Source organism: Copadichromis virginalis, linkage group LG3 (assembly GCF_057382275.1).
Source record: "Copadichromis virginalis isolate Kocher_CV1m ecotype Utaka linkage group LG3, C_Virginalis_male_GT1.1, whole genome shotgun sequence".
NCBI lineage: Eukaryota > Metazoa > Chordata > Actinopteri > Cichliformes > Cichlidae > Copadichromis > Copadichromis virginalis.
In genome coordinates this window covers 45,147,713-45,219,801 of record NC_140620.1, presented here as the reverse complement: position 1 = coordinate 45,219,801, position 72,089 = coordinate 45,147,713, and the positions used below count along the sequence as shown (strand labels likewise).

The window sequence follows — 72,089 nt, the reverse complement described above, 5'->3', positions numbered from 1 at the left end:
TGTGTGGGTTCCCTCCGGGTACTCCGGCTTCCTCCCACGGTCCAAATACATGCAGCTTGTGGGGATAGGTTAACTGGAAAATCCAAATTTTCACTAGGTGTGAATGTGAGTGCGAATGGTTGTCTGTCTCTGTGTGTTGGCCCTGCGACAGACTGGCGACCTGTCCAGGGTGTACCCCGCCTCTCGCCCTATGACAGCTGGGATAGGCTCCAGCGCCCCCCGCGACCCTAAAAAGGAGAAGTGGATGGATGGATGGATGGATAGATTATTATACAGTTTTGTTTGTGACATAAAAACCCATGTAGTTATTTATATAATAATTTTCTCAAAAAACTCAAAGATAACAATTTCATGCGATACACTTTAAATGAGATTTAATATGTATAAAAAACAACAGACCGTTCAGTCAGTGATTTAGGTAAACAATATTTGATAAGATCATATTTAAAACTCATGATGTCTCAGAACTGTTTGTTAAAGCAACACCTTGTTTCCTTTATTGGCATTTACAACAGCTTCAACTACAACTACGGTGAGCACCACAACATCAGTGACTACACCTACAAATGCAACCACAACAAATCTTACAATCACCACATCTGTAACAAATACAACTACAGCTTCAACTACAACTGTGAACCCTACAACCACTACAACTGTAACAACTGCTGAGCCAGTCAAAATACTGGCGGTGAAATTCAGATCTGTTAAAGGGATATTTACGACTGACTTGCTGACTTCATCATCCACAGCGTTTAAACAACGAGCTACACTGATAAGGACAGCAGTAAGTTTGTTTTCTTCAAGTTGAACAATATTTAAATGCCTGTATTCTAATTAATTGCATAATTTTTAGATAAAGTCACATAACAGTATTTCTGTGGCATACCTTAAAAAAGCAAACAAATGATATGCTAGTCCTTTTTCTATCCCTACGTTCAGGTTAGGGGTGGGTTTTTATAATCGATTTATCGATTAAAATCGATTCTGGCTTGGATAACGTAAAATCGATTCATTAAAATTCTGAATTGATTTTTTAATATAAATTTATTTTGCCCGAAATGCCAGAATCTCAGGTGAAATCTCACAAAATTTCAACAACCACCAAACAGCTAAGACAGTAAATGAGAGCAGGAACACGGATTCTGCACAAAGACTTAAACACACAGCGCGACCCGCGGATCAGAATCAGTTAGATGTCGCCTTTCTCACGGTCGGGGCTGAAAGCCGACAGCTTGCTGATTCTGATCTGTCGGCGCTGATTCTAAAGCTGTTAGTTTGACCGAACCAGCAGCAAAAGAAGATCCATCATCATCATCATGAATTCACTCTTACTTTTACTATTTTGCTTCGACCACGATGCACAGCATGTGTTGATTAATGGTTTTCTTTCATTTCTGATGTACTGCAGAATATTTTTATAAAATCCCAGGCCAGGAAAACCACCTTCATGTTTTTCTGTGTTTTATCTTCAGCTACTTTGACACAAAGGCATCTGCTGTGATGCTCACACCTTTGATAAAGTCTTGCGTGTGTCAGCTTCCTTTTTATAGATACAAAAATATGTAAATGTACTGATCTGAATTATAATATTTCTGTCAAAATTTCCCAGATTCAAATTGAATAGAATCGAATTAAATCGAATTGTGGATCGAATCGATTCGGGACCTTGTGAATCGGAATTGAATCGATTCTAGAAATCAGTGACGATACCCAGCCCTAGTTCAGGTCTCCTTTCTAAAGTCAACAATTTTTCCGTTGTTACTAATATTATACAGACTGAGCTAAAAAAAAAAATCATATACATTATATCCAATAAACAATGTGGAAAAATATTTGCACCATATAACTGAGCTAAAACTCCACAGTAAATACTGCTGGGGTTTCTATTTTTACCAACTGAATGCCATGATTTCTAAGAGATCAAAGAAAAAAGATAAAGCATAAATGTGACCTGTGACATATTCATTATGTGCTAACCATTCAAAAAATGGGCAGCTGGATGAACAGAAAGAAAATATGAAATATTAATTGCACTATGATATTACATAGTGCAAATAACATATCACAAATGACATGGAAGTGAAGGAGCACAAGCCCAAAAAGCAATGCATACATACTTACAGTGTGTTTATTTATATTTCTGCAGCTTGAACCTTTCTACCAGGAAAGATTTCCTTCATTCCGCTTCATCACTGTGACTGCATTCAGGTATATTGTTTATGGTATACGATTTCACAAATATTTAAACTAAATAAAGTTAAAAAAAAGTTTGGGGTTATTTCTTTTGCAGTAATGGGTCCATTGTCAATGACATGGACATTGGATTTGCATTGTCACTGGTCCCTAATGCAAATGAGATTGCGCAAGTTTTGATTGATGCAGCCAAGATAACACCCTTCGACATTGAAACCAGTTCTATATTTGTGAACGGCACACGTAAGATATATTTAATACAATCATGTCAAACATGTTTCTATATTTTAGAACAGTTTCTGAAAGCAATGCATTTTTTTTCTCTTTTTGTCAACATTTACAAAAGTGTCACATGGAGTGAGCCACAAGATCAGTCTCCTCACTGCCTCCTGTATGGTGCTGCTGTCATGGCTTCTGTCAGGCCAGCAATAACATCTGCGCTGATGCTTTTGTGAAATAACTTGAGGAAATGTCTCCTGTGACTGGGTATGAAAAATGATTTTTACAACAGAAAATCCACGAGGAACTTCTGATGAAGAGCACTCATAGTATGATTTAGAAGTAACTAAAGCTAAAATGAACCTTTATGTAATCAATCAGTATAGATTTGAACATAATTTCTGACGAAGGTCATTGGGTGTCAATTTATAATGTAAGAGATAAAGTCATAATATAAGTTAGACATATCAGTGAGACAAAGTTTTTTTTTTTATCCATAAAGCATCTCCTCAGCTTAAGAATCTGACTGTGAAAGAAAAGAAGTGATACTCAACATAGCATCACCTCACCTGGCATACTGGAAATATAAGATGTGTGAAAATATCCTGTATGATTACCAGTCACTTTTACCAGTCAATATTTAAATATATTTGTTGTATGTATCTTATTCTTGTATTGTATGTATTATGTTTGTGTTGTATTGGATAATTCAGATAAAAATCTAAGTCTAAGTGATTCTGATATTTAAAATGATTTAAAATACTATTGTTATTAAAAAATAACATTAATATCACCTTTTTCCTTCTGAAGCAAGTTCTTTTGAAGTCTATCATGATAAACTGAGGAAGCTTCAATTAAAGACTCTTAATTTTTAAACACACTTTAATCCGCTATTCTCTCTCTCTCTCTCTCTCTCTCTCTCTCTTTTAAATCAGGAAAAACAAATAGGAAATACTATCATGGGACTTTTAGGTTCCCATCAAAGATTTTTGATACACATATAATTAAATCAAATTCTTAGTTTTACATGTTACTTACATCTTACTTTTTAACCAACATCATTTCTTTTCAGCATTGTCAGTGTTTCAGTGAGGGGGTGTGATGTAGCATAACTTAAGCAGCAAGGAAGGTGATAAGTAAATAGAATTAGCAGACAATTGAAGTTCTTTTTAAGCATACTTTATTGCTGGCATCTCCCTTTTACCATAAAACAATCACTCAGGCATGCAAAAATCCCACTGGCTTTATACAAGACTTTGCCCACACCTGACCTCGTTAGTCCCTACCATTGAAACAAAATAGGTCAAACCAAATAACAAAATTCTAAACAAAGAACAGGAATAAAGTCATGCATGAAACTGACAAACTCATTTACTCAACTAAATAGTTTGTAAAGTAAAACACTGCATGCAATATAACTCAAAAGGCTACTTTAAAGAAAACAAACAATACTATACAAAATGAAAAACCCTCCATTTGGTTGCACCCAGTGATGCAATCATTGACCTCATGACCCTATATAAACAGGAAGTAGTGGGCGGCCCTTCCCATACACCTGTCTCACATATAGGACCTGAATGCACAACATGGACACTATGGTAAGTATAACCAAAGCAACATAAAGAAACATAATTTACCAGACATGTGCCTGTAAACAGAAGAAAATTCAGATGATCTGATGGTTAGTAGTGTTTGCTTTAAAACACATGCATGGATGTAAAGGATGTAACTACTGCTACCACAAACAAAACCCGGGATATTGTGTGTTAAGAGAAGTTACACCAGCAATGTCTAAATTAAAGCATTATGGCTGACTGTAAAATAACAGAACACAAAATAACAATATACGCAAGTGACAAATGGCAAATGAATTCTGTCCTAGCCACTTTGTCACAGGGGGCCTGTTTGTTGCGTAACTGGTGTAATTAAATAATAACTCATTGGTAATGGCATATTTATTTACAATTGTATATGACTAATGTTGTGTGTAGAAGTCAGTCAGTGACCTGGTGACATGGCTATGTTGTACACCTCCTGGGACTACCAAGAAGAGATATCCCAACTTACTTTGTAGGACTGTAATATCAACATTAAAATAAATAAATAAATAAATAATAATGATAATAAATAAAATGTCATAAATAATAGGAAAAAAGAAAAAATTAAGGATGAATAAAGAATACACAAAAATAAAAACTGAAAAAATTAGTAATACCATTTCAGCAACCTTCTATGCCACTTTAAATACACATGTCTACATACAGACATATAAATAAACCAACACATGCATTTCTTATATAGAATAGAATAATCCTTTAATTGTCCCACAAGGGGAAATTTGGTTGTAACAGCAGCCAGAAAGACACATATATAACAAACAGTACACAGGACACAGAACAGAAACATACACAATTTTTCTTACATATTTACATTAAGGACAGTGGTTACTATATACAGAGAGTACTGTACAGTTATTAAATAAAAATAACTTCAGATAAGAGGCAAACCAGGTTGTAGTGCGAATCAGTTGATTAAATTATTGCAGTTACAGCGCAGATGCAAACATCTATGATTGTTGGGAGCAGTTTTGATTGTACAGTCTGACAGCTGCAGGGAGGAAGAACCTACAGAAACGCTCCTTCATGCATCTAGGATGTAGTCTTTCACTGAAGGAGCTCTGCAGTTCAGCAACATTTACATGCATGGGGTGGGAGACTCTGTCCATCAGAGATGTTATTTTGGCCAGAGTCCTTCTGTCTCCCACCACCTGCACTGGGTCCAGGGTGCATCCCAGAACAGAGCTGGCCTTCCTGATGAGTTTATCCAACCTCTTCCTCTCAGCTGCCGATAAACTGCTGCTCCAACATACAACACTGTAAAAAATGACGGATGCCACCACAGAGTCATAGAAGGTCTTTAAAAGCGCTCCCTGTACTCCAAATGACCTCAGCCGCCTCAGCAGGTAGAGTCTGCTCTGATCCTTCCTGTAAAGAGCATCAACTAGCTAGCCGGTCGTCACGGCAAAGCTACAAGAGCGTCTCTCAGCATGGGCCCGAAAAAAGTTCTGTCAGCCGAGGAAGGAGACGATATTAAGAAGTCGCTGGAGTTTATGACAGAGGAGATTTCTACTGTCAAACTGCAGCAGAAAGCCATCCTGGACCTGGTCGAGGAAGTTAAGGCTCTCCGCATCCAGAACGCCGAGAAGGATCGGCGGCTGGCGTACCTGGAGAACAGAGTGGCGGATTTGGAGCAGTACACCCGGATGAACGATGTTATCATCACGGGGCTTCGCATCAAACCCCGGTCATACGCCCGGGCGGTCGCCACTGACAATGTAGGAGGGCCAGGAGAGGAAGATGTCAACTCCACGGAGCATCAAGTGGTTACCTTTCTACGGTCCAAAGGTGTGGAAGTGGATTATAACAACATTGAGGCTTGCCACCCTCTACCCCGAAAAAATGACAGTGACAAACCAGCCATCATTGTGAGATTTGCAAACAGAAAACAGAAAACAGCACTGTTAAAACAAGGAAAGAAACTGAAAGGATCCGATGTCTTCATGAACGAACATCTGATAAAAAGAAATGCGGACATTGCCAGGAAAGCACGTTACTTGAAGAAACAGGGAAAAATTCAAAATACATGGACCACCAACTGCAAAGTATTCATTAAACTCAATGGAACACCGGAACAAGCCAAAGTGTTGGTCATCAGAAATATGGAAGAGCTGGACAAATACTGAGGTCAACTTACTCTGGAGGTATGAATACACATGTGACGTGACACACAACACAACACATGGCACAGTCCAAAAGAACTTCATCTGCATCCGGCAACAATATCAACATAACTCATTGGAATTCTCTTTATGATAATCTGGAACTGAGAACATTTCGATACACAGACCATAATGTTCTAGACTTAGAAAAGGATATAGACCCGGAAAATAATTTCTTCTACAACATCAGCTGTAACTGCTGCTACTTCACTGATGAACAGTTTAAGCACACCATCAACACGGAAAATAAATTATCAATAATCCATTTTAACAGCAGAAGTCTGTATGCCAACTTCAACAATATAAAGGAATATCTAAATGAGTTGACAAATCCATTTGGAATTATTGCCATTTCTGAAACATGGATCAATGCGGAGAAAGGAATGGACTTTGGACTGGAGGGATATGAAGTGAATTTTGTAAATAGAAGGAACAAGAGTGGAGGGGGAGTAGCTGTGTATGTGGATAAAAACCTAAACTACAAGGTGGTAGAAAGTATGACAACTGTAATTGATAATTTACTAGAATGTATAACAATTGAAATTTATAAGGAAAAAGAAAAAAATGTAATAATTAGCTGTATATATAGAACACCTGGCTCTAGTATTCAAGTATTTAATGACTTCATAGAGGAAATATTCTCTAAAACAAATCAAAAAGTTATGTTTATCTGTGGTGATTTTAATATTGACCTGTTGAATCCAAAAAAGCATAAAATGACCGACGAATTCCTAAACACTATGTACAGTTTGAGTTTACATCCTAAAATAACCAGGCCTAGTAGAATTACACCACATTGTGCCACCTTACTTGACAATATTTTCACTAACAATATGGAAAACAACATTGTGAGAGGATTATTAATTAATGACATCAGTGATCACCTACCAGTTTTTGCAGTTTATGACACTAATTATAAGAAAAATCAGCATGAAGAACAACTGAGATACAGACGTGTAAGGACGGAAGAAACGATGACTGCATTTAAGAACGATCTATTAAATCAGGACTGGGACAATGTGTACAAAGAAGCTGATATTGATATTGCATATGGCATATTTTTAAGAATATTCATGGAGTTGTACGATAAAAACTGTCCAACAATAAAATACAACAGAAAGCACAAATATTCAGATAGACCATGGCTCACTAAGGGTTTACAAAATGCATGTAAAAAGAAAAATACACTCTATAGGGAATACCTAAAACAAAGAACAAAAGATGCTGAAAATAAATATAAAAAATACAAAAATAAGTTGACCAATATTATACGTGTATGTAGAAAGGAGTATTATAGTAAAATATTGAACAACAATAAACATAATATGAAAGGAATATGGGATGTTTTAAACGGTATCATTAAAAATAATTCTGGACAACAAAGTTATCCACAATACTTTATCGATAATGGCAATATTATGGAAAACACTGCTGATAAGGTCAACAGCTTTAATCATTATTTTGTAAATATTGGACCAAAACTGGCAGAACAAATTCCTGAGTCACTGCCATCAGTAGACTGTAGTGAAAACCTGATTGATAGGAACCCTAACTCAATGTTCCTCACATCAGTGGAGGAAAAAGAAATAATTGACATTGTACACATGTGTAAATATAAAACATCTACTGATTGTAATGATATTGACATGAAAATCGTCAAGAAGGTCATTGAAGGAATTGTAGGACCTCTAACATATATTTGCAACTTATCATTTCAGACGGGAAAAGTGCCAAACAAAATGAAAATAGCTAAAGTTGTGCCGCTGTATAAAACCGGGGATAGACGCCACTTCACAAATTACAGGCCTGTTTCTTTACTACCACAATTCTCCAAAATCCTAGAAAACCTGTTTAATAAACGATTAGACAAATTCTTAGATAAATATAAATTACTCTCTGACAGTCAATATGGATTCAGATCAAAAAGATCAACATCTCTGGCATTAATCGAATCAATTGAGGAGATTACGAATGCTATAGATCAGAAACAGTATGCAGCTGGAGTATTTCTGGATCTCAAGAAAGCATTCGACACAATCAATCATGACATATTAATTAATAAACTGGAACGGTATGGGATTAGGGGGGTTGTACTGCAATGGGTGAAAAATTATTTAAGTGACCGGAAACAATTTGTGAAGCTGGGTGTCCATTCCTCATCATGCTTGGACATTGCTTGTGGTGTTCCACAAGGCTCTGTACTGGGTCCAAAATTATTTATTATTTATATAAATGATATTTGTAAGGCATCTGATATATTAAAATTAGTATTATTTGCAGATGACACAAATATTTTTTGTTCTGGGGGGAATCTAAAGGAGCTGCTGGATACAATTACTTCAGAAATGTGCAAAATTAAAAAATGGTTTAACAGGAACAAACTATCGCTAAATCTAAGTAAAACTAAAATTATCTTATTTGGGAATTCCCTTAGAAATGCACAAGTGCAGATTCATGTAGATGGTGTGGAAATTGAAAGAGTACTTGAACATAAGTTTCTTGGTGTGATTATAGATGATAAATTAAACTGGAAGTCTCATATAAATCATATACATAACAAAATTTCAAGAAGTGTCTCAATCTTGAGTAAAGTAAAACACATTCTGGACCACAAATCACTCCACATTCTCTATTGTTCCCTGATTGCACCGTATTTGAATTACTGTGCAGAGGTTTGGGGCAATACTTACAAATGTTCGCTATCATCAATCTTTATATTACAAAAAAGGGCCATAAGGATAATCCATAAAACTGGTTACAGAGATCATACAAATCCACTATTCTTAAAATCAAAAATTCTAAAATTCACAGATCTGGTTCATTTTCTCACAGCACAAATTATATATAAAGCAATAAATAACCTGCTTCCTGACAATATTCTAAAAATGTTTTCTAAAAGGGAACGGGGATACCATTTGAGGGGGGAATTAAATTTAAAACATCCTCGTATCCGTACAACATTAAAAAGTTTTTGCATCTCTGTGTGTGGAGTGAAGCTGTGGAACAGACTAAGTAAAGATATGAAGCAATGTCCAAGCATGGCGCAGTTTAAAAAGCGGTTTAAGGATATGGTTTTTACAGGGTACAGGGAAAAGGTAGAGATTTGATAGGGTGTTCTTGTCTAATATTTTCATGTGTGTTTGCATGCACGGGTTTGTTGGTATGGATATATATATATAATTGTAGGCTGTGTATCCTTGAGGTGTTAATGGGGTTATTGAAAATGTGTATATGTGCGTATGTGTGTATATACGTATGTATGGATAGATAGAAACATATATGTGTATATATTTAAAAAAAAAAAAAAATTACACATAACATATAATGTAATTGCAAGGAGGTATTTCTGTAGTCTATTGATACTAGATAGTGGAAAAGGGGTGGGATTAAATAAGCTTATGCTTCTTCCTGCTCCTTTTTGAACATGGACGTTATTTGGAGTTGTGGTTGCTCGTTTTCCTTTTGTTTGCTTTGTTCATTTGTCTCTTTTAATTCTATTTTTTTTATACTTTTTCAACATGTTCAAAATAAAGATTCAATCAATCAATCAATCAATCAGTGTTGTGGCTCCAGTTCAGTTTATTATTCAGATGAACACCCAGGTACCTATAAGAGTCCACTATCTCAATGTCCACTCCCTGGATGTTCACCGGTGTCAGTGTGGTGGGTCTGCGTCTCCGGAAGTCCACCACCAACTCCTTGGCTTTCCCGGCGTTGATCAGCAGGTGGTTCTGCTGACATCAGTCAACAAAGTCCAGAGTCCACTGTCTGTACTCTGAGTCGTCCTCACCTGTGATGAGGCTGACTATGGCAGAGTCGTCAGAGAACTTCTGTAGGTGGCAGCGTGGGGAGTTGATGGAGAAGTCTGCAGTGTAGAGGGTGAAGAGGAACGGTGCCAGCACAGTTCCCTGTGGGGCCCCCGTACTGCAGACCAGCATATCAGAGACACAGCCCTGTGACCTCACATATTCTGGGCGTTCTGTGAGGTAGTCCAGTATCCACTGGGACATGTGGTGGTCCACTCCCGATAGCTCCAGCTTATCTCTCAGAATTCATGGCTGGATGGTGTTAAAAGCACTGGAGAAATCAAAGAACATGATCCTCACAGTGCTTCCAGGCTTCTCCAGGTAAGTCAGAGCTCGGTGCAGGAGGTAGATGATGGCGTCCTCCACCCCAATGCCAGGCTAGTAAGCAAACTGCAGCGGATCCAATGAAGACCTCACCAGGGGGCGCAGATGGTTTAGAACCAACCTCTCGAGGGTCTTCATCAGATGTGATGTCAGGGCTACTGGCCTGTAGCTGCTGAGGTCCTTGGCATGGGAGGTCTTTGGTACCGGTACCACACAGGATGTCTTCCACAGCTGTGGTACTTTCCCCAGTGACAGGCTCAGGTTGAACAGATATCCTATGATGCCACACAGTTCATCTACACAGCATCTCAGGAGCCTGGAGCTGATGCCATCTGGACCTGCAGCCTTGTGCACCTTGATCTTGCGAAGCTCATTCCTCACTTGAAGTGCTGAGATAGAAAGAGTGGATTTTGGGGGAGGGGGGTGTATGTTGGAGTCCACAGAAGCCGGGGGTGGGTGTAATGACTGGGAGCTGGGAGGTGTGAAACTGAGAGGTGTGAAGTCCTGAGATGAAGGACAGGCAGTCCCTGAAGATGAAGGAAATTGCAGGAGGGGGGACGATGCTGTGGGAGGGGTCGGTGTTTGATCAAACCTATTAAAATATTTATTTAGGCCATTCACCCACCCCAAGTCTCCTGCAGCCTGGGGGATTTGTTTTTGTCCTGAGATTTTCTTAAGGCTGTTCCAAACCCCTCTGATGTTGTCCTGTTGCAGCTGCTCTTCCATCTTCCTCCTGTAGTTTTCCTTCCCTTGCCTTATCTTCCATTTCAGCTTCTTCTGGACAACTCTCAGCTCCTGTTTGTCTCCAGATCTAAAGGCTCTCTTCTTCTCCTTGAGGAGAGCCTTAATTTCAGGATTTATCCATGGCTTGTTGTTAGAAAAACACCATACCTTTATGCTGGGTATGGTGCTGTCCACACACAAGTTCATGTAATCCGTAATGCAGTCTGTGATGCTGTTGAGGTCATCCTCCAGGGGGCTGCAGAGGTTCTCCCACACAGTAGAATGGAAAAAGTCCCTCAGGGCCTCTTCAGTCTCTGCCGACCATTTCCTTACTGTGCGTTTCACAACTGGTTCTCTGTGCATTAGAGCAGCGGTCCCCAACCCCCGGGCCTCAGACCGGTACCGGTCCGTGAGTCGTTTGGTACTGGGCCGGGAGATTTGAGGCTCAGGTGTGAAATGTATAGTTTTCAGCGTTATTCTGTTATCCTTTTTATCGTTAACTCGGTTTTCCTTGGTCTTTTCACGTGTGTTATGAATAAATTTTCTTTTTTTCGGTACCGGTACTAGTTTTATTTTGTTGTATTTATCCGCGACACCTTAAAGGCCGGTCCATGAAAATATTGTCGGGCATAAACCGGTCCGTGGCGCAAAAAAGGTGTCAGCCGGTGATCAGCTGTGATCAGCTGATCACGGGGCTGGGGTTAAAAGAGAGACGCCACCCACCTGTTCGACGCTCAGACATCATTCTCTTCGTGTCAGGAGCTCCGAAACTCTGCCGACGTCAGTCTCCGCCTGATTCAGCAACCGTGAGTGTTTTTCCCTTCAATCCTTTTTCTCTTCCCGGCTCCGCTCGCTCTCTGTCTGTAACGACAGTTCTGAAGCCACGCTACGTGCACTGATCGTTACTAGAATAACTGCGTGTCTGCTCCAAACCCACCGCTAGCCGTAGCCGCGCTTGGGTCTAGTCAGCACGCTACACCGGCATGCCGCGCTACTGTGCGTAGCTCGCCCGCCGTGACAGGATGTCTGAGCCCGCTATAGACCCAGCGGAATTTGAACGGCTGAAAGCCGAAGTTCTATATCTTCGCGGTGTGGTAGATCGGATGTGCACAAAAGTGGAGTCCCTCACCGAAACTGTCCTCCAACTTTCCACTTCCGTCACCTCGCTGCAACGTCAGCCAGCGCCGGTGAGTGCGGAACCCCGGATCGGACTACCAGACAAGTGGAACGGAGTTGATGGTCGGCCTGATGGTTTGCTTGCCACTTTAGACATGCTGTTCGAGTGTCAGCCCACTAAATACGCCACCGCTCGTGCAAAGGTTGCCCTTTCTCTTGTCTGGCCAGGCTCAGGAATGGGCCGCGGCTCTCTACTACAATAAATCGGCAGCTTGCAATGACTATGCCCTGTTTGTGGAGGAATTAAAGAAGACGTTTGTTCCCCCGAGCAGCGAAGTGGAAGTGGAGTCACAGCTGCTTCATCTACGCCAGGGCAGCCGACCCGTCTGTCACTTTGCCTCTCAATTCCGCACCCTGGCCGCTAAGCTACAGTGGGGAGACGCTTCTCTGCGCTCTATTTTTCTGGAGGGACTGGCTGACTACATCCGAGACGAGATGACCGGCCGTGAGGCCCCTAAAACCCTGGATGAGGCCGTGGACCTCGCGCTGAAGATTGACCAACGTGTGATGTCGCGGCCTCGCCATACCCCTCGGGCCTCCAAACCCTTCCAGCCTCAGAGGACCACGTCTTCGCGACCTCCTCCCCCCTCTGATGGAGCCACAGCTAGCCCAAGCAGCACATCCAGCGAGGAGCCCATGCAGCTGGGTGGACTCCCCAAAGAGGAGAAAGAGAGACGCTGGCGTGAGGGCCTCTGCGCCTACTGTGGATCAGCTCGACACCGTCGTCCCCAGTGCCCGCTACGGCCGGGAAACGATGACGCCAGGTAGACTGGCCCTTCCCACTCCTCTGACCCCTCTCGTTTTTTGTTACCGGTAACTTTTCACCTGAAACACCAACGGCTCTCATCTGAAGCCCTCCTGGACACCGGAGCCGCTGAGAACTTCATCGATCAGAAACTGGCCTCTCGGCTTCGCATTCCGTTGACTTCCGTCGACCGATTCCTCCCGGTGACCTCAGTAGACGGGCGACCACTCCAACCCTACCCGATCCAGTTCCAGACCCAGCCAGTCCGCATGTCTGTCGGGGATCATCAGGAGGAGATCCGGTTTTTAGTAGTCTCGGCCACTTCCTCTCCTCTCATCCTCGGCTACCCCTGGTTCCGTCAACATGACCCCCACGTCTCCTGGTCTTCCTGCCGGATCCTGGACTGGGGTCCCCAGTGTTCACGCCGCTGCCTTCTCTTCCGGACTGGAAAGGACTCAAAGTCAGAAGAGGCGTCACCCCCGGAGCCCATTGATCTGGATAAGATCCCTCCGGCTTACCACGACCTATCTGAGGTCTTCAGTAAGAGGCGAGCCTCTGCTTTCCCTCCTCATCGCTCCTACGACATGGCCATCGAGCTCCTCCCGGGAGCGGTCCCTCCTCGTGGTCGCCTGTTCTCGCTGTCACCCGCAGAGAACAAAGCCATGGAGGAGTACGTCGCTGAGGCTCTCCAACAGGGCTTCATTCGCCCTTCTACCTCCCCTGCAGCTGCGGGATTCTTCTTTGTCAAGAAGAAAGACGGCGGGCTTCGCCCCTGTATAGACTACCGGGGCTTGAATAAAATCACTGTTAAGAACCGCCATCCTCTTCCTCTGCTATCCACCGCACTCGATTCCCTCTCCCAGGCCTGCATCTTCACCAAACTAGACCTACGCAGCACCTACAATTTGGTGCGGATTAGGGAAGGGGACGAATGGAAGACGGCCTTCATCACCCCTAACGGACACTGGGAGTATCTGGTGATGCCCTTCGGCCTCTGCAACAGCCCTGCTGTCTTCCAACATCTGATCAACGATGTCTTGCGGGACATGCTGGGCCGGTGGGTGTTTGCCTATCTGGATGACATCTTGATCTACTCCCGCACCGAAGTGGACCATATTCGCCATGTGCGGGCCGTGCTGAGCAGGCTGCTCGAGTACCAGCTGTTCTGCAAACTGGAGAAGTGTGCCTTCCATCAGCGGTCCACTACCTTCCTGGGCTTCACCATCTCCTCCAATGGCCTGACCATGGACCCGCAAAAGGTCCAAGCCGTGACCCAGTGGCCTCAGCCCTCCAGCCTTAAGCAGCTACAGAGCTTCCTGGGCTTTGCCAATTTCTATCGGCGCTTTATCCGCAATTTCAGCACCATTGTCGCCCCACTGACATCCCTCACCAAACCAGCTAACCTGCCCAAGCCCTTCTGCCTCCCCCCTGGTGCGAAACAGGCATTCCGAGACCTTATACGCCGGTTTGCTACAGCTCCCGTCCTGCTCCACCCTGATCCTGCCAGAGATTTTGTGGTGGAGGTGGATGCCTCCGATGTTGGCGCTGGCGCCGTCCTCTCTCAACACGGCCCGGATGGGAAACTTCACCCGTGCTGCTATTTCTCGAGGAAATTCTCTGACACGCAGCGACGGTACGGTGTCGGCGACCGGGAACTCCTGGCCATCAAGTGGGCCTTGGAAGAGTGGCGGCATTGGCTCCTGGGAGCGAAAGAACCGTTTCTGATCTGGACTGATCACCAGAACCTGATCCATATTCGTTCTGCCAAGCAGCTCAACCCAAGGCAGGCCCGTTGGGCCTTATTCTTCGAACCTTACAACTTCCACCTCGCCTACCGCCCTGGCTCCAAGAACACCAAGGCAGACGCTCTCTCCAGGCAGTTCGCCCAGGACGGCCTCACGTCAGACCCTGGACCTATCCTACCGTCTCATTGTTTCGCTGCCCCCCTTCGGTGGACCTTGGAGGACTCTATCCGGGATGCCCTGACCGCCGAACCGCCTCCGCCTGACACCCCGGCTGGGAGGCTCTATGTACCATCCCGGTGCCGTCAGGAGGCCTTGCTCTGGGCTCACTCCTCCCCGCTCTCTGGTCACCCAGGGCCCGACAGGACCCTCCAGCTCCTCCGTCGTGCCTTCTGGTGGCCCTCCATGACTCGGGACGTCCATGACTTCGTTTCCGCCTGTGACACCTGTGCTCGGGCCAAGTCCTCCACCCAGCCGCCCGCTGGCGACCTTCGCCCTCTCCCTGTGCCGAGACGTCCCTGGTCCCATGTCGGTCTTGACTTTGTTACCGGCCTCCCATCTGTGGACGGTCTTGACACCATCCTCACCTTTGTGGACCGGTTTTCTAAGGCGGTGCACCTGGTTGCCCTGGCCGGCCTCCCCTCCGCCAAACGGACGGCCGAGCTCCTCCTGGACCATGTCGTCCGGCTTCACGGATTCCCCAAGGACATAGTCTCCGATCGGGGGCCCCAGTTCACCGCCAGGTTCTGGAAAGCCTTTTGCCGCCTGATTGGAGCGTCTCCCAGCCTCTCGTCCGGCTATCACCCTCAGACCAATGGGCAGGTTGAACGGACCAATCAACAGTTGGGGCGCTTCTTACGGTGCTTCGTCTCTGCCCAACCGTCGCTTTGGCCTCGTTACCTGGTGTGGGCTGAGTTGTCTCATAACCTTCACGTCTCTTCCGCCACCGGTCTCTCGCCCTTTGAGGTCTGTCATGGTTTTCATCCTCCTATCTTCAGCCATCAGGAAGCGGAGGTTGACGTGCCTGCTGCTGAACGGATGGTCCGCCGCTGTCGTCAGGCCTGGATCAAGGCGCGGGCTCTATAAACCCTATAAACCTTGAGTGGGCAAACAATAGAAATTAAACTCTTTAAATAAAAAATAAATTGTTTTAAAGACGGAGACTCTACAGTACGCAGCGGTAGCATCTCTTCCACAATATAGGCTGCAATCATGTTTTTAAGCTCGCCTTCAGACGCTTTCTGTGCTGCTGAAGTAAAATCAGGTTTTGCCTGCTTAGCAGGAGTTGCCGCGGTGTTATCCATGGATGATGAACAAGGATCACTCAGAAGTGTTCGTCTATGCTCTCATGTCAGGCGCTTCAGTAGATTACTCATGCTATTAACAGCAGCCGATAGTTTTTTCTCCCCAGGACATAGGTTACATATTACTGTAATATTCTTGTCTGCTTGTTTCAGAAAAGTGAAGACACGGGAATATGTCCATTTCATAAAACAGCCACTCGCTTCATCCGAGTCCGACATCTTTCGAATACGACTATGCAGCAAACTGGCGCAAAATGACGTGCACCTGCACTACAGCGATGTTAAAGCGGCAGAGTTTACTTCTAGGTTTAGAAGACAAATTATTGAAATTAAATAATGATATTCAGTGAGTTTAATTATTTTACAATGTAACGCAAGTACATTGTAAGTAACTGTAATGAAAATACCTAAAAATGAATAGTAATTAGTTACTCTACTTTTTCAGTGGAAAAGTAATTTAATTACAGTAACGCACTACTTAGTAACGCATTACACCCAACACTGATTATCTGACAACAGATAATGAAAGTGTCATTAACCATAGTTTTTGGAAAGCTTATTTCCACTTCAACAAACACACCCTGAATACTGGCAGAACTTTTGAATGAAGGAATCACTGAAACAGACTTGTCTGACAAAGTGAAGCTGGCTAAGAGATCTCAAAAAGCAACACATCATGCCACTATCTAAAAAAACACCTGTGAAACAAAGTCACTGCCATCTGTCAGTATGGAAAGGGTTACAAAGCCAGTTCTCAGGCTTTGGGCTTCGACGGCCGTTTAGGACGGAAGTGAGTGGATGTGAAATTGGACAGCCTTCTACCCTTCGTTCAAGTCTGCCCTTACTTCGGGTCGCTGTTTTTCCGGTTGCTATCGCCACAGCGTGAAAACTTTAAAATGGACCCAGAAATGTCGCTCCATTTTTTTTTGTACATTTTTAATTCTGATGGAGCTAGTAAAAGGTAATCATCGTCGCTGGCATGTTTTGTACCTTAGACTCATCAGAGACAATCTTATCCAGGTAAAATACGTTTCTTTAATCTACACGCATTAAGGAATTACTTAGCTACACTCAACAAAAATATAAACGCAAGACCTTTGTTACTGCTCCCATTCCCCATGGGATGGACGTAGAGACCTAAAATTCATTCCAGATACACAATATAACCATCCCTCCCAAACAGTGGTCACAAATCAGTCCAAATGTGTGGTAGTGGGCACATCTGCTATATTGAGACAATCCATCCCACCTCACAGGTGTGCCACATCAGGATGCTGATCTGACATCATGAGTAGTGCACAGGTGTACCTCAGACTGCCCACAACAAAAGGCCACCCTGGAATGTGCAGTTTTTTTGCGCTATTGGGGGTCTGGGGACCCAGAACCGGTCAGTATCTGGTGTGACCACCATTTGCCTCATGCAGTGCAACACATCGTCGCATGGAGTCTATCAGATTGTCAATTGTGGCCTGTGGAATGTTGGTCCACTCCACTTCAATGGCTGTGCGAGGTTGTTGGATATTTGTGGGAACTGGTACACGCTGTCGTATACACCGGTCAAGCACATCCCGAACATGCTCAATGGGTGACATGTCCGGTGAGTATGCTGGCCATGCAAGAACTGGGACATTCTCAGCTGCCATCTGCCCTGAACAATGTGAACCATGATTCATCCGTGAAGCGCACACCTCTCCAACGTGCCAGACGCCATCGAATGTGAGCATTTGCCCACACAAGTCTGTTACGGCGACGAGCTGGAGTCAGGTCAAGACCCCGATGAGGACGACGGGCATGCAGTTGAGCGTCCCTGAGACGGTTTCTGACAGTTTGTGCAGAAATTGTTTGGTTGTGCAAACCAATTGTTCCAGCAGCTGTCTGGGTGGCTGGTCTCAGACGATCTTGGAGGTGAACCTGCTGGATGTGGAGGTCCTGGGCTGGTGTGGTTACACGAGGTCTGCGGTTGTGAGGCGGGTTGGATGTGCTGCCATAATCTCTGAAACGCCCGTGGAGACGGCTTATGGTTGAGAAATGAACATTCAATGCACGGGCGACAGATCTGGTTGACATTCCTGCTGTCAGCATGCCAATTGCACGCTCCCTCATTGCTTGTGGCATCTGTGGCATTTTGCTGTGAGACAAAACTGCACATTCCAGGGTGGCCTTTTGTTGTGGGCAGTCTGAGGTACACCTGTGCACTACTCATGATGTCAGATCAGCATCCTGATGTGGCACACCTGTGAGGTGGGATGGATTATCTCAATATAGCAGATGTGCCCACTACCACACATTTGGACTGATTTGTGACCACTGTTTGGGAGGGATGGTTATATTGTGTATCTGGAATGAATTTTAGGTCTCTACGTCCATCCCATGGGGAATGGGAGCAGTAACAAAGGTGTTGCGTTTATATTTTTGTTGAGTGTAGTTTCATGGATAATTTCAGTGACTGAATTATTGCCGGTCATTCGTACACATGTACTGTATTATATAAAAAATATAAACTAAATGTCTTTGAAACTTATAGAATCTAATCTTGTGGTTTCTTTTTTTTTTACATAGCATTTTATCAAACTGTTGTCTGTTACTGAGTTAGAGTATTATACTAATCTTAGTGGTGTGGCAGCCGACGATTGAGCCAGCACTGCAAAACTTGTGGATGGGCGATTCAGTGAACAGTGGGAGGAAGCATCCTATAGCTCTCTTTGCAGTGTGATTCTCCACTCCCTGACCAGAAAAGATAAACCGCATGCACATGCGCTACCCCATCCACGTCTATGGGGTTTTACAGCCTTAGAACATCTATAATAATTGTAAAAAATATAGCTAGCTACTTTGCAGATTTCACTTATCGCGGGTTATTTTTTAGAATGTAACTCCTGCAATAAATGAGGGACCACTGTAAACACAATAAATACAACAAAAATATTTTAATTTGTAATTAAAGTAATTTTTAGGAATTGTTAGGTGATGGCATCATTAAAGATTAAAAGTCAAATCTGAGACCTGGAGCCCCTTGCATAAGAATTGCTGCTGGAGGAATTTCCCTCAGTCCAGTTGCAAACATATGGACAGATTTCCACTTTTTTCTGAGGATGGAAAAGGAGGAAAAAAAAGTTATTTCTAATGAGAATAAACTGAAAAAAAGTCCCATTACACTATGCTGACATAAATATACACATTACTACAGTTTCAACCAAATTTAATACCTTCTACGGAAAGCAGGTAGTCTTGCCAGTGGCTTAGTACTCTCGACTGACGCCTGGTGCTGCCAGGTGGATGGAAGATGTTTTCTAGAACATCAGCTGTCAGCCTGGTCTTGGTGTAGCACATGGATGAGAAGAAGAGTGAAGGATGCTGTTCCAGGGCGTTAACAAAATCCAGTGTTGCTAGAGCTTGTCTGAAACTACAAAACAGTATCATTTTTAAATAATTGATTCATGTTATTTCTCAAGGTTGTGGTGCCTTACCTACAGCATAATCTGCATCTCAACAAGCAAGCAGAGTTAACATGTGTTACGGATTCAAATATTGGGGATGGATACAAGAGGAAAAACCAAAAGAACAACACTGGGCCGGTGTTCTGACAAACCATCCTACTTTGGCAAAACGTCCTACCCGTAGGATAATTTTACGGTGTCCCCTGACAAACAGTCCTACTTTGGCAAACCGTCCTACCAGTAGGATAATTTTACGCTGCCATATGACAAACTGCCCTACTTTGGCAAAATGTCCTACTGTATGTAATTTATGCACATTTCTGCTGCCAAACAATAATTCCAGCACAAATTTAAGTAGATATGACTGTTTGCCACTTAACTTTGCCCATCAGAGTATGTTTGTAGCTGATATTCATAAAGGCAGTTCGGTTTGACACTTCTTTTTACCCATTAAAGTGTGCTTGTAGGTCACATTCACAAAGGTAGCATGTTTTGGCACGCAATTCTTCCTGTCAGAATTATGCTTCTTGCTCCATTCCAATTAAAATTGATTTGTGTTTGTGGCTGTAATGTGACAAAATGTGGAAAAGTTCAAGGGGGCCGAATACTAGTGCAAGCCACTGTATATTGCATTTGTGGTTTATTTGTTTTACCATTTCAATCATACTGGACTCAGGATCGGCTTCCAGCATGGAACAAACCACACAGTAGTCATCAGCATTACCTAGAAACACACTGACATTCAACCTAACAGTTTTAAACAAAACTGAAAGTGCTATTGCAATACAAAAGCACATGACTCAACTTACTTTGTTGTTCTAGCAGTCCGCAAGCAATTTCAGTGCGGTGCAGCCCAATGGCTTCTGGAGTGGTCAGCACCCTAGTAACCTCTCCACTCAGAAGGTAGTGTTCAGCAAACTGTAAAATATGCTACAGTAATTGCAATTGATTAACTTAATTCTAGTTAAATACATTAAATACAATTGGTTATTAAATACCTTCAACACTAAAACTCCACAACTGCTGGAGTCCATGTGCTTGTTGTGTGGCAGAGTCTCCATTTTCCAATCCACTCGGGACTCTTCCTTTCCTTTCATCTTCAGAAAATTCCTGTCAGGGTTTCTGGGTCTTTGACCCAGTATTCTTAGTTCATGTTCACTGTTTATCTACTGCCTGTTCCACTTCCTGTTTTATTGTGTTAGCCTTGGTCTGTGTGCATTATGTTCAGTCCTCTTCCCATTATCATTAGTTCATTATGTTCAGCTGTGTACTCACCGGTCTCTCATTATCATCATTATCACCAGTCTGTGTATTTAAGCCCTCTGTTCTACCCATTCAATGTCGGGTCATTAATGATGTATGTCTGATGTCAATGTCGTCTGTATGTCCAGTCAGTCAGTCAGTCAGTCAGTCCTTTGTTCATTCAGTCAGCCAGCCATTTCCTCCCTCTGTACTGTTTGCTCACTCCTTCGGCAATAAACATCCACCTTCACCTACCTGCCTGTGAGTCCAGCGTTTGGGTCCTCCTTCTCTCATCCACGACACTACCCTTGACAGAATGACCCGACCCCGCGTTGTGGACCCAGCGGACCCTGAACTTTTCGAGCGGCAGGAGGCAGCGCTCCTTCGCTGGACGGAGGGGCTTCGGGGAAAACAGCGGCTCTTCGCGGAGAGAGAGCACGTCTTCGAGGGGACTCGCCTGGCTCTGGGCGGGCCTCGGAGACGCCACGTTCCCCCACCTGCTGCCTCAGCTGCACCGGAGCATTCGCCGCGGAGAGTGGGCGTCACAGCCCAAGCTTCGGCCGCTCGCTCTCCCGCCGCTTCGCTCCTCGCTCGCCCGCCAGCCTTTTCACTCTCCAGCCTTTCCGCCTCGCCACGGCACAGCGGCTACACCTCCCATCTCGGCTCAGCGGAGGCTACCGCGCCAGAGGCTCAGCCGTTTACCCGGCCCGCTTCCTCTTCCCGGGGAAAGCGGCGCACATGCCGCCATAAAACGGACTCTGTTCAGCAACTCCCGGTGGTGAGTTCCAGTGACTGTTTTCCACACCCCTCATCTGATTATCCACTTAAAACACACAACAGACTCTTTTCTGATTCATGGGGAGTTTCCCTCCTTGAGGATGATGTGGACTGGGAAGATTTTTTCTGCTCTGGCTCCCCAAAGACTGTTCAGTCAAAAACTGTAAATAGTGGTGGCAGAAAGACCAGAATACAACCCGATAGACCTGTCAGTGTCACTCACCCAGTCGTTATTTCCACTCCTATCAGTCAGCCTACACCCACTCCAGTGCCAGCTCCCAGGAGGAGGGCAGCTGCGACCCAGTCTACCTCCACACCCGCTCCTGTTCCTCGGGTGGGGGTGACTGGTGTCCAGCCACCTTCTGTGCCTGTCCCAGCGCCCAGGCTGAGGGCAGCCAGAACCCAGCCTGACCTCCCTGGAGGCTTGGAAGAGCTAACCGGTCCACCTACTACTTCACCCTTTCATCCACCTCCTGATCCAGCTTTTCACGCCCTCGCAGTATCACTGGTTAGACTAGCTGAGGTGTCCCCTGCTCATGCACCAGCTTTATTAGCCCAGGCCGTAGCTTTATCTCCCTGTCTAGCCCAGTCTGTAGCTCAGCCGTCAGCCACACCAACCTCAGCTCCGTTGTCAGCCACGCCTGCCTCTGTTCCTCCCTTAGCATCTCCACTCCAGTCAGTTCCCTCACCTGCTGTTCAGCTTTCCCTCCAGTCAGCTCCCTCACCTGCTGTTCAGCTTTCCCTCCAGTCAGCTCCCTCACCTGCTGTTCAGCTTTCCCTCCAGTCAGCTCCCTCACCTGCTGTTCAGCTTTCCCTCCAGTCAGCTCCCTCACCTGCTGTTCAGCTTTCCCTCCAGTCAGTTCCCTCACCTGCTGTTCAGCTTTCCCTCCAGTCAGTTCCCTCTCCTGCTGTCCAGTCTCCTGCTGTCCTCCAGTCACCTCCTGTAGCTCAGTCTCCTGCTGTCCTCCAGTCACCTCCTGTAGCTCAGTCTCCTCCTGTCCTCCAGTCACCTCCTGTAGCTCAGTCTCCTCCTGTCCTCCAGTCACCTCCTGTAGCTCAGTCTCCTCCTGTCCTCCAGTCACCTCCTGTAGCTCAGTCTCCTCCTGTCCTCCAGTCACCTCCTGTAGCTCAGTCCCCTGTCCAGTCTGCTCCTGTTTCCCAGTCCCCTGTCCAGTCAGTCCAGTCGCCTCCTGTTTCCCAGTCGCCCGTACACCATCCTGTTCGGTTCCCGGACCTGCAGCCACAGCACCCAGAGCCAGCTGTGAGCTCTCCTGCTCCTCAGCCAGGGGTTTCCGCACCCGCTGGCCCGGCCGCTCCTCAGCCAGGGGTTTCCGCACCCGCTGGCCCGGCCGCTCCTCAGCCAGGGGTTTCCGCACCCGCTGGCCCGGCCGCTCCTCAGCCAGGGGTTTCCGCACCCGCTGGCCCGGCCGCTCCTCAGCCAGGGGTTTCCGCACCCGCTGGCCCGGCCGCTCCTCAGCCAGGGGTTTCCGCACCCGCTGGCCCGGCCTGTCTCCAGCCAGAGGCTTCAACTTCGACTGGTCAGGTCTCAGCCTCGGCTTCAGCTACGCCCGGCCCGGCCTCAGCTGCACCCACGCCCGGCCCGGCCTCAGCTGCACCCACGCCCGGCCCGGCCTCAGAGCCTTCGTCTGCTGCAGCCTCAGAGCCTTCGTCTGCTGCAGCCTCGACTGGTCCTGTGCCCACCGGGCCTCGGCCAGTACGCCTGACACTGGAGAGCCGCCGCCGCTGCCTTCCGCGCGGCCGGCCCCCTGAACTGCACCGCCATCGCCTGAGTGGCCGCCACTGCCTTCCGCACGGCCGGCCCCCGGACCCTCTTCGCCTGAGTGGCCGCCGTCGCCGCCGTCGCCTTCCGCACGGTCGGCCCCCGGACCAGCGCTGTCGTCGTCGCCGTTGCCGTCCGCACGGTCGGCCTCCCGAACTGTGTCCACGTCGCCGCCGTTGCCGTCCGCACGGTCGGCCCCCCGAACTGTGTCCACGTCGCCGCCGTTGCCGTCCGCACGGTCGGCCCCCTGAACTGTCTCGTCTCGACCGCCGCAGCCGCCCACCGGACCGGCTCAGTGGTCACTGCTGCCTTCCACGTGGCCGCCCTCCTGAACTGTCTCTGTGTGGACTCCGTCCCTCCGTCCTGGGCCCCCTCCGCCCGCCCTGTTCTGGTTTTTCGTTCTTTTGGCCGTCGGGTGCCGGCCTTAGCGGGGGGGGGGTACTGTCAGGGTTTCTGGGTCTTTGACCCAGTATTCTTAGTTCATGTTCACTGTTTATCTACTGCCTGTTCCACTTCCTGTTTTATTGTGTTAGCCTTGGTCTGTGTGCATTATGTTCAGTCCTCTTCCCATTATCATTAGTTCATTATGTTCAGCTGTGTACTCACCGGTCTCTCATTATCATCATTATCACCAGTCTGTGTATTTAAGCCCTCTGTTCTACCCATTCAATGTCGGGTCATTAATGATGTATGTCTGATGTCAATGTCGTCTGTATGTCCAGTCAGTCAGTCAGTCAGTCAGTCAGTCCTTTGTTCATTCAGTCAGCCAGCCATTTCCTCCCTCTGTACTGTTTGCTCACTCCTTCGGCAATAAACATCCACCTTCACCTACCTGCCTGTGAGTCCAGCGTTTGGGTCCTCCTTCTCTCATCCACGACACTACCCTTGACAATTCCTAATAAAAACAAAACAAGTTTTTAAAATTTAGCCAGCATTTTGCTCTAAATAAAAAGAAAAAAACCCCACAACCTAAAACAGATAATTAATGAATGATGAATACCTCCAGTTACGCATAACTTTCCTTTCATAACAACCTTCATTTCCAAGAGGGTCTAACAGCAGTATAGATTGTGAGGAGATTTTGACAACCTAAAATAAAAATTGTATTTAGTAGAATATGCGTATTACACTCACTTAAGTAAACATAATCAATTGTAAGCATTTTCAAAATAAGAATATGCTGCTAAAAAGAACAGTAAAACAAAAAAGAGAAAAAACACATGAGGTGTGAACATGTACCACAAGGATCCAGTGTGCACCAGAGTTCAGTAGGCACAACCAAATGTCCTCAGCCGGAAACAACATCTGTGGAATATTTTTACGTTTATAAAGGTTTAGATTTATTTACATAACATACACTATATAACCAATATAACCTCTACATTACCTTGCTGACACATTTAAACTTCCCAGAAAACAGAGAGGTTGCAACAACGCAAGACAACTGATACACGGGTTTCTGAAAAATGCAAGATTTTTTTTTTTTTTAAAAAGATTACAAAATTGTATAAAATACCTTTGTGAAATAACCGGCATACGTTCTTACTTGCCTTTTGTTTCCTAATGAGGCAGTGCAGGTATGCATCAATGACCTGTTTGGATTAAAAGAAGATTATTTTTACAGACCACCACTAGGACCAAAAATGATTATTTCACTTACCTCATCAGAAAGCCACCCACTGTCCTCCAGTGTGCGAAAAGAAGAGTCATACAATTTGTATGGCCCAACGACTGCCTCCACACGCCCGGTGTCTTTTGCAGCCCAAAGCCACTTCACTAAAAAACAAAATATGATAAGTTTCTTTAGTAATAACAGTTGCCATTTGAAAATCACGGTCAATGGCCAACGGGCGACAAGCAGACAAGGGCCAACGGGCCACAAGCAGACAAGGGCCAACGGGCCAACAACATAAACATGCCAGAGGGGAGTAGCTTTATGTAAATCAGAAATTAGCCAAAATTGGACCAACAGGTCAAAATTAGCAAGAGGGGAGAAAAAAATAAAACATTCTATCCATTTGACTAGCCAAACAGGCAACAATTGACCAACCGGTCAGAATGAGATTTTTAGCTATGCCACCTTTTTCTTGCGTGCTGGGTTTCTGGGGGGTCACTGGTACAAGCTCTTCTGGTGCTTGGACTGATTTTACTTGAGCTATTTTTGGTGCAAACTGAATGACAGAGGATCTGTTATTTTGCAGCGCTTCATGTTGATGCTGAGGACTGCAAGGCCACATCTCAGAAGATGGGCTACTCTCAACAGATTCAGTTGGAGTTGAGACTTGGACAGGGTGGCTTCTTCTATAGGGTTTAATGTGGTCAATACTGTATAGACTTTTTAAAGTATTTCCCTCAGCGTTTTTCAGTCTAACACATTTTCCACTGAAGTCATCAATTGTGTAGGGACCTGAAAAATCCGGTTCAAGTCTTCCTCCTTTTCGCCCACGTTTCCTCATATTTAGAAGCAGAATTTGATCCCCTACATTGTACACAACATTTTTGTACTTTTTCAGGGCCCGCTTGGCGTATGCAACCTTTTGCTTGTCTTGTGACTTCGCAATGTTTTCTTGTGCAGTTTCTTTAACTGCATGTTGTGCTTCACTTTCAGACTGTACATAGTCACTGTACCTTTTGTCGTCTGGCAGATCTGTCAGTGCGTCCCAGGGTGGCTGTGGCTACAATGTAGCTTGCCATCACCAGTGTGTGAATGTGTGTGTGAATGGGTGGATGACTGGATATGTAAAGCACTTTGGGGTCCTTAGGGACTAGTAAAGCGCTATATAAATACAGGCCATTTACCATTTACCAATGATGTTGGAAATCTAAAATTTTGTAGATATTAGCAATTAAAACAAGATGATATCATATTCATAAAGACATTACTGGGTTTTTTTCTTAAATGGTTTCAATTCTTAGTTCTAACATAGAAAGAATTTGACAAACACTCACCGGCACTTGAGCAGGCACTTCTGATGGAAATACTGCCTCTCTTCCATACATCAGAAAAAAAGGTGTGTATTTTGTTGTGGTATGTACTTTTGACCGAAGTGAAAACAGGGTGGGCTCTAGATACAGATCCCAGTTATTCTGCTGGTCATTCACCAGTTTTCGGAGGGCTCTAAATGCAGGCATAGAAATATGTAAACACAGTAAGTAAGACAGAAAGTTTAATTAGAAGTAAAGAAATTAATAAATTATTAAGTAACAATTAAGTTTGAATAACATAAGTAATGTTATTAAAAACTGATAGATAAAAATTAGGCATACCTTTTTATGTTGTCATTGGTCTTTTCATCTAGACCATTGGTCTGTGGATGGTATGGTGCTGTGACACTTCTTTCAATTTGCAATAACTTGCAAAGATCAGAGTTGAGCTTCAACAGATAAGGACAAGGTTATACTTCTTATACAAGCACACAAGAAAAATCTTTGACCCCAGTGAAGTAAAGTTAACAAATGTAACTGAAAATTATTTAACACTTACTTCATTCACAAACTCTCTGCCTTGGTCTGACAAAATCCTTTTGGGGCAGCCATGTCTATATATAATGGAGCACAAGTGCTGGGCTACCTCAGATGCAGATTTCGTTTTTAATGGGAAAGCTTCAACCCATTTTGAAAAGTAGTCAGTTGCAGTAAGTATATACTGGAAGCCGCTTGAAGTTTTAGGAAGAGGTCCAGTAAGATCTATACCAATAAGTTCCCACACTTCAGACACCTATCAAGGACAAATTAATAATTTGAATAACAATTTGTATAATGTACACATTAACATTGATGGTTAAAATTAGTTGGCAAACCCTCCTGCCTTTATGAATATGAGCTACAAGCATAGTTTGATGGGTAAACGGGGCATAATATTTACCTGAATACACTGCAACGGTTGCACAGCAGTTAGTGGTTTCCCAACTTTTTGACACTGGTCACATTCCAGAATCTTTAAGGTAAAAATATTTATGGAGTTCACGTAAATGTTCAACATTCTCATTTGTAAAAAACAAAAACACTTAATGACATATTCTCTAATGAACAAACTATTTAGCAACAATAGTTTGTGTGCGCGTCTTCAAATCTCTGCCAGGCCTACAGGTTCACTACAATATCACTAATTGACCATATTTATTTATATTTTGCAAGTGTACAGTTTCTCTTTTAACTGATATCAAAAAATTTGCTTATTTTAAACACTATTTAACAACAGTACAAACAGTTAATACATACCCATGTTTTAATGTCAACTGTCATACCAAACCAGTAAAATCTGGAACACACTGCATTTAGCGTTTTGTGTGTGCCAGTGTGTCCTCCAATTGGAGATGAATGAAACTCATGAAATATCTTCCTGGCATCATCCATGGTTTTTACTACTCTTCTGGTTCCAACAAAGAGTTCTCCACCTGCAAATTTCAAATTCAAATTCAAATTTTATTTGTCACGTACACAGTCATACACAGTACGATATGTAGTGAAATGCTTGGACAACTGCTCGTGACCTAAAGAAAACAAAAAAGGAAAAGGCTATGAATAAGATAGGAAATAAATATGAAAAATTAAAAAGGGTAAATTTAACTAGGAAGGAATAAAATATAAATTAAGGTTAAAAATGAAATAACTGTACAACACAAATTAGAATGAAGGGTAAATTTAACTGGGAAGAATAAGATAAAATATATAAATTAAAGTTGAAAATAAAATAACTGTACAACAAAATACACAATACACAATATAGAACTATATAAGAATGTATGAAGAAATCTAAATATAAATAAATATATACACAATAACAGCAGCTGTACAAGTATTAACTGGAAATGAAGAATATAGTGACCAGTGTTGTGCAAAAACAATGTCCAGAAAGTCCAGTGTGTGTGTAAGAACCATATGTGTGGGTCAGTACTGTGTGGTGGTGTGATTGAGAGACCGTATCGCCTGCGGGAAGAAGCTCCTCCTCAGTCTCTCTGTGTTGGTCTTCAGGGAGCGGAATCGCTTTCCTGACCTCAACAGAGAGAACAGTCTGTTGTTGGGATGGCTGAGGTCCTTCACGATCTTCCTGGCCTTGGTCCAGCACCGCCTGCTGTAGATTGAGTGCAGGTCAGGGAGCTCGGAGCGGACGGTGCGCTCAGCTGACCGCACAACCCTCTGTAGAGCTCGTCTGTCCTGCATGGTGCTGTTCCCGAACCAGGTTAAGATGTTTCCCGCCAGGATGCTCTCTATGGTGCACGAGTAAAAGTTCCTGAGCACCTTGGAGGGCAGTTGGAAGTCTCTCAAGCGTCTGAGGTGGTAGAGACGCTGTCGGGCCTTTTTCACCACGGTGTTGATGTGACAGGACCATGACAGGTCCTGCGTGATGTGAACTCCGAGGTATTTGAAGCTGTCCACTCTCTCCACTGGGCACTCGTTGATGACGGGGGTCTGGTAGTTCCTCTCCTGCTTAGTGCTGAAGTCCACTATCAGCTCCTTTGTCTTACTGACGTTTAGAAGGAGGTTGTTCCTCTGGCACCAGTTCTCCAGATTCCTAATCTCCTTCACGTAGGCCGTCTCGTTGTTATCAGAGATCAGGCCCACCACGACGGTGTCGTCAGCAAACTTGATGATGGTGGTGGAGCTGGTAGTGGCCACACAGTCATATGTGTACAAAGAGTACAGCAGGGGGCTCAGAACACACCCCTGGGGGGCTCCAGTGCTGAGAGTGGTGGAGGCTGAGACATGTCCGCCCATCCTTACTGCCTGTGGTCTGCCAGTTAGGAAGTTGGAGATCCACTGACACATAGATGAGCTGAGTCCCAGATGCTCCAGCTTGGTGGTGAGTGTGGAGGGAATTATGGTATTAAATGCAGAGCTGTAGTCTATGAAGAGCATTTTAACATAATTCCCCCTTCTAGTGTCCAAGTGAGTGAGTGATGTGTGGAGGAGATGAGAGATGGCATCGTCTGTGGAACGATTTGGACGGTAAGCGAACTGTAGTGGGTCCAGTGTGTCTGGTAGTGAAGAAATTATGAAGTCTCTGACCAGGCGTTCAAAGCACTTCATCACTACTGAGGTGAGGGCTACAGGGCGATAGTCATTGAGAGAAGCAGGGTGGGGTTTCTTCGGGACAGGAACAATGATGGACTCTTTGAAGCATGTGGGGATCACCGACTGAGATAAAGAGATGTTGAATATCTCAGTGAACACAGGAGCTAGCTGGTATGCGCAGTCTCTTAGGATACGACCTGGGATGCCGTCTGGTCCTGCTGCTTTCCTGGTGTTCACTCTCTTGAAGGCTCTCCTTACTTCATGCTCGGAGATGACGAGCACGTTTCCGGTGCTGGCAGTATCTTCCTGTCTGCAGCCGTTAGCGCCGCTAACACTAGCATTGTTGGAGACCTTAGCTGCAGCCTCGAAGCGAGCATAGAAAGTGTTCAGCTCGTCTGCCAAAGTCACGGCCGCGTTCGTCATACCGGTTGTTGGTGCTTTATAGTCCGTTATTGTCCTTAGTCCCCGCCACAGGCTCCTAGAGTCACTCTGTTGGAGTTGTGACTCTAGTTTCCTCCCGTAGCGCTGCTTCGCCTTTTTCACCGCCCTCCGCACGTTATATGACGCGGCTTTGTACGGGTCCCCCGTCATGAGTCCCGTGTTGTAGGCAGCAGTGCGGGATCTCAGAGCGTCGCGGATGGTTTTATCCACCCACGGCTTCTGGTTGGGAAACGTTGTGATAGTCTTTGTCTCCACGGTATCATCCGCTAGTTTCCCGATGAATCCCACAACCGCTTCCGTAAACACGTTGACGTCATCGTTGGAGCTGTTTCTGAACATGCCCCAGTCTGCGTCATCGAGTGCGTCCTGTAACGTGGCCACCGATTGATCCGTTCAGCGCGCGACCTTCCTCTGAACCGGAACTTCCTGTTTCAGCCTTTGTTTGTATTTTGGCATGAAGATGGCGGCGTGATCAGATTTGCCAAACGGGGGGCGGGATTGTGCCTTGTAGCCGTCCTTGACCGTAGTGTAGCAGTGGTCCAGTGTCCTTTCACCCCTGGTGGGGCAGGTGATGTGTTGATAAAAGTTCGGCGCTGCGCGTTTGAGGTTGGCGCTATTAAAGTCCCCCGTCACAATAAGCGCAGCGTCCCGGTGTTGTGTCTGGTGCTGTGTGAGTGCCTCATGCAGCTCGCATAAGGCGGTGACCGTGTCCGCTTGTGGTGGAATATAAACGGCACTTACAATGACCGATGTAAATTCCCGAGGTAGATAAAAAGGACGACACATGATGGACAGTAGTTCCAGATTTGGTGTGCAGGAGCGTGTGAGAGGAACAACATTCGCACTGTTGCACCAGTTGTTGTTCACCATTAAACACACGCCGCCTCCCCTTGACGTCCCCGAGTCCCGTGTCCTGTCCATGCGGTGAACCGAGAAGAACTCGGCCGGCTGGATGGCGTGGTCCGGCACCGCTGGGTTCAGCCATGTCTCGGTGAAGCAGAGGAGATTGCGGTCCCGAATGTCTCTCTGGAACTTTATCCTGGCCCTGAGGTCGTCAAGCTTGTTCTCCAGTGACTGGACGTTGGCGAGCAGGATGCTAGGCAGAGGTGTGCGGTGTGCACGAGCTCTCAGCCTGTTCCTGACACCGGCTCGCTTCCCTCTAGGCCGCCGCCGCTTCCCTTTGTTCTCCCTCGAGATCTCACTCGGCCAGCTCGGATCCGGAGTTAAAAACTTCGAATTGTGAGTACATTGTATACCAATAGAAACAAGAGTGTCACTGTCATACCTAATGTACCCAATGGTGATGATTTTGCCGATTTAGAAACGCTGAAAACTAACTTAAAAAACAAAGACAAAGAAAAAGTGGTCGGAGCAGTCGTGACGGCAGCCGACCTCACCGGCGCCATCTTAATCAGTAAAACAATATATATTTAGAAATTAATTTAACCACATATATGAGTTGTTAGTATTAACAATAAATTACTGACCCTTTTGTTTGAATTTTGAGGCATATCTTCTGAGGTTTTGCCTCTGAGCCTTGTCATATCCTGAAGGGTAGGAGCCCGCAGAAATGAACGCGTAAATCTCTTCCCACTTCTTCTCCATATCTACGAATGTCAGTAAACATTTTCTTATGAGCTTCAATATGTGCAGTTGACAATGCAAATAATTTAACTTTCTCTCACACGGCGCCTAAGCTACGACCTTGGCTCCCCGTTTATCTGCTCCTGCTGAGATGGGGCAGAAAACTCCAGTATATTCTGTTCTCTTCTAATCAGACAAATAAGGCGATGACTTTCTGCGAACAGTATTTCTTATAACTCAGCAGTATAATGCATCATAAAACAATATCATTCATTCACAATAAATCAGCAGTCTAATGTAATGCAAATCAGTTTAACAAATGCAATAGTTACCACCTTCTTCTAATTCAGGAGAATAATGCAAACTAAGACTACATAATAATTCACAATCTTTAATTAGGGGTCTAACACGGCATAAAATAATATTATAATCTCACACTCCCCCTGATGAGCTCTTTAGAATAAAGAGCTCACCTACACCCTGTAATCCAGTGTGGCTGAGTTTATTTCTTCTCACTCCTGAGGCCCTTTGTCCCCCTGTTGGGCGAACCATATGTGAGATGACCTCTGTGTTTGCGCAGTTCAGATGCAAGAAAAACTATTATTACAACAATAGCAGGTACAGATGACACTCCCCAGTTCTCCCACAGCTTTATTTTGGTGCTACCTTATACCCTTCAGACGTACTCAGACTAGAACCTCTGTCCAAGGAGCTTTTAGCCTTTATTTTATTGCTGCAGCTACCAGTGCCTTCCAGTTGGATGATCCTCTGCTCTTCTTTCTTCAACCTCAGGGGTTAGACAACCCTTAAGTCGTTGCACAGATCAAGGGATTATTCTGCCCCGATTTCAAACAACGATCTGTGTATCCTCGGGTTCTGTGTTTCCTATGTATCCCCCAGAAAAAGGAACAGGAACGTGTCCCCCTTTTGCCCAAGAGCCTCTCGAACCTCGTTGATCTGGTGTTCCTGGATTTCCGCCAACCCCTTCATGGTTATTGCTGTGTTTATGGGATCCATCCTTTTGAGGTGACTAATCGGAGCCCAAATGCCATGACACTTGAACCCAGTTGGTGTCTCGGCAGTCACTGCGTCTGTCTCTGCTGCGAAGGATCCTCGTATATCTGTGACCTCGTCTGGTGTCCGTTCATTTCTCTGTAAGAGACAGAAAACCAAAACACCTCTCTTCCTAGCTCTAATAATCTAATGTTGTTATCTACTGACCTTGTGGTGATTCAGAATTGGTTTAGAATATTCAGAATGTCCCAGGGACTTATTCTAATCATCTCCTATGTGTGTGTAAGCGTGTTTGCATTTAGCCCTCTGCACTCAAGGCATTTCCTGCAATATCCCAGTCCGGACCATCACGCCGAACAAAGCTTATGACCTTCAAAAGACCAAGTGCCAACTCATTATAAGCACATTTGCAAGGTGTGTCTGAAAATTATTAAAACCACTCATTTTAACAAAAGACATCAAAAACAAATTAGCCATTTTTAATCCTTGTCACGGTCTGGCTGGCAGACCGTGGGGATGTGGGGAAAGGAGGACCCAAAACGCAGACTCTGCGATGCAAACAGTGCTCTTTATTCACAGTGAAAAACTGTAAACACAATAACTCCCCGTTGCTCCCTTGAACCCCGTGTGCGTGCTTCCCTCCGACGTCTGTGCTCGTGCTCGTGCTCCCCGCTGTTGTGTTTCCGCACACCCCGTGCGTGCTGCCTTTCTGGACCACTCTTCCTCCTGCAGGGAAACCATAGAGGCAGCCGTCAACACTAACCCTCGGCGGGCATATACGAACAACACAGACATATGCTGACACACTAACTTGGTACGATAACTCAATGATCCCGCGCCGGTGGGAGCTCCAACACTCTCCTAAGTAGCTCCCCCGACGAGCCCTGATCACCAACAGGTGTGGCAGGAACTTCAGGTGTGGCCAGTCCTTCGCAGGGCCACACCTATCAGGCCTGCAGGTGGCTGTGCTCCATCCTCCAGCCACACCCGCAGACATACACACGTATACACCCACACCCTGCCTATACATACGAGTGGGACACAGACTAACACAGCATTGTGGAGAAAACACACATCACCAAATAATAATAATACTAACAACAATAACAACAGTCAAAACTGGTCACGGACCCCCGAGTCCTCCAGAGCCGGGTCCGTGACAGTACCCCCCCTCTAAGGGTCGGCTCCCGATGACCCAAAAACACAAACCAAAAACAGCACAACCAACCCAGGGCGGGCGGCGGGAGGTCCAGGACGGAGGGCAGAACCAAAACAAGCAAAAACCCCCAAAGAAAACAACCCCCCCATGATCACAGTCCCAGAGTCCGACCGCGCATCCCGCAGCGGAGCAACAAAAAGAAAAAATGCCACAAAACAGTCTCAGGCGGCCCATCAACATAACAAAAAAGTTCAGGGGGCCTACCTCGAGTCCAATGGTGGCGACATTGCAGCTCCGGCGGGCAGCCACGGGTCCGGCAACAGCAGAAAAATGGTTCTGGGGGCCTGCCACTGCTCCAGTGGCGGCGGCACTGCTGCCCCTCCGGTGGCGAGCCCCGGGCCCAGTAGCGGCGGCGCTGCTCCCCAGGCGGCCCGCCCAGGATCCAGAGGCGGTAGCGGCGCTGCTGCTCCCCAGGCGGCCTGCCCGGGATCCAGTGACGGTAGCAGCGCTGCGGCTCCTCCGGCGGCCTGCCCCGGGTCCGACGGCGGCGGCGCTGCTCCCCAGGCGGCCTGCCACGGGTCCGGTGGCGGCGCTGCTCCTCCGGTGAGCAACAGCGAGGTGTGGCACACGGTTCATGACGCGCTGGTCGCTGACGTGGATGCAGAGGACGTGGATGGCGTGGAGGCCGCGCCAGACGTGGAGGTCCCTCCGGTTCGTTGACCTCCGGCTCCGGCTGAGCGGGTCCCTCCTCGGCTGCTGGCAGCGAGAGCTCCACCTCGGCGGCTGGCAGCGAGAGCTCCCTCGGCTCGCCGAGCTCCTCCCCGGCTGGCAGCGCCGGTTGTTCCTTCCGCTCGCCGAGCTCATCTGCTGGTGGTTCGCTGAGCTGCTCCTGCTCGCTGAGCTGCTCCTGCTCGCTGAGCTGCTCCGGCTCGGGCAGAGCGAGCTCCTCCCGCTCGCTGAGCTCCGGCTCGGGAAGATCGAGCTCCTCCCGCTCGCTGGGCTCCTGCTCCGCCACGCTGAGCCGCTCCTCCGGCTCGCCGGGCTCCTGCTCCGGCTCGCAGGGCTCCTGCTCCGCCACGCTGAGCCGCTCCTCCGGCTCGCCGGGCTCCTGCTCCGGCTCGCAGGGCTCCTGCTCCGCCACGCTGAGCCGCTCCTCCGGCTCGCCGGGCTCCTGCTCCGGCTCGCAGGGCTCCACAGCTGGCGGTGCGGGCTCAGCAGTTCAGCATTAAAGCTGTTTTGGTTTAAGTTTCTCTCTGGAGTCTGCATCTTGGGTCCTATTCCTGTCTGCACACAGCCGTCACCTAACAGAAGATCGCGACCAGAACATGGACGCCCGACAGACTCTTTTTCCTCGGAGTACAACACTGAGATGGAGCGGATGGTGAGCCTGCTTGACCGCATTGCCCAGTCCCCTGATTTAAGGACCATGGCAGTGGGGCTGAGTGCGGTGGAGGCCATCATTCGCTTTAACCCCCGGCTTAGCCAGTTTGCTAAGGACACTAAGTTGGACGACACCATTACTGCCTGGAGAGAGCAAGTCAAGGCTGGTGAGCTTGCTCTCTCTCTCTCTACATCTTCCCCACTGTTACTCCAGGACAACACACACTCTCCTTCTGTCTCAACATTGCCACGGACTTCCTCTCCCTCCCCACACCAGCTGGGTTCTCGTTCACCTGCCTTTTTCCTGGCAGCTATGTGGTCAGAGGATGAGGAGGAGGTCTCTTTTTCTCCACCGGTTCCTGTTTCCTCATCCCGAAGGAAACGGCGTTCTGGCCGCCGCCACAACAGAACTGTTGAGCATTCTGACTCTGGACACTCTGACATCACTCCCACTTCATCTGTTCTGCAAACTGGTTCTGCTGGAGGGTCCGAGGGGCCCGTTCATCCACCTGTTTCCGCTGGAGGGTCCGAGGGGCCCGTTCAGCCACCTGTCTCCGCTGGAGGGTCCGAGGGGCCCGTTCAGCCACCTGTCTCCACTGGAGGGTCCGAGGGGCCCGTTCAGCCTCTTGCCTCGTCAGCTGGGGGTCCGGGAGGACCCAGCCAGCACGTCCCAGTGTCTGCTGATGGTTCTGGCGAGGCCGTTCAGCCACCACCGGCTCTACCACCTGGTCACACCGAGTCTGCAGCTCCGCCTGGTCCGGCCTCCGAGTCTGCAGCTCCGCCTGGTCCTGCCTCTGCTGCTCCGCCTGGTCCGGCCTCCGAGTCTGCGGTTCCGTCTGGTCCTGCCTCTGCTGGTCCGCCTGGTCCGGCCTCCGCCTCTGCAGTTCCGTCTGGTCCGGCCTCCGCCTCTGCAGTTACGTCTGGTCCGGCCTCCGAGTCTACAGCTCCGCCTGGTCCTGCCTCTGCTGCTCCGCCTGGTCCGGCCTCCGAGTCTGCAGCTCCGTCTGGTCCTGCCTCGGCTGCTCCGCCTGGTCCGGCCTCCGAGTCTGCAGCTCCGCCTGGTCCGGCCTCCGAGTCTGCAGCTCCGCCTGGTCCGGCCCCCGAGTCTGCAGCTCCGCCTGGTCCGGCCTCAGCCTCTGCAGCTCCGCCTGGTCCGGCCTCAGCCTCTGCAGCTCCGCCTGGTCCGGCCTCCGAGTGTTCAGCTTCGTCTGCTCCTGAGGTCTCCATGCTGTCTGTTCCTGCACATCTTGTCCGGCCTGCTCGTCCTGCACGGCCTGCACGTCTTGTCCGGCCTGCTCGTCCTGTCCGGCCTGCTCGTCCTGCACGTCCTGTCCGGCCGATGACTGGACGTCGTTGCCGTCATGGACGGCCCCCTGAACTACGCCGCCACCAGTGCCTCCCGCCCGGCCGGCCTCCTGACCTGCTCCTCCACCGGTGCCTCCCGCACGGTCGGCCTCCTGACCTACTCCGTCGCCGCCGGTGTCTCCTGCCTGCCCGGCCCCCTGAACTGTTTTCTGGGCTCTTGGGCCGTCAGCCTCTGGGCCGCCCCCCTGAACTGCCCGGGTTTGGACTGTTGTGCTGTCAGCCTCCGGGTCGGCCCCCTGAAATTTTTGTGAACTGTTTTTCCTGGCCGCCTGCGCCTGTCGTGAGCCTGTTTTTTGTTCTGTTGCTTTCCGGGCTCCATTGTTTGTTCTTTTTTTGTTTCTGGCTCCTTGTTTGGTTTTGTTTCGAGCCCTCCATCCTGTTTTCCCCGCCGCCCGCCCTGGTTGTGTTGTTTTTGGGGGTTTTTTTGTTTTGGTGTTTTGGTTTGGGCTGTCTGGTAGTGATGTGCGATACCACTGATTTCCTTTCCGATCCGATACCAAGTAATATTCAGGGTGGTATCGACGATACTGATCCGATACCGATACTTTATTTTATTTATTGTATCTCAAATTATAGCGTCATAATGATTACAGGGCATCAGATTACTTATTCTTATCACTTAATAATGCAGGGTTCATCATATAGAAATAAAAAAACTAAAGTTGTGCCTATTTGAACACCTTGCCTGCCTGCAGCACTAAAGGACTCCGTGAGAGACGTCTGTCTCGCCCTAGCAGCATCTGCCCCTCTCCTCCTCTTCAGTTCGCCTCAACATACACACCTCATATTCTGCGATATGATTTACTCTGAGGTGTTTGACAAGGTTAGTGATGTTGCCACAACCATACATGCCAACCCTCCCGATTTTTCCGGGAGAATACCGAATTTCAGTGCCCTTCCCGAAAATCTCCCGGAGCCACCATTCTCCTGAATTTCTCCCGATTTTCCACCCGGACAACAAAACTGAAAAACCATATCGCAGAATTCATAGCGGGCCCAGCCAATTCCAGTTTCCTTTTGTTTGTTTTTTTTGTTTTTTTTTTGTTTTGTTTTTTGGCCTGTCCCGTTTGGCTCTTTTGCCATCAGAATTGTTGTCTAAAGGCAAAGAAAGATGCCCAACGGATTTACTTTACCAAACTGACCATCCCAGCCTTGCCGTAATGGTCCATTTGATTCACCTTTTATTGTTTATTTTATTTTCACTTACTGAATACGGGACAGACTTGACTGGGGGAAAGAAGGGGAGAAAGAAAGAGGGAAAGAGAAACAGCTGAGAAGAGGGACGGGGGAGAAGGGCAAAAGACAAAAACCAACAGAACGGGCAGAGAAAAAAAAATTCCAGTTTCCAACAATGGTGGCAGCTACTTAGTTTTAATATCACTCTTATTTGTCTTTCTGGGTCGCAAAAAACTTTTAACATATTTTTAGGTGAGAATGTGGCTGTGTAAACTTCAAATATCTGAGCCAACTGACACATTGTTTTCAAACCCCCGCGGTCTTTCGCTACTCGGGTTAAACATGATATATAAGTCACTTTGATAACTTAAAAATGTTATTGTTTGGCTTTTTCAGTGTTTTATTTGTTCGTGAGTAAATCGGTTTGGCTGAGATTAAAGTTATTAGATTAGATTAAACTTTATTAATCCCTCAGGAGGGTTCCTCCGGGGTTTTCACACAGCTGAATAAACGTCAAACAGAAGTGTGAGACGGTCGAGAGTTTACGTCAGCGCCCGGTTGTATTCACCCTCCACCGAGGGAGCTCGTGACGTACAACCCGGCTTTCTTTAGACCGCGAAGGCCAGGTCTTCAGGTGGACCCATATGGAAAAGATATGTATAAATCTTATAAAGTTTGTATCTGTCTTGTGTGAAACTTGTATGAAAAGCATATAAGTGTGAAAACAGATATAAGATCCCTTAAAAAATTATATAATGAAACTTGTATGTTTTGGATACTTACTAAAACAATATATGAAAGTAATGTGAAAGTGGCCACTTTCATGAGTAAATCATGTAAGCCTTATTTGATTTACTCATGAAAGTGGCCACTTTCATGAGTAATCACATATAAGTTTTTACTATTTCTTTTCCGTATGGGGAAGCAGCCTCTGAATTTGGACACCCGTTTCCGGGCCGGCCAATAATAACAGTGATTTAACGTATTTTATCCGATAAATAAACCCTGTAAAATGTATTTATCACCCCCCCAACAGACCTTTTGAATGTCTCCCTAGTAGGCTACGGCCACAACACCTCACTCTTGGAGCACTTTTTTGCCACATGTATCTCAAACCACGTCTCAGCTGTTTGTGGAGGTAAATTACTTCCGCACAATTACGCTCAGCCATTGTTGTGAGTGCTCACGCCAAGGCGCTGCGAGACATTTATACAGCCGTATTTCGCACATGACTATGAAAGGCGGAAGAGGAAGTAGTTCCTTTGAATGTAGACAATCCGAATGTTATAGTTTCTTTCCACTGTGTTCCTGATAATGATAAACTACAAATTTACTCTAAATTACTAAAATATCGATATTTTAATGTGAGAATCGATTCTAGAACATAAATGATTGGTATCGGAGGAATCGATATTTCAGGATTGATCCGCACATCACTACTGCTAACTGTGCAGGGGCGGGTGAAGCAAAGTTTTGGCAGGGGGCAGGTAAGGCATTAACAGGAATAGGAGGGCACAAAAAATACGTTTCTTTCTTATTCTATTTTAAAATGTCTAGCTTTTAACAAATAATTATTCGAATCTTACAACCAAAGTTTTCATCTGATGTCACATGTATAGAAATCCATTATTGTACATAGTAATTTTTTTCAGGGTCCCAACATAATTTCTTCAGAAGTAAGTACTGTATATCATCGGTGTTGGTCAAGTTACTTGAAAAAAGTAATCAGTAACTAATTACTGATTACTTCATCAAAAAAGTAATCCGGTTACTTTACTGATTACTTATTTTCAAAAGTAATTAGTTACTTTTTAAAAACATGATTTACAACCTGAATAGGTGATAAAGCGATAGATCTTTCAGCCCAATTCTACTTTTTTTGTTTTTTGTTTTTTTTTTCCTTGGAAGTGACATCAGAAACAGCAGCATGTGACATCACGTGATGGCGGAGCTTCAGTTCATCCTTTGTCATCCTTTTTTTTTTTTTTTTTTTTTTTTTTTTTAATAGGACAGGGGGAAAGAATGAAAGAAAGAGGGGGAGAGGAAGAAAGAAAACCAAAGGGGAGAAGAGATGGTGAGAAGGGGGGGAAGAGAGAAAAAAAACAAAAAAAAAAAACAAACAAAAAAAAAACAAAAAAAAAACTCCTGGGTCACCTGTATGGAGAGAAAGAAAAACAAAAAAAACAGGGGAGACAGCAAACAACAAAGAGCAACATAATAATAAAAAAAAAAGCACCATCACAATAAACTAGCTAGTCTTAGATATCAATAGTTACTAAATAATAAACGATATTGTGCAGCACGCAAGATAGACAGCGCACAATGTGCTTTGAGGCAGCAGCCAAGAAGGCTGTAGTCCGCGTCTGTGAATACCCGTGTGTACACCTGTGTGCATACCTGTGTGGATCAGCATATGCTTGCATTCCAAAGGTTTCTCCATGTAACGATCTGCTAGGGAGTGTGGGGAGCCACAGCCCCGTCCTCCAGGGTATGAAGCAGGTATGGAGGAGATCAAAACTCCAGACATCCAGAGGCCCCCAGAACACAAGAGACCAAGGAAGACCCACAGAGGGGCAGCCGCGCCACTGTCCCAGTAAGAGCTAAGGAGAGTCCCAGATGAGAGCTCATTCAGCAGCCGCGGAGCAGAAGCCAGGGGGAGTTGCAGTGACGCGCCCGTGAGCTCCGCCGGCAGCCAGCTGTGCCTGAGTGACCGAGCCCCAGGCCGAGAGGCCGGGGGCACCCCACCTCCAAAGTGGCCCGAGCGAGCCCCAATAAGCGGCCGCCAAGGAGTGAGCCGGTGTGTACCCGGACGCCCACCCCCAGATACAAAGAACCACCAACGCACCGATACCTGAGGGAGTCCGCCACCGGCAGGGGAAGTGGTGGTGGGTGGAGATAGGCCTCCAAACCTTGGAGGGCCCGAGATGTCCCCAGAGAGGTGGCGTCTGATACCCAACCTGACATATAGACACAGACATACAGGCACACACAGACACAAACATCCATTCCCACCCTCATGCTCTCATATGTACTTCACACTCAACCGACGTGGAGACAGACATAAAGGGACGCTGTATACACGATCACACTCCCCAAGCGTACTCTACTAACCGGGTCTAGGTACCCTTGCCCCTGGAGGGGGGAAACTGCACCCAGACCCAGGTGGTGTTACCCTTTTCCCTGCGGTGGGGAGAGGCAGACCGCCCCGACTCCGCAGCAGCAGGGAGGCCCCAGACCGCAGTCGGACGGCCCACTCCTCCTAGCCCCCCAATTCTACTTTTTCTGCATAATCCATCATACATAATGTAATCAAATGGAAAAGTCTTTTTAAAACTTGTTTTGTTAGTTTTAATCTTTTAACTTTATGCATCAAGTAAAAATTTAATTATATGCCCCATTCTCTGACTTGAAGAAATTAGTTTAACATTTAAACCTATTTTCTGCACATTCCAGCACATAAAATAAAATATTTTTTGTGTTTACACTCACTCTTTCAAATAGATGCAAGTAAAACACAGCAGAAAATAAATAAAGTCAAAGACTAGCGGTCCTGTTGCTCTATTTTCACCTGTAAAGCAGGAGTGGCGTAGGCGGAGGTTTACCCTGGTGCAGGTGTGCCGGAGCGGTCAGTGGAAGAATCCGCAAGTTTCTCTGTGAGTTTCCCATTATGTCGTAGCGCACTCGGTGCTTGTGTAACCCACATAAAAATAAAAAGAACTGCATTTATAACTAAATTGGAATCTTAAATTCCAACCGGAGTGTGTCCGTGAAGGCATCGCGACGCGTTGTGACGCACGCCACGCCGCGAGTCTGCACATGCCTGTTGTGACCAATCACATTCGCAAGGCACCGATATATGCCTTCCGGGTTGTCGCCTCGAAACGACGCGGGGGAGAGGCGTTAGCGGATGGAAGCAACAGGTACGTGGGGCGAGCGCTTTTCGCTGTTTACTATCTTGACTTGTTTTTGAATTAATTGTGGATTGCGTTCAACAGTATTTTGATACCGCCGCGGGTAGATGCGTGGGGCTCGTATGTGACATCGCACGTAGTGAATGGTGAGTTGAGTCTGAATGTTTGTTTGTATTTGTAACCTGTATCAGTATGCCAGTGCTATTAGCTGATGGGATAGCTAAGGCTGAGGCTTACTGCATTACTACTACTCTCACTTTACGTGGCTGTAGTTTTGTTATTTGAGATTGTCATTTATTTTAATTCATTACAATGGTTGGATATGTATTTGTTGTATTTTCTCATGAACTTTATTGTGTACACTGGAACTAAAGCTAGCTTGGGAAATTTAGATGAATTTTGCTAATAGTGGTCCTGTGATTATAGTGCAGGCTAGTGGTGCCCTGGAGAGACCACAGCGACACCACTACTTTGGATGGCGAGCTAGGCCCAACGAGCCAGAACCCCAGCTACAACTTCCTGCGGTCTGGTAGGAGGCTGCTGCGGCCTACACTCTCCCCCCTGGTTTTCAGTCCCCCAAATCTCACTTTTGAGATCTCAGTCTTGGAATCTCAGTTCTGATCATCACACTTCCAATTTCAACCTGTTACAGACTGTCATACGCGTTGTACTTATATCAATCATGAAATAGCAACTTTATGGACATTGTCTGTCGGGGGTTGGAGGAGGTTGCTGCACCGCTGTGCAGTGGATATTTTACAAGCTTGAATTATCTTTTATCTTTTTCCTGTCTGCAGAATTTGTAAATATTGGTATTTGGTAATTTCACTTTATTTTCACTATAAATAATAACTGTAATCACAATATCTGTGGTTGTATGTTTATTGTACTTCACTCACCTCCTAGAGCCGAATCTGATATGTTCTGAATTAGCCCAACTACTCTTAACCAACTTAAATTATTTTAGCTTATGTACTTGCTACATAAGCCAAATTAGTGGCGAACCAGCCAGGAGGTTGTGTCAAGTATAATATTGTTGTGTACATTCAGTCTCACTATCTCACCATATTACTAGGAACATGGACTTGTTGGAGTCATTAGGTGTTAAAATACCAAACGCGGTATTGGTCAGTGGCGTCCCCGCATATGAGGTTGAGGAGGTTGAAGATTTTCTTCTCCAGTATGGTGCCATTGAACGCACCGTGCCAATAAACTCACCCGGTTCTGAGTTTAATAATATGCTCGTTGTTGAGTTTAAAACGGGGTCTGCTTTTGATTTATTGGGTCCGATTCTGCCATATACATTTAAGCCCTTAGATAATGAATATCATATAAAAAGCTTGTCTAAAATCTATGCGGCTACTGTCGGGTGCACAAAGACTAAGACTTATTTAGCTGACTTAAAACAAGTAGCAAAACTGTCTGGTCAGGATTTTGCTGAAGTTCTCCAAGAACTAATGACCCAAATAAAGGGAGCCGTTTCAGAACTGCGCCCAGGAAAACCAGAAGGGCTCAAGCAGGAATGCACTGCCGCATCTGAACACAAAACGGCTGCCACTCCGGATCAACAAACCCACAACATGGCTATTCCTGTTACTTCTTCAGCTGCCCTACATCCTACAACAACAGAAGGACATTCTATCAGTATGTCTGCAGCTGAGTTAAATCCATCTGAAGTACAGAGGTATGTTGTGGAGCATATAGTAAAGAGCGAAGATGTAAACATACGTTCATCCCATAGGCTGCGCATGTTTTCTGGGAGACTGCCACACCCACAGCATGAGGTGGACTATGATACATGGCGCTCTGGAGTGGATCTCATCTTAAAGGATCCAGCCATTTCAGAACTGCGAAGATCCAGACACATCCTTGATAGTCTTTTACCACCTGCAGCGGACATAATCAAGCACCTTAACCCTGACCTACCAGCAGAGACTTATATTCAACATCTTGATTCTGCTTATGGAATTGTACAGGACGGGGAAGAACTTTATGCGAAGTTCATGGACACGCTGCAGAACTCAGGTGAGAAACCCTCCGGCTACCTACAGCGACTTCAGGTGGCCCTAAGTTTAGCTGTTAAGCGGGGAGGGGTCAAGCAGGGTGAAGTGAACAGGCACCTGCTCAGCCAATTCTGTAGGGGATGTTGGGATAGTAATATTATCTCTGAGCTCCAGCTGAAGCAGAGAAAATCCAACCCACCTTCTTTTGCAGAACTGTTACTCCTATTAAGAACTGAAGAAGACAGAGAGGCTAGCAAAACTCTGAGGATGAAGCAACATCTGGGAACACCAAGACACAGAGTTGCAGCTCAAGCTCAGTTCGCAGTAGAAGAAGAAAGGGGGGTCTGTGCTGCATTGTCCACTCTCACCCAGCAGATGGCGGAGATACAAAAGCAACTTGCCGCCTTAACTGCCTCCCAGTCTCACCAGTCCTGTACTCCTGTTCCAAAGCAGCACCAGAAGCAAAGAACGGATACACAGGGGACTATATCACCTAACCCCAAGCCTGGTTTCTGTTTCAGGTGTGGGGAAGATGGACACATTAGACCACAGTGCTAGAACAGACCCAATTCTGCATTGGTAAATGCAAAACGCAAACAGTTCAGTGAAAGGAAACCAAAATGGCAGAAGCGGAATTCATCAACTGGACATTTAAACTAGATACAGTTTCTGTAATGGGACGTACAAGAACTGTGCAGGACCCACATTGTCCCGCAAAGGAGGAAAGGAACAAGGAGGAAATTGTTCACTGTGTAGATCTACACACTTGTCCGAAGGCAACCACAATGTTACCTCATTGGGTCAAGATGCACAACAGAGGTGACCCTAGCAGGCCATCCACAGAAATGCCTGCTTGATACAGGATCACAGGTTACTACAATACCTGTATCCTTTTACAACAATCATCTTCATGACCAACAAATTCAACCACTCCATGATCTTCTCCAGGTGGAAGGTGCTGCGGGTCAAACCATTCCATATCTTGGATACATTGAGATTTCCGTCAAGTTCCCCAGAGATTTTGTTGGTGAAGAATACGAAGTAACAACATTGGCTCTAGTTGTTCCGGACGTACACCCTGACGTCCCCGCTACTGTGCTAATTGGGATGAACACCCTTGAACCCCTGTATAAACAGCATCTTAACCAGCATCCGAGCTATCAGCCTAGCACTCATGGGTACAGAGCTGTGTTAAAAACACTACAGCTGTCACACAAGCAGAAGGAGAATGGCAGCATTGGGAATGTGAGGCTACTAAGCAAAGCTCCAGTGCGTGTTCCGGCCGGCCGCACTATTGTCATCCAGGGCTCTGCCAAAGTTTCCACCCCATTGTTTAGCCAGAGTGTTCTCCTACAGCATCCTGCTTCCACCTTACCTGGGGGTTTGTGCGTCAGCAGTTGTCTCATCAACTTCCCAGCTCTTTCTCCATACAAGGTTCCCGTGGTTATTACAAATGAGTCGGAGCAAGATACCTTCATTCCACCTCACAGTGTCATTGCGGATTTGGAAACCTACCACTGCATCTTGTCTGAACACCGCGTGACCCATCTTCCAGTCAGGAACACTGTCACCAGCCTGAATTTTGATTTTGGTGATTCTCCACTGTCACCTGAATGGAAGACGCGAGTCGTAGGAAAGCTGAATAACATCTCGGAGGTCTTTTCACATCATGACTTGGATTTTGGATGTACATCAGCTGTTAAACATCATATCCCACTCCATGATGATACACCGTTCAAGCAACGTGCCCGGCCAATCCATCCACAAGATTTCGAAGCTGTCCGCCGTCACCTGCGTGAGCTTCTGGAAGCCGGCATTATAAGGGAATCATCGTCTCCTTTTGCTTCGCCTATCGTGGTGGTCAGGAAGAAGAACGGTGAGGTCCGGCTGTGCATAGACTACCGGAAACTAAACCTTCAAACCATCAAGGATGCATACCCCTTACCTAATTTGTAGGGCAGGGATGGCTCAGTAGGTAGAGTGGTGGCCCTGTGATCGGAAGGTCGGGGGTTCGATTCCCCTGAACAGCTACCCTGAGGTACCCCTGAGCAAGGTACCGTCCCTACACACTGCTCCCCGGGCGCCCAATGGCTGCCCACTGCTTCACTGAGTGAATGGGTTAAATGCAGAGAGGGATTTTCCCCACGGGGACCAATAAAGTACACACTTTCTTAATTTGGAGGAATCCTTTTCAGCACTCACTGGTTCTAAGTGGTTTTCAGTACTCGACCTGAAGTCCGGTTACTACCAGATCCAGATGGAGGAGGAAGACAAGGCAAAGACTGCTTTTGTGACTCCTCTTGGGTTCTGGGAGTTTAACCAAATGCCTCAAGGTGTTACCAACGCCCCAAGCACCTTTCAGCGCTTGATGGAGCGATGCATGGGGGACCTTCACCTAAAGGAAGTGCTCGTTTTCCTGGATGACTTAATCATCTATTCGGACACTCTTGAGGAACACGAACGAAGGCTGCTGAGAGTTCTGAATCGGTTGAAGGAATATGGGCTGAAACTGGCACCGGAGAAATGTCGATTTTTCCAAAAGTCTGTAAAGTACTTGGGTCATATTGTCTCTGAGGAAGGAGTTCAAACAGACCCCGAGAAGATAGAGACCATCAAGACATGGCTGGTTCCACAAACTCTGAAACAATTGAGATCTTTTCTGGGCTTCGCTGGCTATTACCGCCGGTTTATAAAAGACTATTCCGTCATTGCCAAACCACTCAATGACCTGACTCGTGGATATTCTCCGGTTCAAAGATCAAAGACCCTAAAAGCTCGCAAGACATCCACCTACGGGCCAAATCAACCCTTCGGTGAGAGGTGGAATACCAACTGTCAAGTTGCATTTGAAACCCTGATTGAGAAGCTTACAACTGCCCCGGTCCTTGGGTTTACAGACCCGTCTCGCCCATACATTCTGCACACCGATGCGAGTGTGACCGGACTTGGAGCTGTGTTGTATCAGGAGCAAGAGGAGAAACTCCGGGTCATAGCCTATGCTAGTCGCGGATTGTCACAGAGTGAGAGCCGTTATGCAGCCCATAAGTTGGAATTCCTCGCCCTTAAATGGAGTGTGACCGAGAAATTCCAAGATTACCTGTACGGAGCAGATTTTACAGTGGTTACGGACAGTAATCCACTGACCTACGTCTTGACAACAGCTAAACTGGACGCTACTGGACACCGTTGGTTGGCTGCATTGTCAACGTACTCCTTTAAACTCCTGTACAGAGCTGGCAAACAAAATTGCGACGCTGATGCGCTCTCGCGACGACCCTACCCCTGCTCCAATGATGAAGTTTCCAATGACCATGAACTCATCCGTCACTTCATTTCTCAACACACAGCTGATTCTGATGTCCTCCCAGAAGAGATTGTGAAGGCAATCTGCCAAAGTCATCTGGTCAGAGCCAAACGGCCGGGTGACTGCGGTGAGGTTGGCCTCACACTTGTCGAGTCTTTGTCAGTACAAGTGGATACCATCTCTGACAGTTACTGTTCCGAGGACCTTCACTAGCTGCTTGTCGTTTCTACTCTTAACATCAAAGAGAGACAACACTCGGATCCCTGTATTCGAGAGCTTATTCACCAGCTTGAGACGGGAGAGAGGATTCCACCAACAGCCAGAGCTGAGCTCCCTGAACTTCCGTTCCTGCCCAGAGAATGGTCCAGGTTGGAGCTGGTGGATGGAGTCCTGTACAGGAGGAGACGGGACAATGGAGACCTTTCATACCAGCTTGTCCTTCCAGAGGAGTTGCGACCATCAGTCCTGAAAAGCCTCCATGAGGATATGGGCCATATGGGGATTGAACATACACTTGACCTTGTCCGTACGAGATTCTACTGGCCTAAAATGGCAAAGGATGTTGAGCAGAAGATTAAGACTTGTGGCCGCTGTGTGCGCCGAAAAGCCCTGCCGGAAAAAGCTGCTCCACTTGTCAGCATAAAAACATCTCGACCCCTTGAGCTTTTGTGTATGGATTTTCTTGCTCTTGAGCCTGACACTAGTGGCACTCGTGATATCTTAGTCCTGACTGACCATTTCACTAAATTCGCTGTTGCCATTCCAACACCCAATCAAAAGGCAAGAACTGTGGCGAAGTGTTTATGGGAGAATTATATCATTTATTATGGCATTCCTAGAGCGAATTCATACCGACCAAGGGCAAGATTTTGAGTCAAGACTAATAAAAGAATTGTGTGAGTTTGCAGGCATTCAGAAGAGCCGTACAACCCCTTACCATCCGAGGGGAAATCCAGTGGAGCGATTCAACAGGACGTTGCTGGCAATGTTGGGGACCTTGGAGACAAAACAAAAAACAAGGTGGAAAGAGCATGTGAAACCGCTGGTTCACGCCTATAATTGTACCAGGAACGAGGTTACAGGGTTTACTCCTTACGAACTCATGTTCGGTAGAACACCTCGTCTACCTGTGGACCTGGCGTTCAATCTGCCACTGCGGGAATCCCAGCAAAAGAGTCACTCACAGTACATTAAGTCACTCAAATCGAGATTGGAGGAAAGTTTCAGTATTGCCTCCAGTAACGCTACAAAGGCTGCCGACCGAAATAAGAAACACTTTGACAACCGTGTGATACCATCAGCATTGGAACCAGGTGATCGTGTGCTTGTGAGGAATGTCCGCCTTCGAGGGAAGCATAAACTTTCAGATAAATGGGAGGAAGAAGTTTATGTGGTTGTCCATCGGGCTGGGGACCTCCCGGTCTACAAGGTAAAACCTGAGAACAGCGATGGACCTATGCGGACCCTCCACCGCGACCTCCTCCTTCCATGTGGCCTCCTCACGGGCAGTGAGGTTAACTTGGAATCACCAGAGCAATCGCTTCCGCACAGACCAAGAACTCTGCAGCAGAACCCGGATTTAAATTCCCTCACAGAATCTCTGGTTGAGGATGAGGACACAGGAAGCTTGGTTTCATTGTATGTTAATCCTCCAACGTTGCACTTCACTGTGGAAAAACAGAATCATTTTCCAGATTCATCTGACGGTGGGAGCCTAGGACCACTGATTTTGGATCCTTCAGTTGAAGTGGAAGTGCAAGGAGAACCAGCCTCTGTGTCCAGTGTTCTTCCTCCAGCAGTGGAGTCTGGTGGTGGGCAATCTGACTCTGATGTGGAAGACATCCTACTTGAACTTGTTGAAAGTCACCCTGAAAACAGAAATAGCTTACCTGAAAACTTACCTGGAAATGGAGACATACTGGTCAACATTCCTGTCGTTGCCGTTGAAGATTCTCCTGAAGAGTCTCGTGTTATTGAGCAGGACACTGACATAGGTGACGGGCTAAGACGTTCACAACGACAAAGAGCACCACCTGATCGACTTCACTATTTCACTCGTGGTAATCCTCTGATTTCCGTTTTCCAAACGATGTTGCATAGTCTTTCCGATGCATTGGGCCATAATGCTAGCCGTCCTTCGTCTGTTCACGTTGTTTAGCGTTTAACATGCGACGGGACGTGCATGGTTAAGGCGGGGAGGATGTAACCCACATAAAAATAAAAAGAACTGCATTTATAACTAAATTGGAATCTTAAATTCCAACCGGAGTGTGTCCGTGAAGGCATCGCGACGCGTCGTAACGCACGCCACGCCGCGAGTCTGCACATGCCTGTTGTGACCAATCACATTCGCAAGGCACCGATATATGCCTTCCGGGTTGTCGCCTCGAAACGACGCGGGGGAGAGGCGTTAGCGGATGGAAGCAACAGGTACGTGGGGCGAGCGCTTTTCGCTGTTTACTATCTTGACTTGTTTTTGAATTAATTGTGGATTGCGTTCAACAGTATTTTGATACCGCCGCGGGTAGATGCGTGGGGCTCGTATGTGACATCGCACGTAGTGAATGGTGAGTTGAGTCTGAATGTTTGTTTGTATTTGTAACCTGTATCAGTATGCCAGTGCTATTAGCTGATGGGATAGCTAAGGCTGAGGCTTACTGCATTACTACTACTCTCACTTTACGTGGCTGTAGTTTTGTTATTTGAGATTGTCATTTATTTTAATTCATTACAATGGTTGGATATGTATTTGTTGTATTTTCTCATGAACTTTATTGTGTACACTGGAACTAAAGCTAGCTTGGGAAATTTAGATGAATTTTGCTAATAGTGGTCCTGTGATTATAGTGCAGGCTAGTGGTGCCCTGGAGAGACCACAGCGACACCACTACTTTGGATGGCGAGCTAGGCCCAACGAGCCAGAACCCCAGCTACAACTTCCTGCGGTCTGGTAGGAGGCTGCTGCGGCCTACACTCTCCCCCCTGGTTTTCAGTCCCCCAAATCTCACTTTTGAGATCTCAGTCTTGGAATCTCAGTTCTGATCATCACACTTCCAATTTCAACCTGTTACAGACTGTCATACGCGTTGTACTTATATCAATCATGAAATAGCAACTTTATGGACATTGTCTGTCGGGGGTTGGAGGAGGTTGCTGCACCGCTGTGCAGTGGATATTTTACAAGCTTGAATTATCTTTTATCTTTTCCCTGTCTGCAGAATTTGTAAATATTGGTATTTGGTAATTTCACTTTATTTTCACTATAAATAATAACTGTAATCACAATATCTGTGGTTGTATGTTTATTGTACTTCACTCACCTCCTAGAGCCGAATCTGATATCTTCTGAATTAGCCCAACTACTCTTAACCAACTTAAATTATTTTAGCTTATGTACTTGCTACACTTGCTTGGAAGTTTAGGGGGTTTTTTTCGCTGTAAAAAGAAGTTTTCTTCCCACGCCTGAGCCAAGGTGTGAAACTGGGTGTGGGTCCCAATCAGCCACCCACGCCCAGTTTCACACCTTGGCTCAGGCGATTAGAGGATCATCAGGGGGTCCTTTTGTCCCTCTGTGGGGGGTTACTCCCACTAGGTTTATATCTGGGACTCTCCACCATTTGACCTTAGAACTGAAGAAGCTTCTCGGATGAGAGGTGAAACGTCTTCAAGCAACTTAAAGAAGTCCAGACGCTTTTCTTTGCAAGCTCCTTTGACTACGATGACCTGGATGACTGAGAACCTTCACAGACATATTGTCAGATGAGATTAAATGTAACAGCCAGTGGCACATTAAACCTTAAAATGGTGAGCAGTGTTTTGCTTTTATTCTGGGGATTTGTGTGACAAAACTATGCATGAATTGCTTCAAGGTAAATTTCTCTCATTTAGTAGGTTTTCTAATTGGCAGTGACATGTATATAAACCTTGACGTATACAAATGTACTGTTAATGATGAATCAGTTCATACTATGGAAGAAATATAGTATCATCATAATTCAACTATTTTTAGATATTGAATTTATAACACAGAATTTTTATCCTCCAAATTTCCTTGCAAAAATATTCACCTGCAAAAATTCACCTGCAAAAAATTCAACTCCCAAAATTCACCTGCAAAAAATTCACCATTAAATATTCACCTGCAAAAAATTCACCATCAAATATTCACCTGCAAAAAATTCACCTGCAAAAGTGATTAACTTGAATGATCCAAGCCAGAGCAATCAGCACTAGATTGAGTCGAGCGGCTCTCAGCCAATTAAATTACGCTGTTTGATCACATGACACTGTTAGCCAGCAGCGTGTCTCCTAAAAGAGAGCTGTTTAAAGGTGAGTGCGTTTTTCTCCTAAATAGAGATCATTACAGAATGCCTAGTCCTACTTAAAATCCCATTCATTTTTCTTTTCTTTTATTATCTACTCGAACTAAGGAAAATGTTTGATTAACTCAAAGACAATATCCACGCCTTGCGCTACATGCTAGCATCCTGCTAACCGAGCTAACCTTTACATCAGGGGTGTCAAACTCAAATACACAGTGGGCCAAAATTCAAAACTGGAACAAAGTCGCGGGCTAACGTTAATATTTATTGAAATATATTTATTCCTCCAGATATGAGAATGAATCTTTTCTTATGGACTCAAACACGTTTTGCTGAAAAACTGGATATGGAACAAGCAAAGCTTAATACTAAACAATATATATATTAGCTGTATAATACCACAAGGCCATCTCTGATAGTAATTTGGTATGGCTTCGCGGGCCAAATGTAATTAGGCTGCGGGCCAAATTTGGCCCGTGGGCCAGAGTTTGACACCTATGCTTTACATGCTGTGCTTTAGAAAATAGGATACTCGGTACAAAACCATACTTCGCAGATATTGATAGATAGACGAACACTGCAAATATAATGTTGGAAACAAGAATGGCATTTGGTGAAGGGGTAAAATACACCATGAATAAAGCCATAGAGTGAATGGCTGCCATGGTTGCAGAACGGCCTGATTTAATGACAAGAACGGGGAAGAGTGAGGTGAAGTGAACCAAAGCCACAAAACACGGTCAGACAAGGCGGGAAAAGGGCAGTGATCTGTCCGTCAGTATGAAGTTGGTGTGTGCTTTGGTGAACAAAAACTCCAGACCGGTAGCAGGAAGATGGGAGACTCGTGTTTCACTGAAATAGTGGTGAATTAAAACATCCTTTGTTGGGGAAATTTAGGTGTAAATATTAAAACAGAAATATAAGATTAATATAACATACAATTAGGGATAAATGTAAGGAACACAATGTAAATTATATTGTAAAGTCATTAAAACAGCATACTCTGATTAAAAGAAACATGTAATTGGGTAGGATAATAATAATAATAATAATAATAATAATATTGAGAAACACGTACAAGATGGGCATGTATACTTGTACCCAGAATTTAACAACTATAAAGTTGCAGCATGCCAGACCATCTTGATTGAATGTAACTTTGCTCCGCACAAGTTTTATGGTAGACATATTCATATTGGTATCTAATAAATGATTAATTCTTAGATTTTATCGAACGTTAATTTATAAATTGTTTCTGTCTTTATGTGTTTGTTTCAGATTATGCAAGATGAAATTATTCAGTCAGCAAGACACTTGCTGCAGTTACAGACATCATCCAACCGAACCATCCGTTCAGCAAGAAATGACCAGGTGAAAAAGTCATAAACTAAACACTCTGCATGAGCATGGAATTTAGGATGCAACTTTATATCTTACCTGCTCTACACTCGGGGCTTGAATTAAAACAACAGTCAATCACATAAAAAATACTTTTGGTAGTTCTTTTTTTTTTTTTTTTTCCTGATATTTTTATTAAAGTTTTTGCATCGACTTTTACAAAAGACAAATTGAACAATATGCCGTTTTCTTTTTAAAGAACATAAAGCAATATAAGACATACACTCCCACCTCATAATTATAGCAGTACCAGTGGGTGTACAAACAGAAAAAGGAAAAAATCCAATCTAATAATACTAGTAACAAACCCTAGGGTACAAGACAACAGTTCCTGAGTGTACAAGGGAGATGTGGAGAGTATCCAAAACCCCCACCTCCACACAGACACATAAAAACCAAAACACACAAACAAAAAAAACAAAAAAAAACAAAAACCCCACACATGATAAGTGGTCAGCTTAGTTATAGGGATAAATCAATTCTGTTAGAGAAAAGAAATATGTATAAAGTAGTTAAATAAATACCATCATAGGACGCAGGCACAATAGAATCCATATACTTAAACTTAGGCCTCTTACTTGAACATAAGATAAGAAAAAATAAAATATGATAGAGTCTGAGCTGGCTAATTGGGAGCATTGCGAGACCGCAAAGTCTGAACATGGTCAAAAAAGGGTTGCCAGGTCTTAAAAAATTTGGTCGTAGACCCGCGCAGGGTGAATTTAATCTTTTTGAGTTTGCTAAAATGCAGAACGTCTCTGATCCAGATTTCCCAGGATGGGGCAGAAGGGGACTTCCAACATAGCAATACTACTTTTGGTAGTTCTGTGCCTCTGTCTCTCTCCTCCAAACCCAGATGGCTGCTGGTACTGAACCGGGTTCTGGTTCTGCTTGAGGTTTCTTCTTGTTAAAGGGGAGTTTTTCCTTTGCACTATCGCTTCATGCTGCTCAGTGTGAGGGATTGTTGAGGTTGAGTCCATATGTCCTGGGAATAACTGTTGGGCAATGACACCATGCAATCTTCTGGGATTCCTTAGATAAAAAACCTGTGAACCGCACTTGTCCTTGGTCTTCACAGCTCACCTTTTTACAGTTTATTGAATCAAAATGCTCCAGTTTAGGCTTAGACATGATGTCCAAAACTTGAGGATAACTCTGGCCAATCTAATTCCAAGTAGAGGCTATTATGTTTCAAACGTGCTTGATTAGAAATCTCAGTCAATCCTACATCAATCAAAACAATGCCACCAGGCATTTATGGTGACAGAATAAATTAAGCGAGTTATTTTCATAAGTATTACAAAAATTTAATATGTGAAATGTAACTTAACACAGAAAATTTTAAATGTCTTTTAAAATCTAAACACATAAGGAGTGTAGATAAAACACAATGTAAACTAAATTAACCCTTTAAAGCCGGTCAGAGCGGGCACGCTGTTTTGCGTAACTATTTTTAAATCCCGGTAGCACTGCAACCACGTAAGCTAGCGCAATAATTTTTTTTGCATATGAAACTGGAGGAGTTGTACTTACATCTTATGTCATCTGCTTGTCCAAGGTCATGGTTTCCTTCCACATATAGCTTTGCAAAAATTGCATAAAAACCACTTGCAGCAACAAAAACATAATATTCCAAAAACACGCTTTGCCGATCTGATCAGCTGTTCGTAACACTTCCTACGTTGGAATAGACGTCAGCGCGAACTATCACATGTCCGCCATTACCTGCCCAAAACCGGAAGTGGCGTCATTTTCGCGGAAATGTAGTTGTTTTTTTTTTTTTTACCTTGATGGCCTCACCAGCCTAAACTGGTGTTTTTAAAAGTTATCTTTGACTTTATGACTTTCTGAATAGTTTCTGGGATGCTTAGAACTCAAATTGCACTGCTGGAAATAGTTTATTTTGATGCACATGCTGTTTAATTTGCATTATAATATTTATTTTCATTTTTCCTGCAGTATATAAAAATTGTGTATTTCAAAAATAAAACTATGAAGACACTCAAAATAAATTTCCTGTGGTGGGAAACTATTTTGTGCAACTTTTTGGAATTTACAGATTTGAGGGATAAACCTCTTAACCTTCTTATTATGTTAAGGGTCAATTTGACCCATTCCAGTTTTTGTGTTGACCAAAGTACTGGTCATCCTTTCTTTTTCTTCATGAAAGCTTATGACTTTTCCTTATCTGGGGTCATGAACTGGTGTGTAAAATATGGACACTTTGATGTGTCCTGGAATGTCTCTGCAGTGTTTGTATACAAAGATGATGTTGCGGGTCATTTTGACCCGCACACTTTTATGTAAGTAAAAAGTTGTTCAGATCCAAAATAAACATTTCTCTTTGATGTACTTTGTTTTGACTGCTTCTGAATATACATTCAGACCCAGGTGTGCATGCAAGAAACGTTCTCTCCCCTATTCTTTTCACTGTTCTCATGTCATTTCAACACACCAAAAATGAGCTCCAGAAGGTTGACGACTGAAGAAGCTTTATCACTGCTTTTCAACTGGGATAGTGATGAAGAAGAAGATGTTTCAGAGACTGAGGACAATGTTATTGATGATCCAGACTGACAATTTTCAGACGAGGAGGAGAGTGTGCCGCCATCTCTACATCAAATGAAAACCAAGGAATGCAGCAATCATCATCCACAGAGGAGACATGGACATCTAAAGATGGTAATATAAAATGGTCATTATCACCACACCGAAGTCAAGGCAGGCTGTCATCTTCTAATATCATCAAAATGACTCCTGGTCCTACAAGATTTGCCATCACACGAGTTGATGATATTCAATCAGCATTTCAACTCTTCATAACCCCTCCAATAGAGAGGATTATACTGGACATGACTAACCTGGAAGGGAGGCGTGTATTTCAAGAGAAATGGAAGCCACTGGATCAGACTGACTTGCATGCTTATATTGGAATTCTGATATTAGCTGGAGTATACAGGTCCAAGGGAGAAGCAACTGCAAGTCTATGGAATGAAGAGAATGGAAGGCCAATCTTTCGAGCAACAATGTCTTTGGAGACATTTCTCAAGATATCTCGTGTGATCAGATTTGACAACCGTGAAACCAGAGCTGGTCGACGTGAAAGAGACAAACTTGCTGCAATCAGAGATGTATGGGATAAATGGGTGGAAATTCTACCTTTGTTGTACAACCCTGGTCCCCACGTTACTGTTGATGAGCGCCTTGTCCCATTCAGGGGGCGCTGTCCTTTCCAACAGTATATGCCCAACAAGCCGGCCAAGTATGGCATCAAAATATGGGCAGCCTGTGATGCAAAATCTAGCTATGCATGGAATATGCAAGTGTACACTGGAAAGCTACCTGGAGGAGCATCTGAGAAGAATCAGGGGATGCGTGTGGTGCTGCAGATGAGTGAAGGGCTGCAAGGGCATAACATCACCTGTGACAATTTCTTTACATCCTACTGGCTTGGAGAGGAACTTCAGAAGAGAAAGCTGACTATGTTGGGAACAATCAGAAGAAATAAGCCAGAACTTCCCAGTGAAATTTTGAAGATGCAGGGAAGATCTCTGCATTCCTCAATATTTGTTTTCACTGAGAAAGCAACAGTTGTTTTATATTGCCCAAAGAAAAACAAGAATGTTCTTGTCATGAGCACAATGCACACAGATGCATCTCTGAGCACAAGAGAAGACAAAAAACCACAAATGATCCTAGACTACAACTCCACCAAAGGAGGAGTGGACAATCTTGACAAAGTCACAGCGACATACAGCTGCCAGCGCAAGACAGCTCGTTGGCCCTTGGTAATTTTCTACAACATTTTGGATGTGTCTGCTTACAATGCCTATGTCCTGTGGACTGAAATCAACCAACATTGGAATGCGGGTAAATTGTACCGACGTCGCCTTTTCCTGGAAGAACTGGGAAAAAGTCTTGTCACTCCCAAGATCCAGATGCGAGTCAGACCAGCTCGATCCCCAGCAGCAGCAGCTGTCATTGAAAAGGTCAAGTGTGCACCATCCAACCAATCTGCAGTGGATCCAGTGGATACAGGTGTAAAGAAACGAAAAAGATGCCAGGTCTGTCCCTCACGAGAAGACATTAAAACAAGCACTGTTTGTGAGAAATGCAAAAGGTACATCTGCAGAAAGCACACAGTCACATTCTGTCCATCATGTGGACAAAATTGAAAATGTTGAACACTGAAAAACTGAGAAAATCGAGCAAGTTCAAAAGAAATGTGTTTGTAAAGAAGGAAAAACTTTTACTAAATTGTTCTTAAAAAGAGTTATGGTAATTCAAACTGTATTGTATGTCTGTGTTCTAAATGTTTTTCTAATGGAAAATAAAGTTGCTATTGTTTTATTGTACTTTTTTGACAATTCTGAGTGGATTTACACAGCACGGGTCAAAATGACCCGCAACATAATCAATGTGATTTTTTTTCAACATAATACAAGGGTTAAATTTCTCTAACTAGAAATATATGTTAAAAAAACAAAAACAATTTTCAACTTTTTTGTAGTTTATTGCACTTTTTTGCAATTTATGTAATTACTATGCACTTAATGCAGACATATTATTAAAATTTGGGCTATAATGGTTGTATTGATGTATAGCAACTTGAAATGCTCCCAAAAATGGCTCCACAGCATGTAAAAATATAATATAAGCACTGGCGGACTTGGTTCTATGGTAGGTCTTAAAGGGTTAAAAGTAGGCTATTTATAGAGCTCCTCTATAGTGTGTCAGTTGAGGGCTGTCAGGGGAGCCCATCTCTCTTTAAGAGGAGCCGAACTCTGTCTAGCTCCCCCGTAATTCCAACCCTGTGTATACTGCAGTGTTAGTGCTGTGTTGAATTTGTATAAACAAACTAAAAAAAACTATTCATAATAGTCGCTTTTAAATAATTTTGTTAAAATCTTTGTGACAGGTCTTTTCCTGGTATTTTTGCAAGAGGAAAGGGCAAAAGGCGGTTCCCTGCTACATCTCTGGTGCCTGCTAAGAAGCCTAAACCTCTTGAAGTGGTATTTTATTTGCTCCCAAAACAAATGGAGAAGACCCCCAAAGAACATGAAAAATATATCCACACACAGGCAGGGATGGGTCAAAGAACAGCACATCTTGATGAGAGCACAACATATGAAGAGGTATAAACTTATTCTTTTTATTCACTGATCAAAACTGAGAAGTTTTCGCTTAATAAAAGTGTTATTGAAGGTGACCATCACTGCAAGTCACAGGTGGCATTTACAAAAAATAATATTATTATTGGATATTCATTATTAATCATGAAAATGGAACTATAAAGTTTGGATTGAAAAAGATTTTTTTATTACACCATGCCTTTATATTTATCTGTCTCGCTCATGTCAGACAAAACTGACTAACTTTTTGTCAATATCAAATAAACTGAGAACTAAAAGGAAATTCTCAATCTCTCCTTGTTGTATAGCTTAGCTTTTCAAACAGTTTTAACAGTTACTTTAGTCTGACAAAAGCCGAATGACGAATTAGCGCTTCCAGTCAGAGACTGAGGCTACGTCCACACGTACACGGGTGTTTTTGAAAACGGAGATTTTCCGTTTTCATTTTAAAAAATAATCCCGTCCACACATAAAGGGAGAACGCCGCTATGAACATGCCAAAGCAGCAGGTGGAGCTAGAATCCTAACCGTGCAGAAATGTTGGCCAATCAGAAGTCTACAAGGCTCGGTGGGAAAAAGTAAACAAAGATGGGGCATAGAAGCAGAACAGAGTCGTATGTGTGGAGGGACAGTAACTGTGTGTATATGTAAGCATTTAAACACTGCAGAGAGTAGAATTAACAGTATTGTAGAAATTCATTTCACTGAAACAATAACGTGGCGCACAGTGTGACGTCAAAAAATGCGCAAACCTTTGGCGCTGCGTTTTCTCCGTTTTTCTAGTCCACACGTAAATGCAAAAATGGAGTTTTCAAAAATATCCACCCTGGCCGGAGTTTTTGAAAATCTTCGTTTTCAGTGACCAAAAACGCCATTTACGTGTGGACGAAAGGTGCAAACACATAGAAAAATCTGCGTTTTCAAAAATACCCGGGTACGTGTGGACGTAGCGCATGCACCAGTTTATTGTATTTCCAGACTTGCTATCGGCACAATTTACAGTGCACGCTACTCTGTTTTTTGTCAGACTTGAAATAGCCGAAATACCTTCACACTACGGAACTTCTATGGCTCTTCCGTTCGACAATCTCTCCGGCATTGGAACCATCATCTGTTTTCTCTTCGGTAACCTTCGGTCACGCTCGGTTGATTTTTCTAGTCGGCACACTCATTTCCTCCATTACCCGGGCGGTGCGGTGGCTGGCTGCTTCCCAAACAAATACACATGTGCGGCTTGGCACTTGTGCTGTACGTAACAAGTCTCGTGACGTGACGCTGCGGCTGTGATTGGTTCGGTTCTGCGCTACTTAATTTGGATTGGCTGTTCTTTTTTTTTTTCTTTTTTTTTTTAAAGAGGACAAGAGCGGCGAGGTCTATCGCGATAGTTTAATTTTTCTATCGAGAAAAAGTTATAACGCGATACATATCGTTATCGTTCTATCGCCCAGCTCTAGTATGGCTACAAGTGTTTTTGTATATTTTTTGTCCCTCTCGCTCCCCTCTCGGGGAGAGGGCTCTACCGGGGCGGAGTCAGAGCCTCTGGCTCCTGCACCTGCGAACGATCAACTAATCAACGCTCTCACTACTTAAGGCTCCCACTGGGAATGCCTTGTCGCTGGATTATTGTGTAACACTTGTCAGTGTCTTCACTAAGGCTCATGCTTCTCTCTGAGTTTCCTTCATGCCGTGATTTAACCTGCTCTCTTCTCCCTGTATCAGACCCTACCTGCCAGCTTAAGGGCCGCCACTACTGTGAGAGTAAGACCTGTGTGAAAGAGCTAATCCCAAGCGTTGGAGGAGGATTGCTGTAAATAGCCTGCCTGTGTTTCCCTCACCGTGCCTGTGTTCCCCGGAGACCCCCACAAGCTACCTGTTTCGTGTATTAATAAACTGTGAACTTTCGATCTCAGTCTGCCTACGAGTCCCTCCTGAGCCTTGACAGTCTCATTCTTATCCACATTTTCATTTTTAAATATTTTTTCTTTGCAATGTCTAAAATGTAACCCTCCAAAAATGTAAAATTAAAAAGCTTTAAGTCAACATTAAAACATTTGCTACTAGGCCATGTTCTTTTCCCTTAAAGCTTTTTAAAGTCTACCCTGTGTAGAAGTCACTGTATTTTACCAAACCTAGGAAGCGTTCTGGCTCTCTTTCCCTGACAAATAAACCCTTCATTAAATCCTTTTACCTAACTTGTTTGTTGTTGATGCCCCTTTTTGTCACACTTTGAAATGGGGCTCACAGAAGTGAAAAAGAAATAGAACACATAGACATGAAATATGTTCTGGCTTCTACAACATGTCTTCACATTTTATCATTTCTACAGATTGGTCTTAAATTTAAATATGTGTTAAATTTGTTATTAATTAAGGTGACTTAGGAAGCATAAGAAGTCTATTATTCCACACTGGCATGTATATAAAAATTGGTTTAGATTGGCGTAGAGAGGTTTGAGGTCTTCACTCACCCCGGTTCTGTTAGCCGTCAGGGCTGGGTGGCTGGGAGGAGGTGCTGGCCGTCAGACTGGGGTCTGGGATGCGGGGCCTCCCCGCTACTGCAGATAAGGAGGTGGTCCGCTTGCCTCCACCCCAGAGAGAAGGGTTACATGTCCTGGGTATAGCTGCGGCTTGCCCCTCTGAGGGCGGGGATACCGGGACCTGGGATATAGAGTATGTTTGGGGAGTGCGACTGTCTGTGCAGTGTCTATTTGTGTCTGTCTGCACGTTGGGTGAGTGCCGAGTATTTGGTGGTGCATATGAGGTGGGAATGCATGTCTGTGTCCGCGTGTGCCTGTTCGTCTGTGTCTATATGTCAGGTTGGGTCTTAGACTCAACCTCTCTGGGTACATCTCAGGCCCTCTAAAGTACGGAGGCCTATCTCCCCTCACCACACTCCCTGCCGGTGGCTGATGCCCTCAGACGTTGGTGTGTTGGTGGTCCTTGTCGTCTGGGGCTGGGCGCTCATGTATGTACCAGCTCACTCCTGGTGGCTGATTGGTGGGGCCGGGCGCCTGTGGCCCGGCTGGGCTCCTTCCGGGGGGTGGGATGCCCTCAGGCCTCTGGCCTCTGGACCTGAAGCTCGGTCCTCTCTGGCACAGCTGGCTGCCGGCAGAGCCCACGGGCACGCCACTGCAACCCCCTCTGGCCTCTGCTCCGTAGCTGCGGGGTGACCTCTCCTTTGGGGCTCTACTCAGCTCTTCCCAGGAGGGTGGCAAGGTTCCCCCCCTTTGGTGATCCTCCTCGGGTCCTTGTACTCTGGGGCCTCTGGATATCTGGGGCCTGGATCTCCTCCATACCTGCTTCATACCCTGGTGGACGGGGCTATGGCTCCCCACACTCCCTAGCAGATCGTTACATGGAGAAACCTTTGGAATACAAGCATGCTTATCCACACAGGTGTGCACACGGGTGTTCACAGACGCGGACTACACCTTTCTTGGCTGCTGCCTCAAAGCACATTGTGCGCTGTCTATCTTGCGTGCTGCACAATATCGTTTATTATTTAATATCTACTGTTATCTACTGCTAGCTAGTTCATTGTGATGGTGCTGTTTTTTTATTATGTTGCTCTTTGCTGTTTGCTTTCTCTTCTGTTTTTTTTCTCCATACAGGTGATCCAGGTGTTTTGTTTGTGTTTTTTTTTCTTTCTTCCCCCCTCCCCTTCTCACCGTCTCTTCTCCCCTTTGGTTTTCTTTCTCTCCCTCTCTTTTTTTCATTCTTTCTCCCTGTCCTATCCCCCAGTCATGTCTGTCCCGTTTGTAGCAACTGAAAATAAAATAAAATACATAATTATAATAAAGGTCAATCAAATGGACCAATATGGTAAGGCCATGATGATTCACTTGGTAAAATAAATCCGCTTGGCATCTTTCTTGGCCTTAAGACAACAATTCTGATGGCTAAAGATCCAAACGGGACACAAAAAAAAAAATTGGTTTAGATAAAAATTTGTTTCGGAATATCATTTATCTGCCACTGTAGCTGTAGCAGCTGGAGTGCTAATGACTTGGATTGAGGACATTATTGAGCAGCAAAAGGAATACTTTAAGGACATACTCCTTCCACTGACACGTCTTGGATAGAGAAAGCAGAGTCTTGGGACGATAGGGACAACTCGTCCATCACCACAGGTGAGCTCACTGAGGCTCTGGTTGTTGTTAGGCTTTCTTCCAAACCAATCAAACTTTATTTATAAAGCACTTTAAAATAGCCAGCACAGGACCAAAGTGCTGTAAATAAATTAAAAACAATAGAATGAAAGATAACAGAAAAAAATAAAACAACATAGAATAAACTAATAAAAATAAACTAAAAACTAACATGTTACAAGGTAAAGTCAGGGTGAAGTGGTGGATTTTCAGAAGTGATTTAAGAGATTTACTTCCTGTCTTCACTTCAGAATCAGAAAGGGTTTTATTGCCAAATGTTGAGCGGGTTTACAACATTAGGAAATTGCTGCGGTGCTTCGGTGCAAACATACTGTTATAAATTAAGCTTAAATAGACATGAAAATAAAAATGAGAATAAGAATTAAAAGTGCTAAGTAGATAGATATATACATGATATATACATGAGTGCAGGTAGTGATCAGTGCCAAACATGGAATGATGCAGTGAACACAGCGTAGGGTCATGTGTTAGTGGTGGGAACAGTTATACGGTTATTGTTCATGTGTTCAACAGCAGAGGGGAAGAAACTGTTCTTATGGCGAGAGGTTCTGGTGCGAATGGACCGGAGCCTCCTGCCTGAGGGGAGCAGGTCAAACAGACTGTGTCCAGGGTGAGAAGGGTCAGCTGAGATCCGAGCTACACGCCCCAGTGTCCTGGAGGTGTACAGGTCCTGCAGAGATGGGAGTCTGCAGCCAATCACCTTCTCAGCAGAGCGCACAACACGTTGCAGTCTCTGTTTGTCCCTGATAGTGGCACCAGCATACCACACACGGTGGAGGAGGTGAGGATGGACTCGATGATTGCAGTGTAGAATTGCATCATCGTCCGTGTTGGCAGGTTGAATTTCTTCAGCTGCCTCAGGAAGTACATCCTCTGCTGGGCTTTCTTAATGACGGAGGTGATGGTGGGCTCCCACTTCAGGTCCTGGGTGATGGTGGTACCCAGGAAGCGGAATGAGTCCACAGAGGTGATGGGGGTGTCAGTCAGGATGATGGGGGGGAGTGGAGCTGTGTGCTTCCTGAAGTCCACAATAATCTCCACTGTCTTCTGGGCATTCAGCACCAGGTTGTTGTGGCTGCACCAGGACACCAGACGTTCAACCTCCCTCCTGTAGGCAGACTCATCCCCGTCCGAGATGAGTCCAATAACGGTGGTGTCATCTGCAAACTTGATTAGCTTGACAGACTGGTGGGTGGAGGTGCAGCAGTTAGTATACAGGGAGAAGAGCAGAGGAGAAAGAACACAGCCCTGAGGGGAGTCGGTGCTGATGGTCCGGGAGTCCGAGACATTCTTTCCCAGCCTCACATGCTGCTTCCTGTCCGTCAGGAAGTCAGTGATCCACCGGCAGATGGGATCAGGCACATTCATCTGGGAAAGCTTGCCTCGGAGATGGTCTGGAAGGATGGTATTGAAGGCAGAGCTGAAGTCCACAAACAGGATCCTGGCGTAGGTTCCTGGGGAGTCGAGATGCTGCAGGATGAAGTGTAGGGCCATGTTGATGGCGTCATCTACAGACCTGTTGGCTCTGTATGCAAACTGCAGGGGGTCCAGGAGGGGGGCCGTAAGGGTCTTGAGATAGGAGAGAACCAGGCGCTCAAAAGACTTCATGACCACAGATGTCAGAGCCACGGGTCTGTAGTCATTTAGTCCAGTGATCCTAGGTTTCTTGGGGACAGGGATTATGGTAGAGGACTTGAAGCAGGCAGGCACATGACATGCCTGCAGTGAGGAGTTGAAAATGCCAGAAAACACTGGGGCCAGCTTGTTTGCACAGTGTCTAAGGGTGGCAGGAGACACACCCTCTGGGCCGGGAGCTTTTCGAGCATTCAGACTCTTAAACTGCTTCCTCACACCTTCTTCATGAATATGAAGAGTTATGGTGGGAGGAGGTGGTGTGAAATCCTCTTTTGTGTGGGGTGAGGAGGGGGGTGTTGTAGGTGAAGTGTTTGAAGGTGGTGATGGCTCTATGGAGGGGGGAGAGGTGGGGGAATGAGTGTCCAAAGTGTCTCTATTGTTGGGGCTGTTGGAGGTGTGAAGGCTGCCTGATTGCTTCACTGTGCAAGCTATTATTTAAGGTAGATCAGTAATGGCATTAAAACCAAAATGAAAGAGAGGGCCTTGAGCAGGGTGCTGGTTCATAGCCTCTAAAGATGAATAGCACAGGACTTCTATAAAATTAATACAGGTCAGAACAAAAGGTATTCCACAGCTCATCCGTGAATCCCCCCAGAGGTAGAGAAAGTTTACAACCTTTATCTCCTCTTACAGTTTCACCTAAAGATTGCTTCTAGCCTTTTTCCCCTTTCCTGAAAGGCCCCACCACCTATCCCACATATATACAATTAAGTGACACAAAAGGGATATTACTAAAACATGTGAACAATAGATAAAATAAAATGCATTTCCATCACAGAATGCTTAACATAAAAAATTTTTTCACAAATACGATTGAAATCATACTGTCTTCATAAATATTTACAATATATTTTTAGATTTTGGTTTTATATTTATAAGTGATAAATATGTATAAATTGAAATTGTTGTGACTAAACACTTAAACACTCATTCTCATTCACTGTGTCCACCTGGGTTACAAATGTCATTACGTTAAACTTTCTTGTAAACTGACTTTGATGGACTTTTTGAAACAAGCAGCGCAAAAACAAAAGAACTTCTGGAACATTGAGTTCCAGGGTGGAGCTGGAGTTTCATTCCTAAAACAAGACAGTTAGGGTGGTAGGTAACTACGGAGCCCCGCAGGGGACATGGGAGAAAAAAATTAAGACGGACTTTTGCAAGATCTTGCAAAACTTTTAACAACAGATCACAAAACAAAAATTATAAGGTGTGCTCTTGGTATGGCCTGTTTCATCCAGCGCGACTTTGCATCACATATAAGGCTGTGGAGGAAGGCAATGATTATGTCAAAACTTTGATCTCTAGTTGAGCCTCAATAGCCCCTCAGTTTGGTGCTGTAATGCTGCTAAGGGTTTACGCTCTCATTAGGTTTAACGCCACCTGTGCTTTGTTTTCTTAAGGTGTTGCATTAGTTATTGTGCTGGTTCCTTTCATTTTCATTATCATATAATGAGACTGAATTATATAATATACTCTCAAACTTCAGATCGGTCCAGTACAATGTTCTCTAAGTTTACTGCATTGATTTGCACAGGACTGGGGGTTTTTTTTGGTTGTTTTTGTTTAGTTTTTTTTTTTATTTAATTTAATTTAATTTTTGGTGTTTTGTTGAAATGTTCACCTTCTGAGGAAACAATATTTTGTACTGTAAGATTTTTTGTTTGTTTGTTTGTTTATTAACGTGTTTTTTGTTACGCGCACACTATTATACAGTAGGGAAGTTGGCGAGAGGTTTTTTTTCCTCTCTTGCTTTTATTTTTATTCAGGCTCCAGTTAGTCCAGTCACTTTGGTGAATCATTTTTGCTACTTTGGGGTACACTGCTGTCTCCTTTGTTCTGTTCTGTAGAGACTTGGGGTGTATTTGTGTTCAGTGTTACTTGAACTTGTTTCTTGTTGTTGTTGTTTTTGTCTTCTTCTTTATGAATGGTTAATGGTAATATAGACCCCAGCATTGCTGGGTCAAGCATGCCTCTTAGATTCGTTAGTTGGAATATCAGAGGTATGGGTAATCCTGTTAAGTGATCTAAGGTTTTCACTCAATTGAAACACCTAAATTCTGATATAGCATTTGTACAGGAGCTTCATCTTCGCATTAAATATCACTATCGGTTATATTGCCCTTGGGTGGGTCAGGTCTTCCACTCAAATTTTAATTCAAAAGCTAGAGGAGTGACCATTCTCATTAATAAGAAAGTTCAATTCTTTTTGACCAATGTTATCGTTGATAGGAATTGTAGATACATCATTGTTGTTGGTACCCTAATGCAGAAAAAGGTTTTGTTGGTAAATGTATATGACCTGAATTTTGATGATGCTGAATTCGCTAATAGATTGCTGAGTAACATCCCCTTTTTGAAAACTCATTTGCTGATCCTTGGTGGTAATCTGTATTGTGTTTTTGATCCAATCTTGGATTGATCTAGTCCTCGTAATTTGACTCCATCATCTGTGTCTAAAACATTCTAAGATTTTATGAAACAGAATGTGTCATGAACTGGCTGTGTGGAGGCAGATGAGGACCCAAACACAAAACTCACGGAGACAGGAACTGAACTCAAAATCACTGCTTTATTGCAGGCCTTAAAACGAAACAGAACTAAACTGGGAATACTAACAGAAGACCGAGGGAACACAGAAAGACACACAGGTTCGGGGAGGAGACATTGACGACGTGACACTGAACTGAGGGAAACATGCACATAAATACACAGAGGGTTAACGAGGGAAGTGGGAGCACACAGGGAACACAGCTGACAAAGATAATCGTAATGGGACAGGGCAGGAGTGAACACAACATGACGCATACTGACGAGAGACTGTCAAAGTAAAACAGGAAGTACACAGAGGTGCAGACAGGAGGAGAGAGAGAGCACGGGCATAGTGGGCTGGGGAAACATGGAATGAAACACGAGGTGAGACGAGGGCTCACAGATACATAGAGGGGCACACGGGATAAAAGTCACAAGGGGAAATCAAACAAGGAACAAAATACAAAAAGGCATGAATACTAAGACTGCTGGGCCAACATGGCCCAGGATCATGACAGAATGATCTTATTGATCCATGTAGATTTTGCAACCCTTCAGTCAAAAATATTTTCTCCCACGTCCACCATACTTATCTCAGGATTGATTACTGTTCGACAGAGCTTTTAATTTGTGTGTTAATTCTTCCGACTATTCTGGTATTGTAATAACCGATCATTCACCTCTGCTATTGGATATTTAACTCTCTACCTATCAATGTAGCCCACCACTTTGGAGATTTAACTCTCTCCTTCTGGCAGTTAAAGAATGTTGTGAATTTATTTCAACTTCTGTCGAGGAGTTCTTGTCCTTCAATCAAAACGCTTCAGTTTCAGAGTCTTTGCTATGGGAGACTCTTAAATTCTACTGACGACAGACCCAGGATAATATACGTAGAACTCTTCATGTAATACATCAGATACAGACATCTAAGAGTACAACCATGCTTATGAGTATTGATGCAGAAAAAGCCTTCGACTCCATAAATTGGGACTTTCTATACAAAGTCTTGGATAAATTCGGCTTACATAAGGGAATTGTTGATACGGTGAGGGCATTATATACTAACCCCACCGCAAGAATTAAAGTTAATGGTTGTCTCTCAAATAGCTTTGTTCTGCAGAGAGGAAATAAACAAGGCTGTGCTTGGTCCCCGCTTCTGTTTGCTTTGTATTTAGAACCTTTGGCACAATCAATTAGACAAAATAAAGATATTAAGGGGATTACCATTGCGGGACAGGAACACAAGCTTGCTTGCTATGCGGATGACATATTGATATACCTAGATCAGCCTACTAACTCCCTGCCTTCGTTGATGAATCTACGCCAAAAATTTGGGAAACTCTCTGGCTATAAAATTAATGTCTAAAACTCAAATTCTCAGTTATAACTAGAGATGGACCGATCCGATATTACGTATCGGTATCGGTCCGATACTGACCTAAATTACTGGATCGGATATCGGAGAAAAATAAAAAATGTAATCCGATCCATTAAATATCACGAAAGCACCTCACAAAACTTGCAACACGCCGTAACTCACCTCAGAACGTTAGCACGTCGGAGCAGTATGCATCACGTGATAGAGCGGCTGTGGCATGCGGGACCTGTTGGTGGTCTGGATAGCATGTGGAGCTTCGCTAGCAACCCGGCATTTCATCTCCGACAAAGTTATGCCCGAGAGAAGTAAAGCAAGTGTGTAAGTCCATCTCTGAATGTTTGTAAAGCATTCCTGCGTTAAGCTTAACGAGCGACTGCCTCTCCTGCTGCTACTTCAATCATGAAACTGCTTAACGATCAGCTGATCGGCTTTTCTGTCGCGAGTCCGTGTCTCTAGTTTGCTTTTGGCCCACTTTGCACCAGAAAGAGGAAACCAGCGGCTGAACAACAGCAGCATGTTTAAGCTTGATAAGCTGTTGTTAGAATGTATTTATTATTACTTTCTACTCGAGGATCTTTTTCTACGTAGCTGACGCTGGTAACTGTGCAGGGGCGGATCTAGCAAAGTTTAGCCAGGGGGGCCGATAGGGCATTAACAGGGAAAAGGGGCACAAAGACATACTTTTCTTTCTTATTCTCATTTAAAATGTCTAGCTTTTAGTAAATAATTATCTGACACCCAAAGTTTTAATTTGATGTAAAATGAATAGAAGTCAATTACTGTATATAGTAACTATTAAGTCTAATATATATACCCTAGTAAGCTATAGTACTTTTTCCTTTGGGAAGGTACCATCTGTGCAGTCTGCAATTTTGTTGAAGAAAGATGTTGAATCTATTTAATATTTCTTGAAAAATAATTGATTTCTGTGCATTTTTTTTCACACTGCATCAAATTAAGGTTGATTACGTCGATTAAGCATCATGAGGTGGAGCGTGAGGGGTGGTTCCCTATTTTTTATTTATTTATTTTTGTTGTTGCTGGGAGTTGGAACCCTGTTAGTTAGGTTGCTTAATATTTATGCTAAGTACTCTTTAAAATACCAGAATAGGGAGGATGGTGTAGGTTTAAGTTTATTAGATTGATCAGTATTGCTGAACTATGAAATATTTTTTTTTGCATACAGGTATAACAGAATAGCTTTACTGTAGTTGTTGTTTTAAACTTGAGTATGACCTTATACAAAATGCAGCAAGATATTTAAAAAACAGTTTTGTTGATTAAAAAACACTATATCGGATTCATATCGGTATCGGCAGATATCCAAATTTATGATATCGGTATCGGTATCGGACATAAAAAAGTGGTATCGTGCCATCTCTAGTTATAACTATAGCCCTCCTGCTCACTTGGTTGTTCAATATCCAATGAGTTGACAAGCACAATCATTGAAATATTTAGGAGTTGTTATTCCCAAGGATTTAACTAAACTATTTGAGGAGAATTTTGGTTCCCTACAAAGGAGAATAGTGGGTGATATTAGACGATGGAACATGATCCCCTCTCTTTCTCTACACTCACGAATTGAATCTATTAAAATGAATATTCTGCCAAGATTATTATACTTATTCCAAACACTACCAATATCTATTGATTCAAGCCGTTTCAATGAATGGGATAAAATAATATCGCGGTTTATATGAGGGTGGGGGGGAAGCGGCCGAGGGTTTGTTTTAAAACTTTACAACTACATAAGAAGGCGGGAGGATGGGGGTTGCCGTCACTAAAAAATTATTTTCGGGCTGCTCAGCTGAAGACTGTGGTCAATTGGTGTGATACAAGCTACCAAGCACACTGGAAGACTATTGAGGAGAGCATGTTTCCCTCTCCAATACAAGCTGTCCTGATGAATTCGAACATTCGAAAATGTATTGACACGGTTTGCAATCCCTGGGTGTCGTGCACACTTAATATATGGAGAAAAGTCGTGAAAGAATTTAAACTGGAACAGGATTTGGCTTTATTTAAATGGTATGCATATGACTCTGACTTTGTCCCGAATAAATTGGACTCACGTTTTAAAAGTTGGTCTGCTAAAGGGTTATCTACATTCGATAGTTTGATTAAGGATGGGAACTTTATTAGTTTTGACACACTGAAACAGAAATACAATCTAGAAAAACAGGATTTTTATCGATACCTGCAAATAAGACATTATATAAAGACAACAATCGGTGTGATGTCAAACACTAATGCAGAACTGGTAACTTTGTTTAGACAGGCGTACAGTGGGGATGTCGATACAAGACTCATTTCCTTTTGGTATAATTTTCTTAGAAATAAGCTTCCCCACTCAACTGATTATGTGAAGATGTTATGGGAAAAGGAGGGAGGGATGTGTATTTCAAGGGATGAATGGACTCAGATGTGGGAACGGCAATGGAGGAGTACTTCCTCCAAGAGCTGGAGGGAATTTGGATGGAAGTCTTTGATAAGGTTCTTTATTACTCCGTGTCAAAAGGCTCATTATGATGGGACTCCTCCTGTGTGTTGGAGAAACTGTGGACACCAATGAGCACATCACACCCATATTATGTGGGACTGTCCTGTGCTACGGACTTACTGGAAAGACATTCATGGTACATTACAAGGCATTTTTGACTGTACATTCTCTTTGGACATGAAGACAATCTTTTTTGGTTGTATACCACAGAACTGGTCTAAAAATGATACATGTCTGTTAAGAGCTTTAGTTGTTGCAAGAAAGAAAAGTATAACTAAGAAATGGTCCTTGCAAGATATACCGACCTTGTCATTATGGTGGGAAATTACGCTAGAGATTTATAGGATGGAGGAAGTAACAGCTCATGTCAATGACAAGGTGGGTTGGTTCCATTTGTGTTGGGATAAGTGGGTCCTATACAGTATGCCAATACCCATAAGCCGAATCTTCTTTTCAAAGCTTGAAACCACCAACCTAGCTAACTGGTCACTCCTGACTGTTTTTTCTTTTCTTTTTTTTCTTTCTCTTTTTTCTTTCTCTTTCTTTTTGCTTTGTTTTTCCCTTGTAAATTGTGTTGATTAATGCCTGTAATCACCTTCGTGAAGTAATATTTTAGAAATAAAGATTAAAAAAAAAATGCTACCTGAGAGGTCAAATTATTTCTTACTGTGTTTATGCTAATAAAAAGATTAATGCCAGGCTTAAAGACCTTATAGCTGCAATTAGTAACCTTGATCAAAGTTATACACTGAACCCTTCTCCAGAATTACTGAAGCAGTGCTTTGTTACTTCGCAGTCGTGGCTCATATTATGAATATGGCGACAAGGCTAGTCATTTGTTGGGACATCAGTTACCACGTCAGGCCTCCTTGCGTGTGATACCAAGTATTAAAAACTCTTATAACATTATTACTACAAATCTCTTGGAAATTGATTCTACCTTTAGAACATTTTACTCTTTGTTGTATAAGTCCGAATTTCCTACGGACAAAGCTAAAACAAATGAATTTCTGCATAATCTTTCAAACCCCGTTATTGGTACTAATATTGCTGGGCAATTGGACTCCCCAGTTTCTGCTGAAAAAGTATTAAATGCTATTACAGCTATGCCAGGGGTATCCAAACTTTTTTCACTGATGGCCACATACACAAAAAATATAGGAGGGGCTGGGCCACTTACTAGAAATTAGGTATATAACCTTAACTATAGAGTATTAAAGTTAGAAAAATCACTTAAAAGTGGTCGAATATATGTTATATTGTTGAATATAATTAAAGACAAAACTGCCTTCATCACAGCTTTCCATAAATGGATCTTTATTGATTTATTCAGAAAAAGCTTTGGTAGCTCATTCTTAGAACAGCAGCCTCAGATTTCTTCCTAGACAGAAGATTTACAGTACAGAGAAAAAACAATAAAGGAAAATGGGATGTGTGTCATGGTTCGTTGTGTGGCAGGCAGGAGAAGGACCCAAGATGCAGACTCACAGACACGGGGATAAACTTAAAGAACACAGCTTTAATGCTGGCACGGAGGAAATACAAAACTAAACTGGGAAAACTAAATACAAAGCTCGCCAAGAAACACAGGGAGGAACACACACAACATGAGGGAGAACGCGACGCCGAACAGAGGAAGACGCAGACAGAAATACACAGAGGGTTAACGAGGAAAGTGGGAACACACGGGGAACACAGGTGACACAGATAACCATAACGAGACAGGGCGGGGTGAACATAACGCTGACGGGTACAGGCACAGAGGTTCAGACAGGAGGAGAGAGAGCACGGGGAGAACGCAGACATAACGGGCTGGGGAAAACATAGAATAAAACACAAAGAGAGACGAGGGCTCATAAATACACAGAGGGGCACACAGGGGGTAAGAGTCACGAAGGGAAAACACATAAGGAACAACGTAACAGATCAACCCAGGAAGCATGGCCTAAATAAAGAACAAAATACAAAAATACATGAAAACTAAGAATACTGGGCCCACATGGCCCAGGACCGTGACACCACCCCCCCCTAAAGGGCTGGCTCCCGACAGCCCAAACCCGAGAAACAAAAACAAAAAACAGAAAACAACCCACCCAGGGCGGGAGGCGGGGGACCAGGACGGAGGGACCAGAACGGGAAACAAAACAAACAACAGAAAACACAGGAGCACATGACCATAGTCCAAATAAAGTTCAGGGGGCCGACCCAGAGCCCACAGGCACAAGAGTTCACGGGTCACACGGTCGGGGGGCCGACCAGGCGGGCGGCACAGGTGACAGAGCTGGTCCGGAGGCCGGCCGTGCGGAAGGCAGCGGCGGCGGCGAAGGAGACGACGGAGCAGTTCAGGGGGCCGACCGCGCCGAAGGCAGCGGCGGCGGCGAAGGAGACGACGGAGCAGTTCAGGGGGCCGGCCGCGCGGA

At 44.8% G+C, this 72,089-nt stretch overlaps 2 protein-coding genes and 2 long non-coding RNA genes across 5 annotated transcripts in view; 3 read left to right on the top strand and 1 right to left on the bottom strand.

Moving 5' to 3' along the window:
• LOC146714978 (uncharacterized) overlaps positions 1-3,208 on the top strand; it is a 9,356-nt gene extending 6,148 nt beyond the window's left edge. Inside the window, exons 11-14 of the mRNA XM_085440715.1 lie at positions 516-787; positions 2,150-2,211; positions 2,294-2,439; positions 2,543-3,208. Coding sequence (XP_085296841.1) covers positions 516-787; positions 2,150-2,211; positions 2,294-2,439; positions 2,543-2,628 — 566 coding nt within the window. The 3' untranslated portion in view covers positions 2,629-3,208. The remainder of the gene's footprint in view (positions 1-515; positions 788-2,149; positions 2,212-2,293; positions 2,440-2,542) is intronic.
• A 2,251-nt stretch (positions 3,209-5,459) lies between these two features.
• LOC146714977 (uncharacterized) lies at positions 5,460-6,215 on the top strand. The gene has a single exon (XM_085451333.1). The coding sequence runs from the start codon at positions 5,462-5,464 to the stop codon at positions 6,155-6,157; it is 696 nt and encodes a 231-aa protein (XP_085307459.1). The 5' UTR covers positions 5,460-5,461; the 3' UTR covers positions 6,158-6,215.
• Positions 6,216-32,852: 26,637 nt separating this feature from the next.
• On the bottom strand, positions 32,853-33,487 carry LOC146714976 (uncharacterized). Its single transcript, XR_014918898.1, has 2 exons — positions 33,115-33,487; positions 32,853-33,029 (listed from the first exon to the last, which is right to left on the bottom strand). It is a non-coding gene; the product is annotated as an uncharacterized LOC146714976 (long non-coding RNA).
• Positions 33,488-41,239: 7,752 nt separating this feature from the next.
• LOC146714975 (uncharacterized) lies at positions 41,240-49,576 on the top strand. Of its 2 annotated transcripts, XR_014918897.1 has the most exons (4): positions 41,240-41,303; positions 41,379-41,440; positions 41,721-41,823; positions 49,449-49,576. It is a non-coding gene; the product is annotated as an uncharacterized LOC146714975 (long non-coding RNA). The 2 variants fall into 2 exon arrangements; XR_014918896.1 differs by lacking the exon at positions 49,449-49,576 and having other exon boundaries at positions 41,721-41,848.
• Positions 49,577-72,089: the final 22,513 nt, after the last annotated feature.

Excerpts from the sequence above, each read along its gene's own strand:
- LOC146714977 (XM_085451333.1), top strand. The coding sequence starts at position 5,462 with ATGGGCCCGAAAAAAGTTCTGTCAGCCGAGGAAGGAGACGATATTAAG.